The 68,256-nt window shown below is 45.5% G+C and overlaps 1 protein-coding gene across 1 annotated transcript; it reads right to left on the reverse strand.

Moving 5' to 3' along the window:
* Nucleotides 1-5,640: 5,640 nt before the first annotated feature.
* TTC9 (tetratricopeptide repeat domain 9) lies at nucleotides 5,641-47,743 on the reverse strand. Its single transcript, XM_034769302.1, has 3 exons — nucleotides 47,294-47,743; nucleotides 19,255-19,437; nucleotides 5,641-11,474 (listed from the first exon to the last, which is right to left on the reverse strand). Exons 1-3 carry the CDS (start codon nucleotides 47,601-47,603, stop codon nucleotides 11,395-11,397), a joined length of 573 nt encoding a protein of 190 aa, XP_034625193.1. The 5' UTR covers nucleotides 47,604-47,743; the 3' UTR covers nucleotides 5,641-11,394.
* Nucleotides 47,744-68,256: the final 20,513 nt, after the last annotated feature.

Genomic DNA, 68,256 nt, shown 5'->3' on the forward strand with positions numbered 1-68,256 from the left:
ATGGTTACAGAACTGCAGTAAAGTGGAACAATTTTCAGCTTGTGTGATTGGAGGATATCTGGATGCATATTATAAGACTGTCCTACATAAATGAGGAAAAGTTGAGGTGCCTTTATTATTCTTTTGTTCCACTCTTTCTTTCTATGGGGAATTTGCCAATGCAATATCACTGTCTTCCTTTTACACAAATAAACAAAAAAAAAAAAAAGGCAATGGCTGTTGAAAATAGCAATTCCAGTCCTAATAACCACTGGGAAGCATTTCTTGCTCAATTTTATCCTACTTTTTCTACAGCAAGTTACAGTGGATCAGTATATTTGATTTGGGAGAAATGAAGTAACAGCTGCCCAAACTGAGCTTGAGCACTCCTGAATTTTGAAAAAAGCAACAGAGGGTCCTGTGGCACCTTTGAGACTAACAGAAGTACTGGGAGCATAAGCTTTCGTGGGTCAGAACCTCACTTCTTCAGATGCAAGTAATGGAATTTTCAGGTGTTCAAATCTGGAAGGCAGGTGCTGGGGCGGGGGGAGGGGAAGGGGGCTTTGGCTGTGCTGGGGAGCACGGCAACATGTATGCAGCAGTGTGTCTGGCACTGCGCGGAGTCAGACACGCTGGTCTGAGTGGCTCGGTAAGGGGGCTGGGGGGTTGGATGGGGCGAAGGTTTGGGGGGGCAGTCAGGGGTAGGGGGGGTTATATGGGTCAGTGGGTTGGGGGGGCAGTCAGGGGACAGGCAGCGGTTGGATAGGCATGGGCATCCCGGGGGTTTGTCAAGGGACAGGTAGGGGGTGGGGTCCTAGGGTGGAAGTTGGGGGGGGTGTCTCAGGAGGGGGCAGTTGGGGACAAGGAGAAGGGAGGCTTAGATGGGGTCCCAGGAGGGGGCAATCAGGGGACAAGGAGCAGCGGTGCTTAAATAGGGGGTGGGGTCCTGGGGGGCAGTTAGGGGCAGGGGTGATCAGGGAGGGTTGGATGGGTTGGGGTTTCTGTGGGGGGCAGTCAGAGGGAGTGGATGGTGGCAGGGTGGGGCTACCATATTTTAACATTAACATTTTTTAATGTTAAAATATGGTATCCCTATTCACAGTGCAGCTCTCCATTCAGAGCAGCTCATGAGGTCTCAGCTACCTCACTGCCTCCCCCTCTTTCCTGTTGGTAGTGGCCAAGGGAATGCTGGGAAATGTAGTTCTTTCCCTGCTCCAGGGCTGGCTCTATAGGCAGGGAGCTAACCAAGAAACTACAGCTCCCAGGGCCCCTGTTGGTTCTCAGCTCCCATGCTGGATCCCTGCCGCCCCTGCAAATGGGCTGCCCCAAGCACGTGCTTGCTTTGCTGATGGCTAGAGCCACCCCTGGATGCAAGGCACAGACCTCTGAGATCACTAGCTCGAATGCTTCAACGTGCAGTGATGCCAGCCCCATTCAAAAATCACAAGCAAATTCCTCCCATTCCAAAAATCAGACAATTTTTAAAAGAACACATTTTACCTTCTTGCCATTGGCTTTCTGATGCTGGCATGTTTAGGGGTCACATTTTAAAAGTTTTTCCTTTACATTCCATGAGGGCTAGACGCTGACTTTTAAGGGCGGGAAACAACCGGATTCCAGCAGCTGAGGCTTTAAGCAGAGCACTGAATATCACAATGCGATGCCTCTGGGAGAGGTGGCAACGCTGGCATGTTCGGCTGAAATCAACGTACCAGTCTCTGAGAGTCACCGTTCCCTGCTTGCTCTGCCGATGCCAAGGCACCGGCCTTTGCCATGGCACTGGCTCAGCATCGCTGCTTAGCTGATGACATGGGGCAGGATCCTGGGAAATGGCTCAGCAGCTGTAGCTTGCTGGGCTGTTTTCAAGGCATGGGCTTCTGTGAACTCCCTGGCTCAACACATACAGCTTGTTGACTTGACGACAAGGCGCAGAGGGTACTAGACTAGATGGATTATTGGACTAATCTGGCATGGAAGTGCTTACATTCCTGTGAGTATCACATGGAGCCACTCTGGTGGTAGGTAAAGTACTTTGTGATGTAATAATGTTTTTATAATCTTCAGCAAGCTTCACCGTAACCCAATGCTACGTGGCTGAATGAAGCAATGTTAAATCTTTACTTCCATGAGGGTTTCCTGAGCTGCTTGCTACAATTTATCCAGCCAGATAGCTGGCTCAGGTTATCGGAACCCAGCGAGGAATAAGACTGGCTGACAAATCAGTTGCAGTCCAGCCAACATTGCTTGAAAGATGAGAAAATCTGTGTGCTCAGCAGCTACTTCCGAACTGCAAATCCCACAGCTGGCTTGGCTTTGCAAAGGCAGGGGAGAGTTTTGTCCATATGTTTCTTTCTGGGTAAGCCTGATAAAACCAAAAATCCCCACCAATTAAACTGCATGTATAAGGTGAGGAGCACCCCCAATTCCTATTGATTTGAATGAAATGCGGGATTTGCACTGCTTCAACAGGGTTTCTATGTAGAACCAGAGTTACAGATCCCACTGCAGAAGAGGAAGAGTAGAACTATAATGTGGGTTTGAACAGCTGCTCAAACTGCAACAGGTCACTTCCTTGAGGAGAAGCATCCCCATTGCCAAAACCAACCCGCACAATTGGCACTAATTGCTCCCTGTGGTAGCAATTTGAATTGATCAAGGAGACTAAACTCCCTTCTCACTCCTGGAAACTGGACTGAGACCCCCAAACAGCTACCAGAAAAACAGATGCTAAATGCTCCCCCTCACTTCCCAGCGCCTGCCCTGGATTCAGATTGACCTACAGTACAGGTAAAGGCTCTATATCCCTATTGGTGATCTCTTGCAGCTGGCTGTTGGGTTAAAAATAGTCAGGTATGCTAGTTTGTGTGTGTGTTGATAGAAATAAAAAGCAGCAAATAGGCAAAGGGATGCATAAGCACAGAAAAAGACTATACTCAAAGGTTTGGTTCAGATAAAGTAAACTAAGTTTAGCTGCTTATCCAGACTAGGAAGGGGAAAGTCAGCTCCAAAAATGTTACAGGTCACCCGTACCCTAAACGGTCACTCATCACCAGTGGCAGATCAGAAATGTCATCTTGTCCAAATTTAGTTCAGCTTTGTTACATGCTTACCCCCACAACCCTTCCTTCCAAACTGTTCCTCTACCTCAACCCGTATTTACTTGCTTTAGCAATTCTTCCTGGGGCAGAAACCTAGCAGCCTGCTACCTCCTCCAGCTAACCTCCCCCATTCCCCTAAGGAGGCAGCTGTCTGTCTTACTACTCCCTCCTACATTTTCAGGGGACAGACCCTTAGATGTAGCACAAATGCCCTAGATGGCTCAGTCATCCAGAAAGAGGTAGAAGCTGGGGCCCAGAGACAGGTCAGGAATTGGCTCCTCCATCTTTCTTACCCTCCTACCACATCTTCTTTACCCTGATTTTTCTCTCGTGTTCTTCTTTGCTCAGTACCTCCCAGATCAACTCTCCTTTTTCCCCACAGGGGCTCTCATGACACTCCCATCAGCCTCTCCCCAGCTTTTAGGGCAGCAAATATCACTCTTTCTCTCCCTGCCCCCACTCCAAGGATTGGCTCCGTAAGACTCTTCTCCAGCCTGTGGAGGCACCTCCTCCTCTAAGTCTCTCACATATGTTCAGCAAGCCCCATGCTCATTGTCTCTCCTTCACCTGAGCCAGGCAGAGATGTTGGTTTTCAGGTTCTTAGATACTCATGTTCCCCTTTGGTTTTCTCCTTGTTTCATTGATGAGAAGATGGAAACTTCAACATACAATTTGAAAACATATTTTAACACTAAAACAAAAAACCCCAAACAGCCCAATTTAAATAGCACCACACTTGTGCCCAATGCAGCTTGATTTGCCATACAAAAATTAAAGCCTTGGGAGACCCAGTACATCAGTAACTAGAGATCTGCCCAGCTCTAATTTTTAGTGTATCACCTTCACTCGTTCTTACTGACCAGCCCAGTCCTGTCCTGTGCACTGTTCCCCTTCAGCCCCCTCTGCGTGAAGCAGTGCAAGTGACCTGATGTAGCTTCAGCAGCCGTTCAAACCCACATTATAGTTCTACTCTTCCTCTTCTTCAGTGGGACCTGTAACTCTTGTTCTACATAGAAACCCTGTTGAAGCAGTGCAAATCCAGCATGAAGTGCCCTTAATTTCATTCAAATCAATGGGAATTGTGGGTGCTTCTCACCTTGCAGGGTCTGACACTACACTGGCTCTCCTGCCCTTCAGAGGCAGCTCCCCTCCTTTTCTCAGCAAAACTGAATTTCCATTTGCCTCTGGCAAGCCAGTGAGGCTAAGGTTCCAGCCTGCTGTATGTGCAAATACACACAAACTGAAGGTTCCTAGATAGGCAGATAGGAATTCCTATCACTTCAGCTGAAGTAGATGAAATTATTTAATGTTGGCAGGTGCTCTTTCTTCTCTATCAACAGTAAATACTAATAGCAAAAGCATGGTGGGGTTAAGGTTTTTAACACATTCAATATCCTTCCAGTTAGAGTGTGGGATTTTTCTTCTTGCTGCCTTTCGTGTCTAAAGTGTTATCATGCCAGGTAGAGAGAGAGGAGGCTTGTTCTACTCTTCTGAGGTCTGTTCATGTCAAGAATGTGTGTGTGAGTGAGACAGGCAGTGAAAGCGAAGCTGCTTATGATCAAGCTACTGAGATTTTATCATGGTTCACAAATCCCCAAGATTCAAAGGTGTAATATTGGCCTTTTTAAGGTGGGACAGGCAAACAAATGGGCATGTTTAATATCAGACAGCTCAAGTCATTTGGAAGAGGGGGTGAGCTCTTATCTATAAAGGGACATGATTGAGTAGTTTAGGCCCCACCTCCAAAGATGTGTGGTGTGGTTTTTTTTTTTTTTTTTTTTTTAAAACAAAACTCAATAGAAATGGGTTCATATAGTTTCTCTCAGCTAATTTCAGTACAAACTGTTGGGTTACTGGATGTAAATCTAGTCCTGCTATTTCAAAAACTCAAACACTAGAGCACTGACTAATGCACGAAAACTGAAATTAGCCATAAATGCAAAGTGAAGTGACCAGGCTAGTTTCACTGTCCAAGCTGAGTGAAATGCAGAAAATAAACAAACAGCATAAATCAATTACCAACCCTTTTCTTTTGTCTGAGCCTCCCCTGACGAGGAATTGGCAGATGGTTTCACAGCTGAGGGGGAGAATGGGGGCTTTCTGCTGCAGGAGCAGAAAGATGTCTGGGTCAGCAGGATGCTGCCTGAGTGTCAGCTGCATTTATGGGGGAGGGATAGCTCAGTGGTTTGAGCATTGGCCTGCTAAACCCACAGTTATGAGTTCAATCCTTGAGGGGGCTACTTAGGGATCTGGGGCAAAATCAGTACTTGGTCCTGCTAGTGAAGGCAGGGGGCTGGACTCGATAACCTTTCAAGGTCCCTTCCAGCTCTATGAGATAGGTATATCTCCATATATATATATATATATTGGGGGCCCCTGCAGGAGCAGGGAGAGAAGACAGGAGGCAGTCAGAGAGTCATCTGCTGCTTTACTACAGCTGTGGAGGATGGGCCAATTTCTCTGCCCCCCTCCCTGTCTCCTCACTCCTGCATCCTCATGGAATTGTTTGGCGCACACACAAGGTGGGGAACGCTGTCATAAATTATGAAAATAGAGCAGCCAGTTAAAGTGGTTTCCATTTTAATTCCAGTTTATGCTTTCATAACCTAGATCAGGTTTATTAACTATAGGAGTTTTATCTTGACAGAATCCTTCAGATGTGTAGGAAGTTTTCTATAATCTCCGTGTCCAGATTTTGCATTTCTGATGTTGAGATTTCACAGTAATAAATACCAATCTGCATGGCCTGAGGTAAATTTGGGTCTAACATGAGTAACGGCCAACTTGTCATGAGGCATGATTGTGAACTGTGGAGCTGACAAGACACAAGGCAACATATATTTGGGTTACACTCAGCTCCCAAGGAGAATACAGGGAGTGACACTGGTGATTCCCTCTTTGTCCGTCCTGCACCAGTGCATGAGCAGGGTGCTAGGGGGGCACTGAGCCGCCGGGGGCATGGTGTTTCAGATGAAATATAAAATCAAGGTCCTGGCCGCTTGTGATCATTGAAGATCCATTGGTACTTTTCACATGAGGATGGTTGCTAAGCCCAATGTCCTGGACAAGTTCCAATTCAAGTATCCCATTCTGCCTCCCAAAATACCCTGTGCAGCTCCAATGGTATGCTTCATGTCCCCACCTATAGTGGTTGCTGTCAGAAGGGCTGGGTAGCTGGCAGAGATTCAGCCCTTCCCAGGCAGACTCAGGAAACTAGTGAGAATCAGTAGGGGCAGTGGGGAAGCAGCAGGCTGTGAAAGTTGGTTATTGCAGAGTTGCCACCATCTGTAAAGCTTGGCTGACGCCCAGGGAACAAGGAAGGCTGGGGATCGTTCCTATGAAGTCTTCCCTTCCTGTAATGCATCCTCACTCCCCAGCACAGTGATCAGAACACTGAATAGGCTACAGCACGTAGAGCAGGCAGCTGCCTGCTACTTTCTTTGTTCCCTTCTAACCTGCATTCAGCAGAGCCACTTTGCTGCATGAAAAACATGCAGCTTTGCGCTGGCCTCTGAGCGTGGACAGGAGCTCTCTTCTTTAGAGCCCTTTGCTAGATCCTGCCCCAACTCACCAAAGGCGTGCTCAGGGGACAAGGGTAGCAGAGCTGTAGTAGCCTGGCTTTAGCTCTAGTAGACATCCAGCTAGGATGGTAGAGAGGTCCTGAGGCAAGGCACGCTGCAGTGAGCACTGCTCCATCAAACAACCAGCCCCAGTGCCTGCTACTCATTGTAGTATGGACGTAGGGAATCTGGAGGCCCTGCCTCCTTGCTCCGGTTTGTAGAAGACCAGCAAGCCTATTAGCTGGGTCCCCAGTCTAGCAGTCAGTGCTTGGGAGTGTTCAATGTATCAGTCTCTGCTCCCATACAGTTGTGCAAGGCACTGTGAGGGAGGGGGGGCTGCCATATCCTTTTGCCTCCCAGCACATCCGTGCAACGCAGGGCAACAATTCCCCCTAAGCCAGGGAATGCAGGCAACCAAGAGGATGAGACAAACTAGGCCAGCCAGTTAATTTCCTTGTTGGTACACAGTTATATCTTGCTTCCACACCAAAGGAATCCTCTCCCCACAACCATCACTGTAATGAACTGATGTTTGTATGTACCACTGCCTTCAGCTGGATTGAATCTGAAATACTCAGCTGGGTGGGCCCATTACTGCAACAACTGAAGAATAGTCTCTTTTAGCTCAAGTGGCAAGAGCCTCTGGTTCTGGAAGTGTTTTGGTTCTGAGGTCTTTCCCCACTTCCTCTGCAGGGTCCTGAGTGGCCCCACCGTGCTTGATGACTGGGTACTATATTCTCATCAAGCTGCTATGAATTCACCTGGCTTAAGTTGTAGATTTGCAGGGATTCATGCAGACAGGAAGATGCCCTCTCTTTTCACCACCATCACCCAGGTAAGGACAAGCCTGCAGAATCTAATGTGCCAGAACTAACATAACTCATAGCATTTAGAAACCTAGGAACTCTACGCGACTCCAAACAGGCATTTCTCTAGGATCTAACGTTAGTTGCAGTGATACAAACATGAGCCTCATAGCGTAATATTAAACCTGTAGTGATATTAATAGCTTTGCTAATTAACTGTGGAGCAATGAACGGGCTCTTGATGACAGGAAGCACCCCCCCAGGCTTCCCACATGGGACCACTCTCTGCCCTCCCACAACACCTCCTGTTAATGGAAATAGCCCTACTCAATCCTTCAAATCACAGCACTAGGTATGAAGTTACACAGGAATTCAGTAAGCATGTGCACATTTCTCTGTGTGTGTGTGTGTGCGTAGGGACAAGTGAGGGAAGAGGCAGAAGGGCCATGTGGTCAGCAACTCCCATGAAAGATTGCGTTGAGCCCAAAGAAAAGGGAACAACCAACAGACTGAACTGAAATCTTAAATGTGGAACAATACATAGCCTCTTGGTATGTCACTTTACCCACCACCAAAATGCACCCACCTCTGGGGTGGAATGTCTCAGCTGTCTAATAGTGTACAGTGACACTATGCTACAGTTTAGGAGCAGATGTGAAGCACATTATTTACAACTGGACAGATGGGGAAATTCTGTGGTGTTAGCTTATAAGTGCTCTGCTTGGAATTTGGTCAAGACTCAGGTGTTAATGCCCTCAGACAATGAAAAGAGTCATCAAGATCTTCTATGAGCATGAGTGGCCAGGACCTCAACCTTATGTCTCTTCTGAAAAGCAGCAACCTCTTATTTTTAATTTAAGTGAAGGATTGTTCCATTCCTGGCCCCCCCTCCTTCATTGTAATGGTCCTCCTGTGTTCAGAAAAATTTTGCAGCCTGTTTGTGTTCATATTTTCTATCACATATTTAAAAATGTTTCTGTGACAAAGGGAGGAAGTCTCTCCTGCCCCCACAGCTGGAAAGTCCCCTCTAATCTCATTGTTCTTTTCCCCTGCTGTGTATCCTGCCAATTAAACTGGGTCTTATTTAGCTGTAAATAATCTGGCTAGACCCTTGGTCTGGTCTCCTTCCGGCTTAGCTCTTGTTCTGTCCAAGTCCACAGACTTGCTTCTTCATTTGTTCCCCATCACCAGCTTGGACCTCATTCTCTGGTCCTACTCCTTCCCCCAAATAGCTTGGCCCACGGTCTGGCTTCCCCTCCCTCTGCCTGGCCCTTGCCTCTCACCAGCTAACGTGACTGAGTTACAGTATTCATATACTGCCTGCAAATAGGCCCACCGCAAAAGAGTTGGGGCTGTGAGTGTGTGGAGGAGTGAATGCACGCACCCCACCCCAGTAGTTCAAGTTCAGGGCTTGAGTGCGTCACAAGGGACCAAAAATAGGTGTCTTATTCATTAAAACTGGCAAGTCCACCGCCCCACTCCACACAGACACCCTTTCTGTGCTTTCCTGCAGCCCCTATCAGGTGACAGTGAGGGGACATTCATCCACTCTTGCACACACTGCAGGATTGTTCCTGATTGCTGTGCCCTCTGAAGCTCTGGGGAGTGAGCTGTAGTCGAGCCGGGGCAGTGTGTGAAATAAGTGGATAAATAACTGATTGCCATCTGTGTCCCAGCCATATTGCATTTGCATAGTGAACTGGTGTATCATATAGGATTCACTGAGGGTCAGAGCTGGTGGTCAGGTCCCATTATTGGGGTGACAAGTGGGTATTTTGGCAACCCTATTTAAAAAACAGACAACCTTCCAGGAGTTAGTTAGACCCTTGGGAAAGCCTGGATTTTAAGAATTTAAAAAAAGTAAAATGTGGCTACTGGGTCAGTATTTTGCTAACATAGTTTATATAAAGGATGAGGACTGTAGATATGGTACATATTTTGATCTTTCTGACAATAATTTGGGGCCTCCTGAAGATTGTTTGGGGGGGTGCTGTTGTCCCCTTTGCCCCCCAGAAGCTCCAGACCTGTGGAGGATTTAGTATAAGCTCCTGGGGCAGGGACCTTGTCTTCTAAAGCACTGTACGCCCTTCCAGCACATTAGCCAGACAGCCTTCTAGCTCTCTCTTTATATTACCTTATATTCGCTGAGGTTCAGTGCAGGGTCATCTAAAGAACTTCTCTGCTTAGTCTACCCTCACCCTGGACTTATGATGTTGGTGGCAGTGGCTCCAGCCTCTTTACTGCCTTACATCCCGGCCATGGTGAGTGGAGGCAGGGTCGGTCCTAGGGGTGGGCAAGTAGGGCAGTCATCCTGGTTGCTGACTTTAAGGTGGCACCATCATGCTGTTCCGTTGGGCATTTTTCTGAGGGATACATTTCAGCTGGTCTAGATATTTATCTGACCCTCCGAGCCCTTTGCCCAGAAAATGCAATGTATCCCTTGACTGGGTTTGGGAAACTGAAGCCCACTTTCCTCATCAAACACATCAGTTGTGCTGTACGCTGCTCACTTCCATACTGACAGCTGAAGGACAACAGCCAGTTCATATGCAGCTGGCTGAGTGAAAGCCATGACTGTATGAGGGGTGCTCAGTGCACCATCTGGAATCACTTGTAGGGAGGGGAGAAGGGTTGTTCCCTAGTGGATGTGTGTTTGCATCACTAAAGGACCCCCTCGTTGGCAGTTTCAGCAAAAAGACCAAGAGCTGATGGGCCATGGAGACTGAACTTCCTGCTGACCCCCCAGACATGATCTGAGGGGGAATTTGGGGAAGTTTGGACTGATGGTACCTGTTCTGTGAAGAAACAGGTCTTCAGACTCCAGGGTGGTCAATCCTGCACCTTTCACCAGCATTAATTTTCCTAAAAAGAAAGAACACAGGAAGCACCAACACCAGCCAGACAGATTGCAACCTCAATCCAGTGTACTAATAATACTTAGCACTGTACATTACTGTAATGTTACTTACAACATTAACTAATAAATCCTCACAACACCACTGCGAGGTAGGGAAGTGCTATTGTCCCCAGTGTACAGATGGGGAAACCGAGGCACAGAGAGGAAAAGTGACTTGCCCAAGGCCACACAGCAACACAGTAGCAGAGCTAAGATAAGACTCTGGAGGTTCCTGGCTCCCAGCCTCATGCTTATTTCTCTAGACCATGCTGCCTCTCTGGAGATTAGGAACTCAGGAATCCCTTCTAAAAGTAATGTGTGGAATTGTTGATCATTCACAATTTTTATTGGCAGATAATTATTCCAGTTTAATCCCCATACTGTGCAGTGCACCTCAGACCCTTCAGAGTTCCACAGCACTCCCAGAACCCACTCCCACCCAGCATTGGGACTGCTGTTTAGGAGTATCACAGGGGGCTCTGTGCTTTTATTAAAAAGATGTTTAGACTGGGTTTAATTGGCAGTGGTTCTGGAATATGTGAACTCCTACAGGGCCTTAAAATACAGAGCCAGAGAGGAAGGCACAAGGGAACTGGTGAAAGGGGAATCTGCTTCCCCTCCTGAAGTGGCCAACAGCTCTCTTAGTTTTCTGGCTCTGTAGAATTCCAGTGATAGCTACCAGTAGGAAATGCTTGTCTCCAGTTTGTTGGTTGGTAAATCATAGCCTCAGAGATGCTTTCTTCAGTGCAGAATTGCAGTGAGCACTCAGCCCACAGTTAAAGATGTGCCTCTCATCACGTCCTCCAACCTTCTGCCACTGTCCCGGAATCAGGCAGGCTGCAGTCACTGTGCTCTCCCACTGAGGGGACTGGGTTATGACCACTGTGCTGCCAAGCAGCCAAACCCAGAGTCCGAGTCTCTTCTAAAATTGGGATTAAATTAAGAGCGTTCGAGGGAGGATGGAGAGATGGGGACAGAGTGAAGCAAATGGACAAATCCACCCATTGAGCAACTGGGAAGGAAATGTCCCCCTTGTCACTGGAGCAGGTTCCTTTTTACAAGGCTTCTTTCTCCCTCTGGGAACATCTACTAAGCTTCATTTCCGTCAGCTGGATATACCGTATGACATTGGTATCTGCAGGGAAAGAGGACACATGCACTCACCGTGATTACAACTTCCAGTGAGAAACTTACGAACAGCTACACACGCTCCTGTTCCTGTTCATCATGTCTCCTTTTTATAAATACTTCATCTGAAGTTACCGGGCTGTAGGAACTGCCCCCCCAAGAAAGGCCCTCTGGTCCAGTACCCTGTCACCTCTATGGAACAGAAATCTGCTCTTTGCTCACTATCCCTGCTCTAAAATCTTTGTCCAGACCTTGGTGAGCTCTTGCCCTGACTATTGTACCCTTCTCCTTTCCCTTCTGCCTTCTCCCCAATCCACTCTATTCAATTTGTTAAGTCATCATCTCCCCTTGTTTTCTGATCAAGTTCTTTCTACTGGCTTCCTGTCTCTCAATGCATCATATTCAGGCTCCTCATCTTCATTTACACAGCTCTATATATTCTTGCCCCACCTACATCTCTTCTCTTCTCTCAACGCCCATGTTCAGTTTATCTCCAGCTCCTGGTTGCTCACTTTCTGTCAGGCTGCCACTATGCCTAGAAAGTATCCCTCTTTTGGCCTACCAAGTTACCTCTCTCTTCTCCTTCAAACCCACTCTGGGAATCCTTCCTACACCTTCTCCGCCACAATAATCCCCACACTTGCACTATTGTTCTTTCTGCTGCTGTGTCTATTTTGGACAGTAAGTTCTTGGGGGCAAGGAATGTGTCCTGATCTCCCTGTGCAGAGTACTGTGAGAGTCTACGGGCTGTATAGGTGAGAAACTGAAAGTCTATTTCCTAGATAATTGTGTACTGCTACAGCATGTATAATGTGTGCGGTTTCTAATCTCTGACCCCAGCTGTGGGGGGATCTGCTTGCTCCGAAGCATAAGGACTGCTATCCTGTGCGATTACTTATCGCTAGATGGTTTCAATACACATAATATTCCAGTTCATATGTACCTAATCTTTCCTTGAATCCTCTTGAAGTACTTGCCTCAGTGAGGCCCTACAGCCATGTAGCCAGCTGGCCTTTGCCTAGTCCAGTGGTCCCCAAACTTTTTACCTTGTGTCACCTCTTATCCCTGTCCACACCTCCACCCCCCAGAGCTGGGAGCAGGGGATGCGGACAGGGGTAAGTGGCCCGAGGCTGGGGCCACAGCTAGGGGCAGGGGCAGGGCCGGGAGCGAAGCCGTGGCCAGGAACCAAGACAGGCAGGTGTGGGGCTGGTAGCCAGAGCAACTGGTGTGGAGCTCTGGGTGCAGGGCCAGCAGCCAGGGCCCCATGTGCAGGACCGGCAGCCAGGGCCAGCAGCAGGCGCTAGGGCCAGGAGCAGAGCTAGGTGGCGCTTCCTCCTTGCCCCCCATGGGGGCCGGCCTGGGCCCCAGCCATGACCCCCAATGTTCCTCTGCGTTGGGGAACCTCTGGCTTAGTGGAAGGAGAGGGAGGATGTTTTCACCTATACAGCAACCAAGGACAAAGTCGGCTAAGAAATAAGAATGCAAAAAGAGACAATTTTCATTGATACTGTCATTCAGAAATGGCTCCTTGCTGCCAGTCTCCCTTGTAAGGCCAACCAAGGCCAGTTTAAATAAATTTGAGGCCCTGTGAAATCAGTTAATTAGGCAACTCTGTGTGCCAGGCCCAAGATTCTGTGTGCAACCTCCTCTCCCCTCATGACCTGCCCAGACTGCTTTACCACATCAGCTGGGGATGGAACCTGCAAAGGGAGAAAAGAGGAACAGGTAACATGTCCGACACTGGTGGGTGGGTTTGTTGTGTGCTCTGAGAACATTATGGTGGCAGGTTTCCTGTAAAAACGAAGAGGGGAAGCCAGGCCTGTTGAGATAAACAAGACACCTCCAGATACCCCAAGGAGTTCCTGGTGAGTATGAGGCAGCACCTGAGCACCACTGGGAGGTTCTCAAGCTCTCCCAGGTGGGATGGGTTCCCCCTTCCAAGAGTCATCTTCAGCTGCAAGTCTGTCAGCTTTGTCTGATCTGGTTTGGAGGCCAAGGATTCAGTGGTCATGGAGACTAAACTATTTCCTCCCCTTATGCAGTGGCCCTTCCAGGTCAGGTCTAAGGTACATTCAGAGGGCAGCATGAGGAAGCTGTCTGCGTTATATCTGTTCTGTGGATAAAGCACTTCCATGTCCTGGGCTAATTCAGAATATTTCACACTCGCTAAGTGTCCTTTAAGAAATTTAGAGCTGGTCCTGAACTAAAACCCTGGAGTCTAAAAGCCCCAGACTGGGAAATTCAGATGAAGGCCTGGATCTGAATTTTGCAGATTTGACCCACCTTTCTAAAACACAAAAGCAGTGAATGTGCAAGGTATGTGACCCCAAATAGAGGGGGGAGGATAATACTAGCTCAAACACCCTCTCTATCCCCTGCACCCTCATTCAAATATCCATGTCCCCTGCTGCTCCAGGAGCTGATGGGTTACAGCCTATATGAGCTTCCCTATTGCACACATCTTGCACTTTGAATGTCTGCCCAGTGAAGGTGATAAGTGATAATTGAGTAAGCATGCTAGGAAATCTGCCCGGGCTCGTAGGACCAGCTGGATGCCTGACTGAGGGGAAGAGGCAGAGTTCAGTGCATGATTGGGCAATCAGAGGCCACATCTCCCTCCAGCCTGATGGGTAAGGGAGCCAGTGACTCATGGCACAAATTCACCCACATGGAAAATTTCTCAAATGCTTTCTCCTAAGCCTCAGGAGCAGAACAGGATGTAGCAAGGTATGTGGCAGGAGACATTCTTACTGCAGGTTACCTAGAAATCTCCCAGGCAAGTCATGACATCTTCTCTCAAGCTCACACTTTTGTCAGAGAAAAATATACACAGCAGTTGGTTACAAAGCAAACAGAACCCTTTTTCTCTCTGCCTTTCCTTTGTTACTAACTCAGGGGTGGCCAATCTGTGGCTCGGGAGCCACATGAGGCTCTTCAGAAGTAAATATGCAGTTCCTTGTATAGGCACTGACTCTGGGGCTGGAGCTACAGGTACCAACTTTCCAATGTGCTGGGCGGTGCTCACTGCTCAACCCCTGGCTCTGCTCCCACTCCACCCCTCCCCGCCCCCTCCCCTGAGCCTGCTATGCCCGCTCCTCCCGCCCCCAGCCTCCTGCATGCCAGGAAACAGCTGATCAGGAGGGAGGGGGAGACATTGATCGGCTGGGCAGGAGGTGCTGGGAGCGGAGAGGGAGGGGAGGAGCTGATGGGAGACTGCTGATGTATTACTCTGGCTCTTCGGCAATGTACATTGGTAAATTCTGGCTCCTTCTCAGATTGGCCACCCTTGTACTAACTAATAATTCTCTGCACATTTTACCTCCTTGTTTTGGAACATTTCAATGCATTGTATAAACACGAATCAATTAAGCCTCTGCGAAGGAGCGAATGATGACTTTACAGGTGGCAAAGCCTTAGGCAGAGAGAACTCAAGTGCCTTGGCCAAAGTCTTACAACAAGTCATTAGGAGAGCTGGGTGTAAAACCCAGACTTCTTGATTGTCAGGACTGTGCTCATGCTAGTATATAAAGCTACCCTCTAAGGGAAAGTCTATTGCTTTCCTTGTGGTTTTGATTTAGTGACTAGACAGAGCCTAGTGGTTAATACTCTGTGGTATCATGACTGTGACCTGTTTTGATTCCCAGTCCTTCTCAATCACAAAGATAGAAGTACACAGAAGGCAGACTCTGTGGCTAGAATGCTACTCTACTTTGTTGGAAAACTGGGCTTTATTCCCGGTCTTTGTATTTCCCTGCTATGAAACAAATAGAAGGGGCTGGGCCCATGTAGCCTAACGGTTGGCATTTTATGTTACCAGAAGGTCAACTCAAGTTCCTTCTTTGCTCCCAATTTCTATATGCCATGACTAGAGAGAGCGATGGATAGGAAGAGGTGGAACAACATATATGGTAAGGCCAAGGTTCCTCTGAAAACAAAGAGGCTTGTAAGTAAAACCAAATATTTGGCTGCTTCAAAGTTCAAACCACTTTGAACTCTGCTATGTGCTTTTATCAGCTTCTGATCACAGAGTTTATGAAAAGCTGCAGATAAGTTTTACATAATTAAAGTAGCCTCCCCTTTCCCTTTCCAAATCGTCTCCTCTAATGAGGGGAGTTACACAATTCTATTTTATTCTTTTCAGCTCTGTTTGTGATTGAGGTGGGAGGGTAGAGAAAAGGCCAATCCCAGCTCTGCTAACCTTTGATGGGGAATAAATAGCCTTAAGGGATTTGCTGTACTGACAAGCCTTTAGAACAGGGACACCCTCTGTGAGTGAATTCCTGCTTGCCTTTTAAAAATTCCCTCTGTCAGGCAGAGTAGTTTTCCAGTGATTGATCTCTAAATCACCCCTTATTAGAGAGAGATACATTGCACAGAACAAGCTCATACCAATACTCAAAGTGCTTTACCACTACTAATGAACTGACCCTTCAGAGGTAGGGAAGAGTGCTATCTCCATTCCACAGAGGGGGAAATTCGGACAAGAGACATTAAGTGACTTATCCAAGATCATATAGTGAGACTGTGGCAAAGCCAGGATTAGCACTGAAGTCATCAGACTCCATTACTGTGGTTTAACAACCCCATCCTCCTTCCTCTCTATGTACGCTCTGGATTACTTACCTTTCCCCTACTGTATCCCCCAACTTTCAATAAATAGCCATAAATAAAACAGAATAAGGGCCTGAAATGTCATAGTAATTGTAAATAATACTAGAGAGGGATCCGGGCTGCAGAGTGCAGGTCCAGAGATATCCTTCCCCTGAATTAAGGGCAGTTTGGGCCATCCCCTAAGTATCATTATGGCCTGCTGTGGTGCTTGAGGCCATTGCTGTTGAATGCTTAGGTATTTATCTTATAAAGAGATGAGAGCAACCAGACCATGTAATGTTGCGGGGAATAAACAGCAGAAAAGCATGCAGTAAAACTAGGGAGAAAACAATTCAGATAATATAAGGACTGGAAACTTTGACTGAAATTTGAAACTACTCTGAACCTAAAAAAGAACAGGATAGCTTTTTATTTGACCCCCAGCGCCCCCACCCCCACCTTTTTTTTTTTTTTGACGAGTCCCTGCGTTTCCTGGCTCTGGCTGGAACTGAAAGCAGGAGGTGAAAACTGTACACTAGATGGGCTAAACTCTGCCTTTAAGCACATTAACTGAGCAAGGGGAACATGCACAGCTGTACTGGCCAAAGGCTTGAGGCATTCTGTCCATTCATGAGGCATTCTGCTTCCATCTGCCATGTAAGATTCCAGCACTCACTACACCTATTCATTTTTACAAGTGTACACTCATGCTTGCCTTTTCCTGCAGTGCCCATGTCCTCACTCCAGCTGGACACAACTCCTCTGGGGCATCAAGCACTGGCAGCTGTGTTAGCCAGCCTCCCTGCTCCCCCTTCTGCTCAGGGAGCACTAGCTGCAGCATACTACCAGGCCTCAGGGCCCAGACCAACTCCCTTTCCACACTCAAGCTGGAGAAATCACTCTTGGCTTATGTTTGTGTATGGCATCTATTTCCATTTCTATTATGTTTTCCTTCAATCAGGGCCAGTTTTAGGAAGTGCGGGGCCCAATTCGAACATTTTCGGCGGGGCCCCGGCAGGGATGACTAAATAAATAAATAAATAAATAAATAAAAGCCTTTCATTTCTTAGCAACCGGTTCCTTATAAAAAGTTCTGATTTAAGGGATGTGCCACCGTATGTATTTTTTGTACCAATAGGGTTACCATACGTCCACATTTTCCCGGACGGAGATTTAAGAACCAAAAAGCCTGACATATCCAGGAAAATACGGATGTATGTTAACCCTACCTAAAGTTCTTTTTTAAAAAGATGGGCCTGAACTAGAAATGAGCTCCGTTTCACATGTGTGGGTCCCTGCCACTCCCTGGGGGTGTGCTAGCGTGACCAGATGTCCCGATTTTATAGGGACAGTCCCGATTTTTGGGTCTTTTTCTTATATAGGATCCTATTACCTCCCGCCCCCGTCCCAATTTTTCACACTTGCTGTCTGGTCACCCTAGGGTGTGCACATGTGTGGATCCCAGCTGCTCCCTGCCCCACTCATTGAAGCAGGTGTGCAGGGTTACTGCCCTGGGAACTGCAGGGTACCACTGGACATGGGGCTGACTGGAGGTAGGGGCTGGCTGCAGGCAGGGCAAGGGGTGCTGGGCTGGCTGGCTTCAGGCAGGGCTGCAGGGGGGTGCGGCAGGGGTTGGCTGGAGACAGGGCAGGGGCTGGCTGTGGGCAGGGCAGGGGGGGCAGGGCTGGTGCGGGCAGGATGGGATGTGGCAGGGGCTGGTGCGGGCCGGGGGTGTGGGGCTGGTACGGGCAGGGGTGCAGCAGGGGTTGGCTGTGGGCAGGGAGTATGGGGGCAGGGGGTACAGCCCACCCTATACGGTAAGTGCCCCCTCCTCCTCCTCCCTCCCGCACCGGGGTAGCAGCAGCAGCAGCACAGGGCTCTGGGGGCTATTTAAAGGGCCCGGGGCTCCCCTGCTTCTACGCCCTGGTCCTTTAAATAGCCGCGGGAGCCCTGGGGAAGCGGCGGGGCTCCAGCAGCTATTTAAAGGGCCGGGGCGGTAGAAGCAATGGGAGCCCCGGACTTTTTAAATAGCCCCCAGAGCCCCACAGCCCTACTCCAGGGCTCCAGCAGTGGGGCTCTGGTGGCAATTTAAAGGGCCTGGGGCTCCAGCCACTGCTGGGAGCCCCAGGCCCTTTAAATTGCCCCCTGGGGAAGCCGGGCCACCCCGGTACGGCGCACCGGCACTTGCCGGTACACCGTACCAGGGCTTGGACATGGGGCCCTCTTATGGGAATCGGTGGAATTGGCCTAAAGCCGGCCCTGCCTTTGATCCTTATAACTTTTCCCTTATTTTTGCAGAATTGTTTTTTTAAAAAAATACACTTTGTGGGTTTAATCTCCATGCCTATGTAGAGACATGACAAACTCTTCAAATATCTATGTCAAAGGGCAGTCAAAGCTGGCACCAGTAAGTCATGAATAATAGAGCCAGAAAGACAAAGCTGCCCTGTGTTACTAAAGCCAACAGTCCTGGGCATGTGCTCAAGAGCCTGTTACTTTTGTTTGGAGTACATTACTACAAGGGCCAAGAAATCTTACAGGCCAGTTTAATTATGCAACTATTGTGCTGGCAGAAAATAAAAACATTTTTGTTGTTACTGGGCAAATAGGTGGTGGGTTCCTGAACAGAGACCTAACTGATTCCATGGTAAAAGTTAGAGCATGGACTGGTGATTGGGGGAGATGAGGGTGCCTGTCTAGTGGGGCACAGAGACCTGCCTCCACTGAGATGATGGAAAGTGTGGATGTTAGCAACGGCAAATGGCCTCCTAATTTTCCTGTGGAGAAGATGCAGGTGTGTCCTCCTGATGGTCATTTTCAGAGATGCAGGAATCCCTGGGACTGGGGGAGGGGAGGCAGGGGGGAGATAGACATCTCCACATGCTTCCTTTTGGGGGGGGGGGGGGGGAGGGGAAGAAGAAAAGGTTGGAAACCTCCTTTACAATGGTAGCATCCCCGCAATACCACCATCTTCCAGGCTCTGCTGCAGCCTCAGCAGTGGTCAAAAGCTAATACCTTCAGGCAATGTCATTGCAAAGCTGCTGTGCTACCAATAAATTCTTGAAAGGAAATGTAACTAAACACAGTAGGCATGTTCATCCCTGGTAAAAATCGATGCAGCTAAACCAGAGATGGATTTGGCTCAATGAAAGGAAGAGCAAAAGCTGTGAGTGTGAAAATCTTGTGGCTACTAGTACCTGTCGGCTGTCGGGACTTTGCTTCTTTCAAATAGTGCAGTGCCTTGTTGAAGTCACCAAGGTGGTAGAATGCTACGCCCGATCGATAGAGTGCCTTGAAGTTCTCTCCTTCCTTCTTAAGCACTTTGAGGCAATACTCCTTGACTCGCTCATAATTCACCAGCTCAGCCTGGAGCAGACATGCTGCAGGACATGAGAACAGGGAGAGAGAAATGAACAGGGACTGTTAGACTCTTATTCCTTCACCTCCCCACAGTCAGTGGGACGAAGATAAAGGTTGAGCTAGGGGTATGGCTCCAAAAGGTACGCAGTCAAATAGTTTAAATATCAAATCCAGCTTCTCACACTGAATATAAAGGTTTTATTTTCACAATTTCAGTGAGGATAGGTTGTTTTTGCAAGGGAAGCAGGGATTTAAACCCCTCTCCCTACAGAGTTGGAACTCCAAGTCCAATAGCTCTGTGCTAGTGGTTGAGAAACAAGAAGTGAAGGTGACTAAAACAAAAAGGAACACAGTGTCCAAGCAAAATAAAGTACAAAAATTGATCACCCCGCCTCATAAAAGTAGAAAAATAAACTAGATTAAATTTTTTTTATAGTTTTAATAATCCAAGGTTATCAAACATACAAGTAAGAACTCTATTTTATAAATATGATGTTTGACAGTGACCTTTAACTGCCTCTTATCCAGTGGATTAGAAGTCAGGCAGTAAAGCTAATGGCACGGAAATCTTTGAACTGATTCCTGTGGGGCCACCTTTCAACTGAAGATCTGAAACCCCAAACAGTGGAGCTGATCTGCAGCCTTTCCTTATGCCAAAAGTCCCACTGATTGCTTACTGAATCCATAAACAAAGATTGTATGACCTGGCCCGTTAGATAATTAAGCCTCATCTTATTAAATATAAACTCCTACCAGGCATTGGAATGTTTAATACCCATCTTAACCTATGGGCAAAATGAGGCCCAGAGATGATACAGGATATGCCCAGATCGGGGTGAATCAGTAGAGAGCTGAGAACAGGAACCAGGAACAGTCTCTTACTCTAGCCATCAACACCACTTCCCCTAAACTGGAGGCTTGCACTGCTGTGGGCCCTGTTGGCAGACACCAGGCACAGACAGTGAAGACTGGCTGCTCAGCTGGAGGAGACTGCTCCACCTCCTGTTCAACCCGAGATGGGGCTCTAGAGTTGCCCCTCCACGCCCTAGCTGCGTTGAGCTCACTCCCTCTAGTGGAAGAAGCTTCAACGCTCTTCCTTTCCCCACTCCAACCATTTCCAGTGCTGCCAGCACAGGAGGATGAAAGGGCCTCATGGCTCTAAGCAGAAACTCCTAATCCTGTGTTCCTCACAGATAGTTGCTGTCAGTAGAGAAGAACATAGTGTATTTCAAAGCACCTACTCACCGACTATTTGAGTAGTAAAATTATTGCGCAAAGGTATTTCCTGATCCAGTTTTGTCTTTTCCTATTTGTCCAACATTGATTTTCTTGCTGTGTTTCTAATGGAGCTTGAAATGAAAGTGCCTTGTTTTTATTTTTTTTAAAGCTTCTTATAAAAATGGTTGTGTGAATTTAGTGCTGGCTTGACAGCCTTGGAGACTGGAGTCCTCTATTTATCCACTGAACAGGTACAGCACTGGGAGTAGATTCCCACATGCTGCCCATCCAACATGCCCTATCCTGTTCTGGAGAGACCAGCTCTTGGAGTGAGTGGAAGGGGAATTTAGTTTCCCTGGTTCTTTCGCTCTTTGATCTCTCCAGTTATAGTAATAGAAGTGTCTGTAAAAACGACAGATTTACTCAAATATTCCATAGTCAAACTTGCTCTATTGATGACTTTTTTTAAACTGGCAGTTCCACAAACTCAACCCATGTTCTGAGAACCTAGCTGGGCTCCTTCTTGTGTCATTAGCAATAAAGATTCTGCAAACATAATTTAGCTGCTGCTGCTGCTTTTGCTGATGCACAAGACATAGTGGAGTTGGTTCTGTGGGGCTAACATACTGGACTCTTGTTTGTCTCAGCAAAGTGAGCAGATTTGACTGGAAAGTGCAGGAAATAGCTATGGTGAGTGAGAAGGGGCCATTCTGACTGTCACTTTTTAAACTCTCTCTCTCTCAAGGGAGGTCCCTTACAAATATTTAGCAGCATGTATTCTTATACTCACTTTGCTTCATTGAGAACCATCTCCTTTCTCCATAGTATAAGAGATTAGAGAGGACTGTGGATATGATTACTTTATAATGTAAATCTTGAAGCTGTTAATAATACATCTTTTTAAAACTTTCTTCCTAAGTCAGTCAGAGAAGGATTGTTTTTAAAAAGTTGTTATTCCTAAATAGACTTGTATATCTGTGGCTGGCAGTGTTTGTTTACGGTATCAAACATTTCGTCACCCTGGCTCTCTATGGAATAGGTCTCCAGTGAGGCCTTTTCAGGTACAGGCTGTTCTCGAGACAACCAAATGAGACTGTGGTTTATACAGACCTTCCTTCCTCTCCCTTGATATCAAACTGGTGCTGCCCTACACAACAACCTTTACAATACATCTTAAATGCTTGGAAGAATGTACCATTCTTGAAGAAGCACTTTTCTTTCCAACTTGGCATGTAGGGAATCTTTTCCAGTAGCAGTGTTGTTTAATGGTTAGCCTAGTCTGGCTGAGTTTTATTCTCAGCTCTGCTAGTGACTATGTGAACTTGGGAAATATAACCTCTTTGCTTCTGTTTTACGCATCTATAAAATTACCTCACAGCAGAGGTGTTGGAACTATTTTTATAGTGGGGGGCTGAGCGCCATTGAAGCAAACTGTAAACCCTGTTTATAATGACAACCACTTTAAGCCGGGGGTGCGGCAGCACCCGCAGCACCCCTAGTTCCAGCACCTATGGCTCACAGGGTGGTTGAGCTTCTACATTATTGTCTATAGGTGCTGACTCTGTGGGTGCTCTGGGGCTGAAGCACCCACAGGAAAAAAATGGTGGCTGCTGAGCACCCACCGGCAGCCTCACCGATCAGTGCCTCCCCCTCCCTCCCTGCGCTGTTTCGTGGCATGCAGGAGGCTGGGGAGGGGGGAGGAGTGAGGATGCGGTGCGCTCGGGGAAGGGGATGAGACGGGGTGGGGGTATGGCATTGAGGGGAAGGGGTGGAGTGGGGCAGGACCTGGGGCTGAGCACCCCTGGTACAATGAAAAGTCGGCACCTGTGGTCTATAAAGTGCTTTGAGATCATCAAGTGAAATGTGCTACAGGAGGGCAAGGTATTCTTGCTAGCAAAAGCTCTGAATTTTGCAACTGAATGTTACTGTCTAAGTAGAGATGTGTGGAACGTGGCCACTTTGGTTCATTAGTCCTACGCTGGGCAGAATTAGACAAAACACCACAGCGGTTAAAATGCTAGCAGAACTGCCCCAAATCTACAGCTTGCACCATTGTAGGCCCCTCTTGGCAATGGTAGGAAGTTTAAAGGAAAAACGACTAGTGTAGCTAAGGCCCTGGAGTTTCATTTTGAGGAACCCTAAAAATTCAAAGCAAAGCACATCTGAAACTGCCATGTTTCACCTGTTTTTCAATAGAAATCTCCCCAGCAGTGAATTTTTGGGTAAATCTGGGCTGAGTTAGGGGTTTCTAATGAAATCTAAAATAAGGGTATTTGGGTTTTGGTAAAGATGTTTAAGGTCTGGATTATGCTGGGATTTTTGCCACTGGTGTAGCTGCACCAGAGCAAACCCCCTAGTATAGACACAGGTGCCGACTTTTCATTGTGCCAGGGGTGCTCAATCCCTGGCTCAGCCCCACTCCACCCCTTCCAAATGGTTCATCTATTTCAAGCAACAAGCCTAGGAAAAATACATGCTTCAGACACACTGAGTAGACACTTCTTAGATTTTAGTTGCTACATTCCTTGAAAATTCTGTCCATGCTGGTCATGCTCCAGCCCGAGGTTAAGCAGGACTTTCCCTGCCATAGCTGCTCTGGACTATTGCTCATGCTGGGTCCAGGTCTGGGTCTGGGTCAGGGTCCAGGCACCAGAGCTGAGAGCAGGGAGACTGTCTCTTGTGCTCTCAGTGACACCTTCCTGGGCCCAGGCTTTATGGATTAGGAAGTTGCCTGAGTCTAATGGAGATGGGACAAGAGCTGGCTCATGGTGGGGAGTAAATTGGGACAAGGAACTGGGGTGAGGGAGATGGAGAGCAGAAACTGGAACAGAGGCTGGTAGGGGGCAGAGGAAAACTGAGACTGGAAGTTATGGTGGACGAATAGCCTGTGACTGGGTGAGCAAGGAGACTAGGACTAGGAGCTGGGACGAGAAATAGGTTGTGGAGGGAGTGGGAGTCAGTAGGTATTTAGGGGGATGGACCAAGATTGGATAAGGTGCTGGGGGAGACAGAGGGATGGAAGTGAAGGATGTGAGAGGGGAGGGGAAACAAATCTGAGGAGGAGCTGGGGTGCAGGTAGAGAACTGGGACTGGCAGGGCAAAGAAACTAGGCCACAGAGCCTGGGAGAGAGCCATTGAGATTGGATGAGGAGCCCAGGAAGGAAGACGAGTCTTTAGAGCCTCTGCTACATTCTATGACAAGATTCCAAACTGGTAGGGGGAAAAAAGAGCCACAAGGGATGAAAAGGAACTTGAGAAAGCTTTATAATGTGGGGGCAGAACAGAGGCTGTATCAGATCCTTCTCTTCCCCTACACACAAGTGGGCTGCACTTTTCAAAGCTGTTAGCCAGAGTTCCCAACATACCCCCAAAGAGTGACGATTAGAGAAATGCCACATGCTTTAACACTCCAGATCTGAGCAAATCATTAGGATCTGAAGAGTTTTCAGACCAACTCTCTCATGAAATATTCCCCTTCCCCTTCCATATCCCAAGCCTGCAAACAAAGGGGATTTTCTGGCTCCGCACCAATAAGATGCTAATTATAGCCATCTTGATAAAGTCTAGCAATAATCTGATCTGATTAGCTGACGACTAGTTCCTGGACTGCCTTAATAGGATGAGCAGGGAAAATTAAAGTGACAGTACAACTTTCTAATAAGAAGCAGCTCTTATTTACTCCTCCTCTACACCTACCAAGGCTGTGTAAATATGCCTGCTTGTTATTGCATGCAGGAGACTGTGTATGAAATTAAAATCCAGATTGTAAGACATGCTGGCACTCTCTCTGCAGTGGCTGATTAATGCTAAATGAGGTGTGAATATACCAACACTGAGGGTCCCAGGTAGCCTCTTCTTCCAAGCCTCCATCCCTTTCCTTTCAGCCTAGTTCTCCACTCCCAAATTCTGACTGTTCCTCTCAGCTAAACCTTCCTGGACAGACTCTTACCTGACCTTCTAGGATGGACTGTTTCTCTGCTGCCCCTGAGTCCTGGATATTCCTGCCATGTGATGCAAAGGGTCATTGTGCTGCTGTCTGTAAGAGTCTGGTTGGCACAGTAGAGCAATCCTTATTGGTAAGGTTCACCTATTTGTAAAAATAAGTTTCCAAAATCTCTTCAGAAACGTCACCCTCTTCCAATCACCACAATTATGAATGGTGCTTATGTCTCCCTGATAGACATCATTTTACAGCTAATTCCTAGCAGGAAGTCCTGCATCAGGATATAGTTTGAGATACAGGAAACGGAGCTCATCATTTGAATGTGTAAACCCTTAACTTACAACAGCTATGGAAGTTTCTTGCCTTTCCCATGCATTCAAATGCTGTACTGGATCTTCTGTGTCTCAAAGTGTCATCAGACTTACAAGGGGGCAGTGGCCTGTTTGAATGCTAATTATTCTTTTTTAAAAGTTATCTTTTTAGGCAGTAAGATGTTTTTGTGGTGATTTATGTTTCTTTTTCATTAGCTGAAGTGACTAGAATCTCAGTTATATGAAGTTGCAGTTTTCCTTTAGAACGACTAAAATTGTAATTCCATTAGGGTTGTCTTTGCAATACAATCTAAGTTTTCAACTGGTTCTCATGGCTTCCAGTTGGCTTGGTAAGTTTTGGAGCACAGCAATGAGTATATTGGGCTACAGCTTCCTATAGTTATTGGCCCTCCACATGAGACCAACAGAGGCCAAGCAAAGTAGCCTCACAGAATTTCCACTAGGACACAGCCAAAGGAATGGTCAAATGATGGCAGGCAGATGAGTCAGACTTTGTGGCAAAATCCCTCTCTAAATGTGCAACAATAAATCCTCGTTCCAACAAAATAAAAAGGTGACAGTAGAAAGAGGCCCCAAACAAGATCCTCTAATTCAAGCCCCTTTGAATCTCATGGAAAGGGGATTCAGGAGCTCTGTGTTCTAAGTGATAGCCAGACAGTGAGTCAATAGCAGAACCAAGAGCAGAGCCTAGTTCCCTGCAATAACCAGTAGGTCATGTTGCTTCCATAAACATTTCTCTCCCCTGCAGCCAGTCTGTCTGTCTCTCTCTCTCTCTCTCTTTTGGTCATGGTTGCTATTGTTGTTCTGTCAGGTTAAATCCTCTGGAGGTTTCCTTCTTTCTGACTCCACTTACAATTATCCCAGTAATCCCTGACCTAGCTTTATCTTTTAAAGTCAATACTCATCTAGCCCAGCTGCCTGTGTTTTGCTTTTTGAAACTATGCCAGAGTCCCTTTGTTATTGTTTATCTCTGTCAAGCTTTTTCCATCCATATTGCATCTTTCTCTCCCCAGAGTCCCAGTTCCATGTCATCCTCCTTCCCTGTTGCTTTATCCTCCTGTCAGTGCCATTCAAATGCTTCTTTTTCCCATTAGTTCTACCAAAGCCAACCATCGGGCTCCAGTCTCTTGTGTCATTTCTGTAGGGCAATAGCAGATAATATCTGAAGAGGGATCAGCAAATTCATTAGATATACCATGACTCTGGAGATCAGGAAGGAGTTTTACGCAGATAGTATGGCCATAGGGCTGGTGCTTAGAGTAGAACAAGAGGCTTGCTGCAGAGGCCAAAGTTCTCTGAATGTCTAGTTTAGTTGGGCCAGCAAAACAGATCCTTGGTAGCAAGGTCCTGGAGACCTATCTATTGGGCAAATAGCTTCTACAAGCATATATTGTGTGTAAAGTTATTGGGGATCCTTTCCAACAAAAGGTGCTGCATAGCTGGAATAGCTATATGGCCAAAATGGGGTCCTGAATGAACGATGGCCAGCTTAAACACGCTCAAGACCAGATAGAGGGGATGTTGGTAGGAAGAGAGAAACATCTGGAGGAAGTGACAGCAGTAGAGAGAAAAGAATCTAAAGCTGGCTTGAAGACTATGACCCTTCTCCTCGAATGAAGTCATTGACATAGTCATCCATGCCATTATGGCCTCCACACTGGATTTCTGTCAATGGGTTCAATTTGGAGCTGCCCTTGATGATCACTCAGAGGCTAAAAGCTAGTGCATTATCCTGCCAAATAAACCAAGTAAGCTAATGTGGGCACACAACACCTGGGCTTCATGGCCTGCCCTGGCTTTTGTTCACCTCCTGGTACAGCTGAAGGTGTTCATGATTATCTATAAGGTTCTGTAGAGATTGGGAGCAAGTTATCTTCAAGACTTCCCTCATCCAGGCCTCGTCATGGCATTTACTATTGGAACTGGAATGCTCTCACCATCTATCCTCAGGTTTGAGCATTGTGTACTCTGCATCCTTGTCCTGATCAGGAGTGCAGTAACACTTTCACCTGACAATCTGTTACTTTTCTGGAATGTACCTTTGTGACTGACTGCAACTAGTCCCTCCTCCAGTTCAGCTGTAGTTTCTCTCCTGTCCTTTACTACCAGATACAGAGTTACCTCTGTATTGTTGACATACCTCCCAGACATCCCTCTATGGATGCCAGCACAGCAATGGATTGCTGCTCTGCCCAAGAGAGCATTAGAGCCTATCCTCTCCTGACTCCAGGACCTTCAAATTCTAAAACACTTTAGGTACAGTGTATATGAAGGATAGAAAATATAAAGCCTGTCACTCTGGCCGGCTTATTTATTTGCTCTCACCCAGGGTCCAGGACTTGAACTACACTCCACCCTGTTTAAAATGTAACTCAGTGTTAAGCAGGGAACAAACAGGGAGAGGTGCTCCTCTTATTTAAACTCTGAGCCATTCAAATTCTGTACCAATGGTCATTTTAGTACTCCGACTTCCCACATTAAGGCCAAGTCTGCACTGCAGACTTCTGTCACCACAGCTATGGTGGTCAGGGATGTGAAGAGGTGTGATTCTTGACCAACATACCTGTACCAGCTGAAGCCCCTACCATAGATGCAGTTATATTGGTAAAGTTTTTATCCTAAGTAGAAAGTTTATCTGCAGAAGCTAGGAACTGCTGTACTGGATCAGACCAACAATTCATCCAGTATAATATCCTGTCTCTCACAGTGACCAGTTATGCTGTTCAAAGGAAGGTTCAAGAAACCCAATAATTAACCACTATGGAATCACCTGGCCATGGACACCTGCCCTCAGCCTGAGTCTTTGCGCATCCAACATAATCCCAAGCAAGTTAGAGTTTGGCCCTGAAACATAGAAGTTTAATACCATTGTACAATTCTGATCCTGTCTAATGTAGCTGTGAAAGTTCTTATTAGTCGTAAGTGTCTAATCCTTTTCTAAATCCTATTAGGCTATTTCCCTCAATGACACCTTGTGACAATGAGTTCCACAGATAAATTATGCATTCTGTTAAAGTGTTTCCTTTTACTACTACACTTTAATCCTTTTTTTTTTTTTTTTTAAATCTATTAACCACAGGAACTGGGATGGCTCCCTTCTTGCTTCCAGTTATACCAGAGCAGTTAGGGATGGGAATGCAGTAATGTATACATAAAAGGATTCTGATGTTTCTTCTCTGTGATTCCTACATGGCTTTGGATATTATGCTGCTCTTGTTTTCTTGGAGCATGCACACACTGCCAAGGCTTGAGCCCTTAATCGCTGCAAATAATTTAAGAGGATAGTTGCCAGGGATTTGAATTACAGTTGTGTTTAAAAAAAAAAAAAAAAAAAATCAGTGTCTGAAGTAGAAGTTGAAGTGTAACTCTCTGCTACACCCTTTGACACAAGAATTATGCTCTGGGACACGGAGCGGGTTCCGGTTTAATTAATTTATTTATTTTAAGTTCCAAAAAAGTGTGGCCAGAGTGTCTTTTCGGGGCTATGGCCAGGTCAAGGCAATGCAAGACCCTGGGCACACCATGACACAGGCCCACTCCCCTCCATGGCTTCACTCCTGCAGACCCAACCCTGTAGTGGCGGAGGGGGGGCTGTCTCCCCTTAGAAGCAGGGGCAGTAGCATGGACCCCCTTCCTCCCTGCAGGAGCAGCAGTGGGGTGCCCCCCTCATAAGCAGCTGGAATGGTTATCCCCCTAGAGAGACCAGGGTAGCAGGAAGAGAAGCTTCCCCAGGATGTACTGCTTGGTGGATAGTCAGGGCTCAGTGCACTCTTCTCTTACAGCCACATACACAATCTTCTGCTGGAGTGGTGTTGGCAGGGCTCCTAGAGCCGTAGGTCTTAACATCCCATTGAGATGCATGGAGCAGTTCACCTCACAGAGCTGTTGCTTCAGGCTGTTTGTGGACTACAGCAGAAATCACTGCGTTAAGCACACTTTATCTCAGAGAACTGAAAATTGTGGGCTAGATTGTGACTTTGGGCACAGCCCAGAACAAGGGGGAGGGAGGATCAGTGCAGGAGTAGCCCCAGGAAGCCTCCGTGTCACATAAGTCTTTCCTACTTCTCACTTGCTTCTCAGAACAGGGAGTCTATACCACTCCAGCTCAGCAACTCTGGTCAGTAAATATGGGGGATGGATCCAAGGCAAGGCTGCACCTATTCTGTGTCCCTCCTGCCCATCTTTGCTGGGAGGCAGTAAATGGGTGAATAGCCTACTGCCTGAACCCAACAGCTGAATATTTCAGATTGGCAAAGACCTTGAGTGAACCAGTGGGCAGGTGTGAAGTCACAGCCACAACAGGCTACACAGGGTCTCAGGACTGCAGCAAATGGGTGGAGAACTCCCTCCACTGCCTGATTAGGTTACATTGTGTAGGATCGAAGCCCTTCCTTTAAGGAGCAAGGGGAACATGGCAAGGCAGACACTTAACTTGATTTCATGCAAACAGGGAGTTATCTGTCAGCTTAGATCACACAGAGATGGCCAAGGTGGAATAGTAAAGCAGGACTGAGAGCTGATGGCTCAGTCAATCCCTCAGAGATGCAATGCACTCCAAACCATCAAGAGTTAAACTCTGAGGGAAACATGCTGACTACTTCCTAGCTTGTGAATGAGAGTCATGACCAACTGGTGCCACTCCTGACGGAAAGAGCCATGCTTCACTGCGTGAAGGAATCTTCCCTTCTTCCTTCAAACACGCAATAGTCTGACCAATACTGACGAACCCATACTTCAGTCCTAGCTACACAGTGCCCAGTATCTAACTTCCCATGCCCGAGCAAGCTCACAGAGAGGCTAGCAAAAGGCCACAAGCCCCTCTAACTGAAGCTAACAGTCTAAACCCAGCTCAGTCTGGGTTCAGGTCAGGACATGGAACTGAAACCTCCTTAGTGTCACTGATGGATGATCTCCTCCTGTCAATGGACACAGAGAGGACACTCCTTCATTCTCATCCTCTGGGATCTCTCTGCAGCATTCAATGCTGTTGACTATCAAATTCTGCTATCTCACCCAAGAGAAGTGGCAGAGATCCAGGGTAATGCATGAAAATGGTTTGAGTTCTTCCTGGAGGGACACACCCAAAAAGCAGTGATGGGAAAAGGCATCTCCACCACTAGACCACTCACTTGTGGAGTCCTGCAACGATCAGTTCTCTCTCCAGTCCTTTTCACACTGACATGTAAGCACTAGTGAAATGGTCAGACGACATGGACTCAAGTGCCAACAATATGCAGATGACACACAGCTCTACCTATCCTTCACCGCACAGGAGCACACCACCACCACTACCACGTTGGCTCAGTGCATGGATGATATCAGCTCATAGAGGAACAGCTAGCTGAAGCTGAATCTTAGCAAGACAGCGGTGATACTGGTGGATACAGGAAAGTATTTTGAAGAGCTTGCAACCAAGTGCAGTTTTCATTGGTTGAAGATACACACCCACAATAGGTCAATTCAGTCCATAGTCTAGCAGCACTCTGATTTCACACTGATGCTAAGCTCTCGCATAGCAGTATCTGCGAGTAACGCTTTCTACTAGCTCTGCTTGGCTAGAAGACTTCATCCTATCCTGGTGGATGAAGACCTGGCTTCAATTATTCATGCCTTTGTCACCTGTCGGCTGGACTATGGCAATGAGATACAGCTAGGTATGAAACCTTTAGCACTTAGGAAACTCCAACTAGTTCAGAACACTGCAGCACACCTGAGCAACACAGGCTACTGCAAACATATCAAACTTGCCTCTGCTCCCTACACTGGCTTTGCATAGAATTTCAAATCAAGTTCAAGGTCTCGCTCCTTATCTTCAAAGTGCTCTGTGGACTAGCCAAGGCTATCCAAAAGATTGTCTGAAGCTCCATAAAGGCTGCGATTGACAATTCTGTTCCTCTGGTACAATGGAACTCTCAACAATAAGAGTAAAGCTCATCTATGCAGGAGACAGAACTTTCTCTAGCGGTGGTCTGAGACTATGGAATGAATTCCACCAGGAACAAAGGACCACCACAAACCTCACCACTTTCTGCTGTAAGTGCAAGGTGCATTACTTTGGCACTGCCTTCTCTAATATAAACACATAGCAACAGGTATATATAAAATATAAAGACACACCCTACCACAAGACATCACTGCACACGTTTCTCCCTCTGGGGAGAGGCGGCAAGAACAAATAACATGTGACAGTCATGATGCTTAATGCACTACTGGAAGGTGCTCTGACACTAAGGTGATAAGCATTTATAAAAACGTCTATAGAATAGTGAAGGATGGTTCTTTGATTGCTGACCCAACTGCTTCTCTCGATAGGTCTTAGGGAACTAGATCACTGGACATGAATAGTGGATTTCTGCAGCCTGCAGTTCAGAGGCAAGAGAGGTTGCTGTTGTCAGTGGTGCAGAACTTTCCAAGTGAAAGCCTGCTACCAACTGGCTGTGAGCAAATGCATGCTGGTATTATGCAATCGGATGGCACAGGGAAGGGGGAGGGGATTTGTGGGCAGCGGTTAATAAAGCATCAGCCTTAGTAGGGCAGAGTTGTAACACATCCAACCCTAATATGCGTGGCAAAGGGAAACATAAGCACGTTTGCTGATTTTCAAAGACGTTTTGTTTTACACAAAAGGTTCCTGCTTCTTCATCTGTGCCTGCAGGGAAGTAAGTCATAGAATGCTGAATCTGTGATGTCACAATGACCTCCATGGCAACAGACTGAGCAGTCAAAGACAGGATTTTGACTACACTTTTAATGATGGAAAAAAAGGAAAAGCTGGGGCTGTGTGAGGCAGGGGTGAGAACTTCCTAATGGGCATCCATGATCTTCACTGCAAAGCAGAGCCTGGATGCCTATGCAAACAGGTGGAAACAATGAGGAGGAGCTAGCACAAGGTCAACAACTAGCTCCCTAGATCCCCAGGTGCTGTTATATAACAGATCTCCATCTAGCAGCACATAACCAGTTGCAGTTATTGCCACAGGGATGGTGCACAGTAGTGAATAGCTTTGGGATACTATGATAGGAAGTTAATCAGGATGATTATTTAATCCTAGATGCCACAATAGTCTTCAGGGCCCCATTGTGCTGCATGCTGTACAATTACATACTAAAACCTGAGTCCCTAACCTCAAGAATTTACAATCTATGAAGACAAGTGAGATAAAAGAGGTGAGGGATGTCAGACATGTACAGTTTGTATAGACATTTGCTTTTTAAAAATTATAAACGGGGGAAATACATGTAAATTGGCTGATTTCCTGTCGGCAGTCACAGCGGAGGAGAGATGTAATGAAAGAGAAGGTGGTTTGTACTATGGATCGGTTTGAGGGAGCATTGTGTGTGGAAGGGCACTGTGGAGGAGCACGACACAGAGACAGTGCTGTGAGAATCTGACAAAGGGGCAGATGCGGCTACCATTGTTGGCAGAGTGGAGGAATAGGGGACAGTATGATGAAAGAGAAGCAAGAAGGAACAGAGCTGTGAAAGGTCTTCAAGGTGAGAAAAAGCTTTAACTTGTGAAAGAGAGCCAGTGGAGGAATTCAAAGAGCAAGTGTCAAGGCTGGGCCGTGGGTGGCCTGTGTGCTTGGATCAGTTAACAAGTTGCAGTCATGAGATGAGTAGCAGAGTTGCGGTCAAACCAGGTATGATGCATTAGGGTTCAATCCAGACCAGTGAGGAATTGTCACCGTCTGCCCTGCCTCTCTGTGTGCCTGCAAGGCTATGCTGCTGTGACTCACAGCCTTGCAACAACAGTCAGCACAGATGGCATGCAAGTCACACTCTTGCTTCCATTACCCAGTTACTGGTTGCAGAATGACCCAACCCCAACCCTCCCCCCACATCCCAAATTTTTGCAAAACTGTCTCCTTGCAGTCTCCAGTCCTCTCCTGGAACACTCAGAGAAGTTATGAAGTTTGTTGTTCCTTTAAAGAGACAACCACATCAAAGTTCATTAATTTACTAGGGGTATGACAAACTCTTTTTTTCAATCACAGCTCTGAATTGGTTTAGATAAAAAGTAAAACAAGTTTATTTTAAAAAGGGACATAGAATTAATAAAAGATAAAAAGGGTTACAAACAAACAAGTAAAAATTTGCTTCTAAAACTTATTTTCAACAAGTTACGATCTTCGCCTAAGCAGACTTCTCACCTAAACTCAGTTCCCAGAGACTTATCAGAGGGTTATTTGTTCAGAGAAGTTGGTGATGAATCAGCTATAAAAATTCACAAAGCGCAGGAAGCACTGAAGTTCTCTGAGGTCCAGGGTGCTGTCCAGCTGTAGATGACCTCAATCTTCTGTGATTCCGTCACAGAATATAACATAACCTAAAAATTTGGCAGTGGCCTGATCCAAGGTGCACTTCTCTAGTTTGGCATACAGTTATATGCATCCACAGCCTCTCCAGGGTGGACCAGACATGAATGGTAGTGCTGCTCAGGGCGCTCAGAAAACACCAGTATATCATCAAGGCAGATAATCAGGAATTGATCCAGGATGTCCATAAACACACCATTTAAGAAATAATGGAACGTTGTGGGGGCACTGGTTAAGCCAAATGGTATTACTAGATATTCAAAGTGCCTATGTTGGGCACAAAAAGTGATCTTCCATTCATCCCAAGACCTTATGCACACTAGATTGTGTACCCCCCGAAAATCTAGTTTAGTGAAGATCTTGGCAGTCCTCAGGTGGTCCAACAATTCCAGGATGAGGGGCAGAGGGTACCGGTTATGAATAGATACCTGGCTCAGTGTGCGATAGTCTATGCAGAGGTGTAGTGACCCATCCTTTTTTCGCACAGCGAGGACTCTGAATGAAACACTATGAGGTTTTCCTGGATTTACGTGCATAGGACTCCAGCTCTGGTTCAGATATGGTGTATAACTGTTCACTGGGCACCTTTGCTCCGGTTGTAGGTCTATTGGACAGTCATAGTTCCTATGTGGGGATAGTGAATCTCTGTTTTTCCTTTCAAATATATCCATGTAGTCTCAGTATTTGTCAGGGAGGCTGGGGTTCTAGTCTAGATCCTCCCCCGTTCTGGTTAGCCCCCCCTCGTCCAGAGTTTCGCTTTTGAGGGTCTTAAAAAATCCAGGGACCAGAGTGCAGGTCACCTGGTGGGGGAGGTGTTGGTCAATTTGTTGAAGGCAAGCTTTCCAGCAAAATTCGCAGGGGACGCTAATGCTGCTCCGCTGCTGGGAGATACATGAGTCATGCCAAGAATTACCGGGAAGAATAGAGAGCGGATCACATCAAAACTTATTATTTCCTGGTGTCCTACCACTGTGGCAGATAAGGGGACAGTCTTTTGGGTCACTGGTCCTGGTGACAGGAATGACTCATCAATCATCTCCACCAGATCTGGTGTGGGTTTTGGCCGGAAAGGGATCTGGAGGGTTTGGGCTGCCTTAGTGTCTATAAAGTTGGCAGCTGCCATGTTGTCTATCATTGACAGTTGCAGAGGAATCTGCCTTGCCTCCCTCAAGACCTGTAATCACTGCACCACCTGGAAATGCGGGGAGACCCCATGGTTACCAGAACAGGTTCCATTCGGGAGTTAGGGAATGATTCCAGAACCTAGCACCTTGGTGTTGTCCAGGCTGCACCCTGGGCAACCGGAGTGAGTGAAGGACCCGCTGCCGAAGTGCCGCTAGGGCAAGAGCCTGGGCTGGTCTGTTTCCCAAGCTCTTTCGAGCTGGACAGGAGGCAAGGACATATCCTGGCCTCCCACAGAATGTGCCACTGACATTCTTTCTTCTCCGGGGTCATGCGTCATGGATGGATTCAGGACTCGGTTCTACAGGCATTGACATAGCGGGCGGACGTGGGGGCATCTGGCTAATCCCTCTTTCCTTCTCCGGCTCTTGCAGCCAAGAGTTGATGCACAGTGTGAGATCAATAAAGGCCTCTAGGCAGGTGGCATTTTCAGTGTGGGCTAGCTCACCTTTTGCATCCTCACTGAGTCCCCACCGGAACTGTGTAGTTAGGCTGCCTTATGCCGTTCAACATCATCTGCAAAGCACTGGAAGTGTGTGGTATAGGAGATGGCCAGCCCTTGCATCTCACACAGCTTCCGGAGCGGACGTGATGCTGTGCCATAAAGATGGTTGGGAAGGCTGGCAGGAAGATGTCCTAGTTGAAGAGCACTGGGCTGTTCTGCTCCAACCTGGGGAAGACCAGTCATGTGATTCACCAGTCACCAGAAGGCTCACTACTAGCCCCATCTTTCTCTGGTGTGTGGGGAACATTCAGGGGTGGAGCAGGAAGAGCAGCCTGTATTGGTTTAGGAACCCCCCATGTTCCTGATGGTCCCTGTCAATCCATTTGGGCCGTGGCACCACAGAAGCCCTGTTCAGGCAATAGGTGGTCTACTCAGACATGTAGTATAGCTGCTTCTCTCTGTGAGCATGTTAGCTGCTCATATAGGGTCTGAGCTTCGGCAGTGAGCTGCATCCCTGGGCCTGTGACTGTTTGCACAGGGTCTATGTTTTGGTTGCAAACTGCAGGCTTGGGTCTGTAGCGTGAGGTTCTCCGCTTACAAATGGATGACTCGGTCCTGCAGGTCCCACAGCCTCAGGGAAACTGCTGATCAGTGGGCGGTCTGCCCCTTCCATCTTCTATGAGGGTTGAATGGGGGGGGGGGGGGAAGGGGAAGAGGCTGAAGAGGGTCTGAAAATAACTGTCTGAGCCGGGCCATGGGTGGCTTATGTGCATGAGTCAGTTACCAAGTTGTGGTCATGAGATGAGTAGTGGAGTTGGGGTTAAGCCAGGTCAGGATGCAAGGAAGTCAGTGTTGGGTGCCAAGCTGCAGACAGGAGCCAAGTAGCAAAGCTGGGGTCAAGCCAGGGTCCAGAGTTGGAATCTGGGGTTCAGAGCAAAGCATGGTCTGGAGTGGAAGGAAGCAGGCAGTCTGCATCTTTGCTCAGACAGCTCTCTGTGATAGCTTCATGGTTTATATACCAGCATAGGCCAGTCAGTGGACTGCAGGGGGGAGCTGACACTCAAGCCCCAGTAGGCAGTACTTCTAGCTTCACATGATCCACCAGCAGAAACCTTGCCTGAGTTTCTGGTGGCAATGCGGAGAGGTCAGTGATCTGAAATCCTGCTGGTCTCGGGTTCTAGTCCTGCAAGCTCTTTACAGCAGGGTGATGTGGTGAGAGGATGTAAGACTCTGGAATAGTCACCTAAGTGAGTTGAAACCAAATGCATAGGTAGGTGTCTTCCATATCTGTGATTGTTCTTCACCTGTGAAGTTATGAAATATCACCAAAGAGAACGAAGAAAATGACTAGCCAGGTAAACTTTTGGTATAGATGGTCTTCATGTTATAGGTGTGATGTTGCACTCCATATGATTTTATGAAAATATGCTAATGAGTGTGAATATAATTAACTGGAATATGTTTCATGTAAAAGGTTTCTTGTAAGGTATCATTACAAAGCTTATAATCTACTGAGTGTGTTCATCCTATTTGTATAAATGTATCATTCTTGTATCTGAAACTAGAAATATGAAATATAACTCTTAGCAGAGCCATAACTAGGTATTTTTGTGCCCAAGGCAAGAATATAAAATTGCGCCCTGCCCCAGGGCCGGCTCTTCGGTGGCGGGTCCCTCAGTCCCTCTCTGAGGGAAGGGCCTGTCGCCGAAGAATGAATGAAGCGGCGACTTTAGAGCCTGTGATTTTGTGGGGGGTCTAACTCATAATTTTTGACTGCTTGGGATGGTAATGTTGCTTCCAAGATGGTCTTTGGTTCCAGTCCAGTTCCAAACCAGAGAGGGACTCACAGGTTAAGAGAGGAGGGAGGTGCTGGATATCAGCAGTGGCCACTAGGGATCAACATGTGTCTTGAGAATGCTGGGAGTTCAGGTTTGCAGGGCAGGGTCAGGGGTGTCAGGTTTATAGAAATTTTGGTCGTGCCCAGAACACGCCCCACCCAAACTCCATCCCCCCACCCGCCCAAGGCTCTGGGAGGGAGTTTGGGTGAGGGAGGAGGTCTGGGGTGCAGGCCCTAGGCTGGGACAGGGGATTGGGGTGCAGGCTCTGGGAGGGAGTTTGGGGATGGGAGGGGGTGCAGGTTCTGGGAGGGAGTTTGGGGATAGGAGGGGTGCAGGGGTGAGGGCTGAGTTGTGGCTTCAAATGAGGGGTTTGGAGTGTGGGGGGGCACAGGGCAAGAGTAGGGGTAAGGGCTCTGTCTGGGGCTGGGAATGCGAAGTTTGGGGTGTGGGAGGGGCTCAGGGCGAAAATAGGAGTGTGGGGGGTGAGGGCTCTGGCTGGGGCTGGGGATGAGGTGTTTGGGGTGCTGGAGGGGCTCAGGCAGAGGGTGCAGTGGGGGGGTGAAAGCTCTGACTGGGGGTGTGGGTTCTGGGGTGGGGCAGAGCTGGGGATGAGCTTGGGGTGCAGGCAGGCTGCTCTGGGACAGGGGCCAGAGAGGACTCCCCCCAGCCCTTTCCCTGCTGGCAGCAGCAAGCTCTGGGGGAGAAGTCCCCCTTTCCTGCTCCCCCCCAGCAGCACACTCACCGCCACCACTGTCACTGCATGTGCTCCTAGGGTCCCTCTCAGGTCCAGGAATCACCCTCGCCTCCTCTGTGGTGGGTGCAGGAGGTGCTGCGTGCGCCTCCTCCCCTGCTGTTGCCCCTGACTGTAGCCTCACTGGGGGTGAGAGATGGGGCTGCCTCCTTGCCCAGCATGGGGCAGGAGCAGTAACTGTGGGCAGGGGGGAGGGCTGTAATGCTGGAGGATCCCATTGGAAAATGAAAGGGTCTGAGGGGGAAGGGCAGGCTCAGAGTCAGTCTGCCCTGGCAGTGGAGTTGGGGGGCACTAGGACCCTGCGGCAGCAGTTGCTGCAGGGGAGAGACAGGGACTTTCTGCTCCTTTTTTTTTTTTCCTCTACCACTTTCTGCGCCCCCTCCCCCTCTTGGCTTTGTGTGCCAGAGGCAAGTGCCTCACCCACCTCGCCCTTGTTATGGCACTGACTCTGCGGTCCTATTGTAATTATGCAAAGTGTGGGCAATTAATGGTGGTTTGGAATCTTGATGGCTCCCATTAACCAGGACAATTGACTGTAGTTGGCTCTGTTTATTTGCAAGCCTTCCTGTGAGTCAGGCCAGGAAGAATGAAGGCTTGGGGTCTCCCAGGACATGTGACCATGTCACCTGGTACTGGAATCCATCTTAAACCTGGTGCTTTTCCCTTTAGAAGGAGGCGTGGGGACCCAGAGAGACAAAAGATTCTCGCCTTGTGCCAAAGCTATAAAAGGGGGTAGAACAGAACAAAGGGGGGCTGCAGTCATGAGAAATCCCCTAGCTACCACCTGAGCTAGAACTAACAAGGACTGCATCGGGGAAAGGATTGGGCCCAGAGTAGGAAGAAGTCTAGTCTGTGAAAGAAGCTTATTGGAACATCTCTGAAGGTGATATTTATATGTAATCAGTTTCTTAATGTATTAGGCTTAGACTTGCATGTTTTTGTTTTATTTTGCTTGGCAACTTACTTTGCTCTGTCTATTATTACTTGGAACCACTTAAATCTTACTTTTTATATTTAATAAAATCACTTTTTGCTTATTATTAATTAACCCAGAGTAAGTAATCAATACCTGGGGGAGCAAACAGCTGTGCATCACTCTCTCTATGAGTGTTATAGAGGGCAGACAATTTATGAGTTTACCCTGTATAAGCTTTATACAGAGTAAAACGGATTTATTTGGGGTTTGAATCCCATTGGGTGCTGGGTGTCTGGGTGCGAGAGACAAGAGCACTTCTTAAGCCATTTTCAGTTAAGGCTGCAGCTTTTGGGGGACGTGGTTCATACCTGGGTCTGTGTTTGCAGCAGGCTAGCATGTCTGGCTCAACAAGATAGGGTACTGAAGTCCCAAGCTGGCAGAGAAAACGGGCTCAGAGGTAGTCTCAGCACACAAAGTGACAGTCCCAAGGGGGGTTCTGTGACCCAATCCGTCACAATAGGCTTGCTTCATTTATAAAGTTCCTCCCTTTATTAGATTTCTTGTTTTCTAAACTCCATGCCACTGTTTAGAACAGTGGTCCCCAAAGCGTGGGGAGTGCAGAAGAACGTTCAGGGAGACATGGACCAGCCCCCAAAGGGGGCAGGAAGGGAGCACCACCCAGCCCCGCTCTGCCCCCAGCTACACTCTGGCTCCGGCCCCATCCCCACCCCCAGCTGGGGCCCTGGCTTTGGCTTCTGGCCCAGTTCCCAGTCCCATCCCCAGGGGGACACGGACAGATTACATTATGGGGGAGGAAGGGTATAACACAAAAAGTTTGGGGACTCCTGGTTTAGAGTATGATAGCTCTGTTCAATGTATTCAATACATTATTACCACTAGCTGGCATGTTTTAGGGTGGGATCAACTCACGTGTGAACGAAGAGGCTATTCGTAAAGGGAGGCTTTATTATATTTGGAGCACATTGTGTCAGGACAGTCAGGAGAAGTTTGGCACTCAGAGGTGTGATCGAAGCACAAGGCTAGGAGCACTTCAGTCACTTCCTTGCTGTGTAAGTCACTGAACCTCCCTGTGCCTTAGTTTCTCATCTCTACAATGGGGATAATACTTCCTGCCTCACAGAGGGCTTATGAGGAATAATTAGCTCATGAATGTTAAGTGCTCTGAAGATGGGAAGTGCTCAATGTTATTCAAGGGACAGCTCAGCTACTTTGCAGAAGGACCTTGCTTTATGGGTTCCAGCACTATCAAAACCTTAGCGTCCACATTTAAAACAAACAAGAACACAGTGTGCGGTTTAAAACAATTGTAACTTTTTTGTTTTTTATCATTGGTTATTGCTGCTGCTACCTCCTTTCCACATTATTATTCAGTTGCACATAAAAGAAGAAACTGGTAGGGTGGCAAAATTTGACCTCACCTTTTTAATTATACCTCATCTCACGCATCCTTTGCTCTTCCTCTCCTCCTATCATTCTCCCTCATTAAGGCTGCATTTTAAGTGCAGAGCTTATTGGACTTGGGTGTAGAATCTTAACACAGTCCAGTCTGGTGTGATTCCAACCCCTGGCCCCACCCTACATAGGCTATTTATTAGAATACGAGGACGTGCAAGAGTATTTGTTGTGACTCACTGGGGGACAATTGCTGGAGGAAATTCCTGAACCGAATTTCAGAGGAGGATATGGTGACACTGACAGGAAAAGCTATTGTGAATCCCTTTCATTAAATATATCAGTGCACATCTCAAAGCAGGTGAGCAATCAACAAATCTTGAGCAGAAAAGTTGATCACTGCCCAGTGGTTTTGGTTGGACCTTCTGATTCTTGACATCCCCTGCTTGACTTTATTTTGAAAGTTTCATGCTGCTGCCTTACCACTAAATCTGCCTGCCCATTCCTCAGACACCAGCTAGCTGGGTTAACTTCTCCAGAGGGGAGTTGGACAGGATGTCCTGTGCATGCAGAACAAATGCAGCACATCACAGGCAGTTGGGCTGCTGTACAGTGAATAGGTGGCACATCAGCATTAATAGGCTTCTCTAAAAGATAAAAACAACTTGGGATGGGGGTGTCACTTTGGCTTGTAAAAGAATCTCCATTTTCAAATGCATTTTTGGGAGCCAAAGAATACACACACATTACTATGCACAGGTGTCTTTCCTTTCCTAAGCTATCAGTGACAGGTACTCTATTAGAAAGTTAGCAAGGGGCCAGAGAGCAGCTTACCTCCATCCAGATTTGGAGGAACTTTCATCCCATCCTTTTCATGCATATGTAACTCCATCTGCCTGAACAGGGATCTCCCTGCCACCCCAAACAAAATGGCAGAAGTATTTTACAGTAATGGCTCACAACATTGCCTCTCCCAAGATTGATATTACAGTGTTTGAGACATCATCTAAATACATCCAACACTCACCCAAGCAACATCCACTCCCTGCCTGTCTGCACCTATAACACCTTGGGCTGTGATCATATCATACCCTATAAATCAGAGGTTCTCAGATTCTATCATCATGTGGCCCAAAAGAGTTAACATCAGGCAACTAGCCAAGTCGTCTTTGATCATCAGCTAGGACATTGGTGATCTACAGACCACAGTTATAATCTAAACAGGGTTGGGTCTGCTCACCATTCAGAAGGGACTCCTTCCAAGGAAAACTGAGGAAGTGATAGTGGTGTTTGAGCTACTAGCTCACTGCCATCCAACAGCCAAATTCTGCCACCCCTATACATAATGAACAATAACTTCCTCACTGATTAGTTTTTTTTTTTTTATTTCAGTGGGACTCCTTCCAGAGCAACGTACTACTCATGATGAATACAAGTGGCAGAATCCAGCCTTACATCATCAACAAGCCAATACCCCAGTGTAGTGCTAGGGGGTTGCTATACTGCCAGAGGTGCCATCTTTTGGATTGGATAAAAAGGGAGGATCTGACGCATTCACAGTTATAAAAAACCACATGGCACTTTTTGCAAGAGTTAGGGATGCTACTGGCTAAATTGTATCTTGGATCATTACATTTGTAATACTTTGTAGCTATATAGTGCCTTCCAGTTGAGGATCCTAAACTGCTTTACCAACATTTTAATTAAGATATAAACCCTTATAATAAATTTAATTCATGTAATTAATTAAGCCTCCCAATACCTCTAAGAGATAGCAAGTAGTATTATCTTCATTTTACAGATGGGAAACTGAGGTTTAAGGAAGTGAAGTGATTTATTAAAGATGAAATAGCCAGCTAGTATCAGAGCCAGGCATAAAATCCAGATCTCCTGACTCCCAGCACTATGCCTAATCTACATGGCTATCCCCCGTCTCAACTGGAGAAGTTCTCTTTCCCCTGCCATGGCTGGATTGCAGTGTTTCTCCCATGCGGCCACAGCCTCCTGGACAGGCGGGGAGGGGAGGAGCAGTAGCTCCTCCCCCAGGGCTGCCAGCAGGGGTTGGGCCCAGCCCTCCTCTGGAGCCACAAATGCTAGAGGAGCAGACAGCTGGTGTGAGTTCCCCACCTTCCCAGGGGTGCTGGGGCTCAGGCTTCCAGCTTCAGCCCTGGGGTGACAGGTGCGAGGCTCTGGCTACAGAGCTTCGGGCTCCAATCCTGGGCTCCCCCATCACCCCTGGCCCCCACTGCTTCCCTACCCACCTCTCTATCCATGGCTTAATTCTCGCTTGCCAGGGCTGTGTAAGTCTGCTGTGAAAAACGATATTTGTATGTTTGTTAATATCACTTTTCACTGCCTCCCAGTTAGCTAGCAAGTCTGCTGTGAAAAGTGATGCATACAAATAATAGTTTTCACAGCAGCAGCCTTACTAACTAGCAAGTCTAAAAAAAAAAAAGTCAAAAAAGCAAAAGAAACAAGCATGTACAAAGCACCTTATTTTGTTTCTATTCTGTTTAGGTCCAGTAAAGAACAGACAAAACTGTACATTATTTTTATTACTGAGTCTGCAAAAAAATCATACATAAATAAATTACAATGATTTGGACACATGTTTGTGCACATATTTGTTTTTCCTAAAATTAAGCATTTTAGGAAAAACTGTCAGAGCGGCCACCAGCAAGAGTTGGTGGACGCACTCTAAGGCCACCAAAAAACGTCTTGTGAGAGCTCCTGGTCTAGGGTGTCTGCTATCGTAAGCAAACACTTGTCAGTTTCCCCATCATTGTTTCACACTCACTCATAACAAACATTAAAAATTATGCTACTCTTAGCATTTTGCTGTGTTCGGAAGGACTAAGACCTGTTCACCCCCCTCGAGGAGAAATAGCCCTTTTCACCATTGAAAACTGTTATGCAGTGTTGCTGGCACAGAATAGCTATTACCTTCTACCTCAGAGGTGGTTCAATATACGGTGTGTGAGTGATCCCCGTTTGTATGCGGTTCATAAAGCACTTAAGAGCCTTCTAGATAAAAGGTGTAGTATAAATGGAAGGGACAGTCATTAATGTATTAATGACATTTGGTGAGTTCAAATTTGCTGCATGCATTCCTCGTACATTTATTTTATTTTTTTAAATAATCTTTTACACAGGAAAGCTCAGCTCTAGTGCAGCATCAGGATTTCCCTGATGCTTCTGTTCTTTACTCTATTTTCATTTGGGCTGACTGAGGCAAAGAAGAGGTCAAGTGACTTGCTCAAGGTTGCAGACTGTCAATGAGTCATAATTAAATGTTTTCTTAAAGCTATGTTTGCCTTGTAATCATATGTTTATTCTACAGGGCTTTATGTTGTTGGTAGAATTTTTTTCTATCCTAGCAATTTCAAGGAACTTAAACTATGCTGCTGCTCTTGTTTTTGGTGAAATTGATCAGTAAGATTCATGATAAAAGGAGGTTTTTTGGCAGGCCTCTATAAAGCATTGCAACACTAAACTTCACAAATGTGATGAGTCCTTTTAAGGCCATCATACTGTTGTATCTTAAAAACCATAGTATTGCTAGTAGCTTAGTGCAAGAGATATTAGCAGTATTGCCAACTCCACACATTCAAAAATCATGAGGTTTCCCCTGCCCCAAATCATGAGATTGGAGTTTTTTAAATCTTTGATTTTTAGGGCAAATTTATTATTTTTATATTTATCATCTGGTTTTTGAGCCTTTAAGGTTAATGTTTTCCAGTTTTCTCCCCACTACCCCCAATGAGACTTAGAGACTTTTAAAAAAAAAAGAAAGAGAGAGTAATTGGATTGCATGACTCTCTAGGTGCTTGGGCTTAAGAAAACCACCAAATAGTGTAAGACACAATAAAACTGAAGGAGTTGAGAATACTGTATTACCGTGAATACTTACCCTAGCCTATGTGCTTCCCTGACTGGTACAGTCTCCCAAAAGTACAATATACAATGTAATGCATCCCTGAAACGGGAGAATGTAGTGGGCACATGAAAAATGACATTGCAAAAGCAAAGAAGGACTTCAAAAATGCTAAGCTTAGTGGAGAGATTGGAAGCACTAAAAAACCTGATAATAAGGACACTCAGGTGATAACCCTGAATTATACCAACAAAACTGCCTTACTCAGAATTGGTGCATACTCCTCTTAGGTGTATATTGCTAGCATAGCCCAAGCACTATGCAGATATTTATTTATTCTAAGTTTTTTGTTTTGTTTTGTTTTTAAAATACAATTCTAGTGCTCAGAAGCATAGTATCCTGTACCACCTCCTTACTTCCCCACACCAAATATATTGATTTCTGCCCTAATGGTATGTATTGTGTTGATGTCTCCTTGCTAGAGCCCTCTGGGTAAATAATTCAGTGGCTTCTGTTGGACCTCAATGTTACATGATAAAGTCCTACTGCTACACCTCTTGCTGTTTTCAACAGAGATTCTTTTAGTAACATCCTAATTCTTATGGCAGTTCAGGACCAGTTCCCCTTTACCTCACTCCTTTTCCTTTTGGACACCAGTTCAAAGAGAATCCTGTTAGAATTTGACCTCTAGAACTAGACTTGTAGTAGCGACATTGCAGTTTTCTGAGTGGAAACTCTCCACTTTAATATGTTGTGTATTATTTCAATGTTTACATTTTAAGACATTACATTGGGCAAATGTGAAATCATACACTTTGGAGCCAAATTCTGCTCTCTGTTACATACGTGCAATCACACTGAAAACACGAGTATAACAATTGTCCAAGTGTAACAGAGTAGAATTTGTCCTACTGTGGTGTCTTCACAAGGGAAACACTGCAGATGATTCTGGGGTTAATTATGCTCTTATGTGTTGAAACAATTTAAAGCTAAGTAAAATTTGTTTAAATCTAGATTAACCCGTAAATACATGTTCTCCTGTCTGATTGTATTAAAATCTCAAACAGTGGCAATCAGCAATGGTTAAAAAAAACAAAACACACCACAAACCAAACCAGAAACAATAAATAAATGAAATGGGACTATTATTATATCAGCAGAAATGGGATTGTAAAAATTTCCAGCAAGGGCAATTTGTATACTCAGCAGAAATATTAACAAAAAGGAAACATCTGTCTCTTCCAAACCCATTCACTTTCTAGATACATGCCTAGTTTATATCTCAGGACTGAGAGTGAAGGTATTTCTTGTTAGAAATGTTTTAAGACTAGGAACATATAAAACTGTATTAAGCTATTAGTGGTATTATGGGTTCTTTACAGAACACTGTCAATCTAAACAAGACTTACAAACATAGAGTAAGATGTTTGATTTGAACAAACATCCATGAACACAGATTTTTTTTAAGAGAGACAGAATTGCACTTAAGTAATTACAATATTATAGTGACACCTTTCTCTCCCCATATGCGATTTAAATAATAATTGAAGGAACCTAATAGATCCAATTAGAAAATGTGTTCTAAAAGGGGCCTAAATTCTGCCCTCAGTTACATTCAAACAACCCCATTGATTTCAGTGTATGTGCAGGGGTGTAAGTGAGGGTAGAAAACTAATCAATTTTTATTCCCCCATTTTTTTTCCAGCACTGCACAACACAACAAGAAGCAAAAAGCTAACCAGCTCTGCCTAGTCAAGCCAAGTGCAAAGTGAAGGTAATAGCTGATATGCTAATGTCCTGGCTGTGGACAAATTTTTGTCAAGGTAATGAGGAAACATCATTTTGGAAAGGAGTAGGATTTAGGGGGAAAGAGGGGAGAATCTAAAATTGTGCTTTTTTATTAACTCTTTCCCGTGTACACGAAAACAAGTTTTTTTGGTTTTGGAGGTTCCTAGTAAGTATAAAAAAAATAGCCTCCGATCTTGCAGTCCTTCCCCAAGCAAAGCTCCTGTTGAAGTCAACACAAGTTCTGTCTGAGTAAGGACTGCAGAATCAAACTATAAAGTAGTTTAACCCCTCCATACAGTATTCATTCAAAGCAGATGGGAGGAAGCCAAGTCAAATGCAGTGATGATCAAGCATCTATTGGCTAGTGTGGCATCTAGCTAGAACTACATTTTCTTTTAACTTTTATAGTTAAGAGATTTTTTTATATATCTAGTATCATTTGTGGTTGTCAAAATGATTTCCAGACGTTTCCTTTCTTACGCCAGAGGTTGTAGGACAACTCCCCCCCCATATTGTAAATTACAGGCAAGCTATGGTAAAAGGATTGAAGGCAATCTCAGGCTGAAGAAGAGACTGCTGTATAATCTTAGAGAATTCCTGAATTTTACTTTTTATGTATCTGAGCACTCTATACAAACATCATTCTGTTACCTCTCTTATCTCCCAGGGGTTATGAGGGATTAGTTATATTTTTAAACAGCTGTAAAAACATTAAAGTGCTTGTGTGCACATGTGTTGAATAGTAATAGTAGTAGTAGTAAGAATGCAGATGAACCCTAAAGAGAGGTGAGATTTTGATATGTGTTCTCTATATTTGCCAAGGAAGGACTGGCAGAATGCTACACCACTCCCAAATAGAACAGCAAAAATACTTCTCTCAAACATATGAAAATAATATTTCATACACACAAAAGGAATCACTGAGGGTACAATATATAGGGCCTTATTTTGCAGAGTAGACTATGTAATTCCTGGTTAATAATAAGAAATGGTGAGGAGGGGAAGGAGAAGGAAGACTATAAAGCAGACCCATAGTTCCCCCTAAGAAATGCCAAAGGCCCTTTGTTTTTGGTTTTATTTTGTTTAATATTTCCTGGAAATTCCAGTGTTTATTACAAAAAATTTAAAATGGGTGAAAATCATTACAAAAAATTAACTGTACTGTTTTCTGGGTAAATAGAGGGGTTAATATGGGAGATGGGAGGGTAGAAAAAAGCACCAAATAAAGAAAAGTATGAGTATTTAACGTAAAAGTAGTTTGAAGGCTGTGGTGTAGTGTATGAAAAGTACATTAACAGCACCTACACCTATGCCCACACATGCCTGTGCGTGTATCTTCTACAACACTGCCTTACTTTAAACAGCCTGCCATTTATACTTAGACTAATTTATTAACAGAAACACTCTTCCTAATATAACGTATTGGATTTTCTTAACAGAATCAGTATTTTCACTTATTGGAGGGGTCCAAAATTCGGGTAAAATGGGTAAAACCCGAATAACAGCAGTTGTAAAACCCGAGAATTTTTCAGCAAAAAATGGGAAAAAAAACTGCAAAGGAAGGAGGGCCTTAGAGCTCCCTGACCCACTACTGCTACTCTGCTGTAGTGCTCCTGGTGTGAGGGGCATGAAAGACGGGGGAGGGGAGAGGCACAGAAATCTTGTCATTGCGCCCTTGCTTTGCAAGCGGCGCTGGAAAGTCAGGCTAAAGCCCCAGCAGGGGCATGATCAGACACCCCCACCCCTGCACAAAGTTATTTATGGGCTGGGGGCAGGGTGCGAGGATCCCTGGGGCCAGCCCCCCCGGACACAGAGCAGAGGGGAACACAAGCCCCTGACAGCGCGCCCAGCCCCCGCTGACCTGCCAGGCTGTTGTAACAATCGATCTCGATGCTCTCCGCGCTCTGGCTCTGCTCCGCGGTGAGCTGGACCCCCGGGCTGGCGGCGCAGCTGGCGGAGGAGCTGGGCTCCGGCGGGGCCGGCGGCGGCAGCCCCTTCAGCTCCAGCAGCGCCCGGTGGTACTTGCCGATGGCCTCGCGGAATTTTTTGTCCTTGTAGCACTGCGCCCCTTGGCTCTTGAACTCCAGGGCTCGCTGGAGGAGCTCGCCGGGCTCCGCACCAGCCTGGGCTCCCGCGGCGCAGCGCCCTGCAGCGGGGCTCTGCCGCTCCATCCCCGCCACCCCCGCACTCCGCCGTCCGCCGGGCGGGAAATGGGCTTCAAGCCTCCGAGCAGCCGAACGCCCCAGCGCCGCGCTGCGCCGCCTCCCGCTGCCGGGCGCCGCTCCCCCGCCCGCGCCCTGCGGGCCGGCTGGTGCTGCCGCCTCCCCCGCGCACGGGGAGAGCGAGCGCCGGCTAACCCGGAAGGAGCCCGCCCCCCGCAGCCGAGAAGGATAGGGACAGGGGGTCCGGAGCAGCCGGGGGGAGGCTACAGCCTGGCGCCCTCATTAAAAAAATCAGACAAAAAGCCACCTTGTTGCTTTCTGCAGCCAGGCTCTTAAAGGCGCAAGCTCCAATTTCCTGGCCCTCCCGCGCGGGGGCGCTAATTGTACTGGAGGGTCTCACACTCGGTAGCTCCTGCAGGTCAAGTGCTGGACACCCTCTAGGGCCTCCCGGTATTCTGCCATTCCTCTCCCCTCCAAAGCTGCCTGTGTGCCCCCTTCCCTCCCATTTCAGGGACTTATGCCAAGCGCTCTGTGTTCCCCCCGTTCCTATTTTCCCCTCCCCATTTCCACTTTCTCCTCTTCGTCCCCAAAGACCCCGTTTTCCCCTCCCCACCTCCACTCCCCCTACTGGGTCCCTGCTTTCCCTCCCTCATTCCCTTGGGATTCCCTGCTTTGCCCTGCACACACCCACTCCCCCCACTCCAAGTCTCTACTTTGCCCCATCACCAAGTCCACTGGCTCCCACTATGCTTAGACCATTTCAGGACATTTTGGAATTGTTTGAATGTGGCATGTCAAAATTATTGCATTAGATAAATAGAGAAATGCCACTGAGCTGAGTCAAGTATCAGAGGGGTAGCCGTGTTAGTCTGGATCTGTAAAAAGCAACAGAGAGTCCTGTGGCACCTTTAAGACTGTTAGGACTCTGTTGCTTTTTACTGAGCTGAGTGTTAGAACTCCTTTTGCTCAGTCAGATATGGTGTTTGCATGATGTATCACGTAGAAATGAGACAGTGTGTGTGTGTAATTCAGTATTGCTAACCCTAGGCATTCAAAAATCACAGTACTCCCCTTGAAACATCTTCAAAGGGCCTGACTTGCAGAGGCAGGTGTTCAGCACTTTCTGTTGTCTCAGATTAGGCACCCCATAATTAAAAATACTCTCTGATTTAGAAATCAGAGGTGGAGGGCCTGTTTTTGTGTAACTTGGAAACTGGAGATGGACAGTGTGTGTCTTAATCATAGAAGTCAGAGGTGAAATGTGTGTGTGAAAAAACCCAAATTAAGGATGGAAAATTCCTATTGAGTCACATTTAGCCATCCAGTGGCAATACTGTCCAATGTCAATTCAAATTACTCGTGTAATCTCCTTTTAGATACATTTGATTGTAGTTTCATTTAAACCAAACCAGTGTATGCCACTGAATTTAGAATATTTACTTTGCTGGGGAAAGGAGAAGATAGTCCTAGCATGTCAACCACACTTTCTTTGCAATAGGTGTTGAACACATTGGACACGGTCCACACCAGCAAGACAGCCATTTCCAACAATGCTCGAGGGAAGAAAGGCTGTGTAGGACACACTTTGTCAAACACAGCAGGATTTACTAGTATAGGAAAAGCTAGATGGAAAAGAACAGAAGAGCTGTGATACTGGATCAAACCAAAGGTTAATCTAGCCCAGTATCTTGTCTTTCGACAGTGGCCAGTGCCAGGTGCCCCCGAGGGAATGAACAGAACAGGCAATTATCAAGAGATCAATCCCCTGTCATCACCCATTCCCAGCTTCTGGCAAACAGAGGCTAGGGACATCATCCCTGCTCATCCTGGTTAATAGCCATTGATGGACCTATCTTCCATGAATCTAACTAGCTCCCTTTTGAACCCCATTATAGTATTGGCCTTCACAACACCCTCTGGCAAGGAGTTCCAGAGGTTGACAGTGCGTTGCATGAAAAAATACTTTCTTGTGTTTGTTTTAAACCTGTTGCATATTAATTTCATTTGGTGACCCCTAGTTCTTGTGTTATGAGAAGGAGTAAATAACACTTCCTTACTTACTTTCTCCACACCAGTCATGATTTTATAGACCTCAATCATATCATCCCTTAGTCGTCTCTTTTCCAAGGTGAAAAGTCCCAGTCTTATTAATCGCACCTTATATGGAAGCCATTCCATACCATTAATCATTTTTGTTGCCCTTTTCTGAACATTTTCCAATTCCAATATATCTTTTTTGAGATGGTGCAACCACATCTGCACGCAGTATTTAAGATGTGGATTTATATCGGGGCAATATGATATTTTCTGTCTTATTATCTATCCCTTTCTTAATGAGTCCCAACATTCTGTTTGCTTTTTTGACTGCCGCTGCACATTGAATGGATGTTTTCAGAGAACTATCCACAATGACTCCAAGATCTCTTTCTTGAGTGGTAACAGCTAATTTAGACCCCGTCATTTTATATGTATAGTTGGGATTATGTTTTCCAATGTGCATTACTTTGCATTTATCAACATTGAATTTCATCTGTCATTTTGTTGCCCCATCACCCAGTTTTGAGAGATTCTTTTGCAGCTCTTCGCAGTCTGCCTGGGACTTAACTATCTTGAGTAGTTTTGTATCATCTGCAAATTTTGCCACCTCACTGTTTACCCCTTTTCCCAGATCATTTATGAATATGTTGACTAGGACTGTTCCCAGTACAGATCCCTGGGGGACACCACTATTTACCTCTCTCCATTCTGAAAACTGACCATTTATTCCTTTCCTTTGTTTCCTATCTTTTAACCAGTTACCAATCCATGAGAGTACCTTCCCTCTTATTCAATAACAGCTTACTTTGCTTAAGAGCCTTTGGTGAGGGACCTCGTCAAAGGCTTTCTGAAAATCTAAGTACACTATATCCACCGGATCCCTCTTGTCCAAATGCTTGTTGACCCCCTCAAAGAATTCTAGTAGATTGATGAGGCATGATTTCCCTTTACAAAAAACGGGTTGACTCTTCCCCAACAAATTATGCTCATCTATGTGTCTGACAATTTTGTTCTTTACTATAGTTTCAACCAGTTTGCCAGGAAAGGAGGATAAAGTGGAAGGGAAGACCCTAGAAACATTTAAAATATATCAATTCAAGACACTAGCATGTCAGCATTCGTAACATTATCAATGTTTGTATCCCAGTAGGGTAGATCAATTATGCTCAACAGTTATTCTGTATAACAACCAAAATAACAACCATACGTCCTCTAAGTCCCCCAGTTTGTTGGGTCTTTTATAAGCCACTCTCCCCAGAGGCATGAGCTTGGATAGACTACAGCTCTGTCCATGGAGCTATTAATGCTTTCCAGAATTGTGATACCATGTTTCTTAACATTAAAGTAGCCTGTAGGCATCATCTCTTTGCTGATCCTGTGAATCTGAATGATTTAGGTATTTCTTCTGATAAAAGAGAAATAGTTGTAAATGGAATAGTCACTTGAAAAGTAATGCTAGCATGTGTATCCTCCCAGAACCCATTAGTAACCAGATGCATCCCCAGAACACATACCAAAGAACACAGGGTCTGACATCTTTAACAAGAGGCAGAGACATTGTCTTTCTGTGTGGTTGTGCAGCATCTAGCACAATTGTGTCCCAATTTCTAATGTAAATACTAAATAATAAGATGAGTCAGTGGCAAAGTTCTAATGAGTAGAACTGGTAGAAATTTCTGGCAAGAAAAATGTTATTGTCAAAAATTACCTTTGATTGAAAACAAAACTTTTCATGAAAAACTGTCAACATTTATTTTGACATTTTTCCAATTTTTGCAAAAAATATGCAACATTTAAATTGATATTTTAAATTTAAATAATCATTTATTGAAAACCAGTACAATTTCAATAGTGATTGTGAAAACCATTTCGATAAAAACTTTAGTAGAAAATATCATGGAAAATTTCAGGAAAAATGGAAAATCTAAAGCCCATAAAAAGGAAACCACTTCCAAGTGTCCATTTTTTTAATTGATTTGATTTCCAGATTTTTGACCAGCTGTACTAATGAGGATCTTTTAAGGCAGATTCAGCACCACTGACCAGAGGATATTTTAACTTTGAAACCTGTGGCTTATGAATGGCCTTCAATAATTCTAACTTGGCCTCATGGAGGACTGAAGAAAGGTATAGATGTCTGAGGTTTGTCTCATAAAGGACCCCATTTCCTTTAGAAATGTTCATAGAGAGGTGGCTGCTGTCAAGGCTGGTCCAAAAGAAGCTAGTGGCATGGCCACAGATCGTGCCAAAACCGGGGCTTCTGGGTAAGATCTGTAAAAGATCTGAAGGATGTCTCTTCCACAGCCATGACCCTTACAAGAAAATATGAGTTATCTCAGAGTATTGCCTCAGCATGCAATAGAGATTTACATTTTTGAGTTCTATCAGATTGGTCCATATTCTCCTAATATCATAAATTGCTGATCAGTACAATATGGATCCCACCATATCTGGCAAGAGAAGCGTCTGAATGATTTTCCATTCTATGGGCACCTTAGGCTGGATAGGATGCAATACCATATGCCTCAATGTGAAAGCTTCCTAATACGCCTCTGGGCTAGAGACACTAAATCTGCTATTAGATATGTGTAGGACAATTTAGCGAAGGACAATATTCCTTTGCTAAATTGTCCTACACACAGCTAAATATGCTGTTGATTTTTAGTAAAATATTTAGGGAAGATAAAATGTGAAATATACAAGGCCCTTCGTTTTCAGTTTTTATGGATTTTTACTGAAAAATTCCTGAGTTTTACAAAAGCTATATTTTGGTTTTTACTGATTTGCAAGTGAATTTTGGACTAGTCAAATACATGAAAATACTGATTATGTTAAGAAAATCCAATACATAATATTAATTAGTTTAAATGTTAATAAGAGGCAGTCTGTTAAAGTAAGGCAATGTATGGAATATACACACACATGCATCCACCTGCATATGTGTACTTACCGTTAAGGTACAGTTCATTAGGTAAACCACAGCAGTAAACTGTTTTTGCTTTCAATATTCTTACTTTTCTCTATTTGTTGCTTTTTTCTGTCCTCCCATCCCCCCAGTATTAACCTTGATATTTACCCAGAAAACTGTGAAGTTAACTTTTTGCATTGGCTTTCACCTGCTTTCAAATTTTTGCAATAAACACTGAAAAGTTCCCAGGAAATTTGAAATAAAATAAAACCTGAAAACAAAGGGCCTTGAGAAATGTTGGGTGTAGAAACACTATGGCAAAACATTAATGTTAAAGACCATGTATATGGCTTCTATTGAAAAATGTGAGAGCCTGTCACCTTCTCAAATCAGGAAAGATTTATTTATGGGTGCTGACTTGATATCCGGATATGTGGGTATTTCAGCTATATGAAGGTCCAGCAGAAATTCCAGGGATCAAAATTAAATTTCTCACAAGCTTATAAGACTAGCCACAGCTGTGATTTTATCCAGTGTATTTCAAAACCTGACAGAAGTCAAAAGCATCAACAAGATATTGGGCTGATACTCTGGGCTGGGAAACAAAATACCATTCACATCAATTAACTTTAGTTCCTATCTTTAATGCCATCACAGTGCCCTAGTGCAGTCTAATGTTGGCTGTTGCGTCTGTCCCTTCATTTGTGAGTAATTTTTCTATCTGTCTCTGTATCAGCCTGGGTGTGCCTTCCTGCTTGTCTGGTTGCCCTTGGGTGTGCCTGTCTTTCCTCCTTCAGATTGAATTTTCCTTAGCATATGACAAAAAGAGTACATTTGCATTGCTCACTTACTAAGATATGTATATGGAGCTCTGGATCACATGCATGGTAATGTTATTTTGGGATCTCCTTTTATTGTATCTTAATGTTCTGCTCTCACAATTTACCTGAACAAATTAACTTCTTTTTAACAAAGAGTCATAAAATTTTGAACTGTTGGCAGTTGGGAAGTGTGCTGCTGGGCAAAACTCTTGAAATAATTTGAAAGATATTGAAGAAATATTAGTAATGTATCTTCAGTCATCCTTTTTTCTATGATTGTATCTCGCTCTCTAGACTGTATGATTATTAATATACTCAGAAATAGCATAGATATATTGAATTTCAGAACATGCTGCAAAAGCATTTGAAAGGGCTTCTGAGGAGGGTGGCAGATATGGGCTTTTGAATGGGTTTGGTGCTGTGGTTTCCAGCTGGAGGTGGATTTTTCTGAGTGTATTGTGTATTTACTGACTGTAATTTTAAGGCTAGTTAGGATGCCTCACGTTTATGTACATTTTTTAAAATGGAAATTTTTATGACTGCAGCATATATCCTGTGTTCTCAATCCTGCATTCGTGGTGCACTCAAAATTCATTGATTCTGAGGGGAGTTTTGGGGGCGCATGGAAGCGTATTACTAAGCGCTTTATGAATAATCATAGAGGCAGACCAGAAGTTGTGCCTCTCTCCAAGTGGGCCAAGAGTGATTGTAATTGAAGTGATGCCAAGCCCTATCAACTGGGAGAATGGCATCCCTGCCCAGCTTACGCATGAGGATAGAACAGCGTTCGGCAACCTACAGTACACGTGCCAAACACGGCACGCAAGCCGATTTTGAGTGGAATGTTGCCGAGGTCCCGGCCCCCAGCCCCACTCAGCCCCCCCGCCCACTGCTCTCCCCTGCGGGGGCAGGAGGCAGAAGCTTGGTCCTGCAGCAGCCAAGCTTCCCCTCTCCCCGCTTCTTCCCCCAGCGTGGTGCTTTCCTGCCCCTCCTCCTCCCCCTCCCTCTCCCTGCACCGATCAGCTGATCACCCTTGCAAGGGGGAGGGGGACAAGTGGCAGCGTACTCCCTGCTCCATAGAGGAGGCAGAGAAGAGGTAGGGATGGGACCTTGGGGAAGGGGGTGGAATAGGGCATATCCCTTCCAGCCTCCTGCCATGAGCCACTCAGGGCAGGGAGCACCCCTACGAGCCGAGCACCCCAGCCCTCTGCCCTGACCCCCCCACACACACCCAGCCTTCTGCCCTGCACCTCCACACCCCTTAGCCCTCTGCCCTGACCTCTGAACCCCCCCACACACCCAGCCCTCTGCCCTGCACCCCCACACATCCCAGTCCTCTGCCCTGACCCCCCCACCTCCACTGCCCTCTGTCCTGACCCCTGAACCCCCCCACAACCCAGCCTTATGCCCTGCACCCCCACACCCCCCCAGCTCTCTGCCCTGACCCCTGAACCCCCATACCCTCCAGCCCTCTGCCCTGCACCCCCACAGCCCCATCCCTCTGCCCTGAACCCCCCCAGGTCTGGAGTCCTGGCTGCCGGCCCCTTGCCAGTCAGCGTCCCGGCCGCAGGCCCAGCTCAGCCCGCTGCCAGCCTAGGTGAACAGAACCCCAGGCTGACAGCAGGCTGAGCAGGCTGGCGGCGTAAGATCAGCATTTTAATTTAATTTTAAATGAAGCTTCTTAAACATTTTGAAAACCTTGTTTACTTTGCATACAACAATAGTTTAGTTATATAATATAGACTTAGAGAGAGAGACTTTCTAAAAAACATTAAAATGTATTACCGGCAGGCGAAACCTTAAATTAGAATGAATAAATGAAAACTCGGCACACCGCTTCTGAAAGGTTGCTGATCCCTGGGATAGAACATCCCCAAGTTGCATCTGAATTCCAGCATACTCAGCTGCTGCAGCAGCTACAATCTGTCACCAGTCTAGTAAATCATCCATTATTTATTTCCGAATTTGCACCTCACATTACCTTCCCCTCTCCCCACAAAAAGGAAAAGGAAAAGGAAGAGGTGGAATTTGTGATCAAGGCAAGAGACAGGCTTGAGGAAAGAAAAGCAGAGAAGCCTCTCTGAAATCCCTGGTCTGCATCTTACTTGTGTGTGGCTGTAATTGGGGAAGGAGAGGGAATGAAGGTGAAATGAGAAGCGGGAAAGTGTTACTACATTTAATACAAAATCATTTTATTTTTCAAGATAATTTTTTAACGGGTGGTTTCTGATAACGTGCAAGATTAATTTGACTGTGGACCAAAGAGCAAACAAACTTTAGCCTATGATGCACTTGCAAATTGTTCACTTTGACTATTCATTGTTTGTGTTTGTGATTGGTTATTAGGTCATGTAGTATTGTTTAATGCTTCCTGGTTGGATGACTGAAAATGTTGAAACTGAAGAATAACAAGTAACACAGGAATGGTGAATAATCAATCATGAACTGTGATTGTCATTGTTTTCAGGCAAATATGGGTATTTGTATGACAGCCATTCCACAAACAATTGTGTGACCAAAATCTTATTCACAGAAATGTTTGTATAAGAGATGCATGGACAAACAAAACAGCTGTTCAGAATTCAAATGAATGCTTCCAAATACTGGCTTTACAATATTTGATCAATTTCTTTCTTTCTTTGCCATCATTTTTGAGAAAGAAAGTGCTAAACACTGTACTTTAGCTGTGAAGACTAACGGAGCAACAACAGGCCAACACAGAGGCAGTTGATTAAGCTTACAGTTTTTCTTTTTGGCACTTTTAATTAAAATCAGTGCTTGCTTCAGCAGAAAGAGTCAGTCAAACTGGAGGAGGAACGGAGTGCTGACAGATGACGTTTGACAAATACTTGTAATCTCTTCTTTAAGACCTGTTGTTGTTGACACAGTCCATCTGCAGGCTGCAGTTATAATTTGTCTAACCAACTCTGTATTCTGGGTAGAATCTTGCACTTTATCCAGACTGAGCATGAAGAGGGGACTGTGGTAATTGCTCTGCAGTGTGTGAAAAAAGAGTGCAGCTAGAGATGCCATCTCTTGGAAGAGAGATATGACTGAGACTATGGGCATGGCTACACTTGCAGATGTAGAGTGCTGTATGTTAAACCCGCCTTTGTGAGCGCAGTAGGGAAAGCGCTGCAGTCTGTCCACACTGACAGCTGCTTGCGCACTGGCGTGGCCACATTTGCAGCACTTGCAGCAGCACTGGGAGTGGTACATTATGGGCAACTATCCCAGCATGCAAGTGACTGCAACGTGCTTTTAAAATGGGGAGGGATGGGGTGGAGTGTGACTGAGTGTGTTGTGTGTATGTGGGGGGAGAAAGAGTGGGTTTTTGGGGGGCTGAGAGCATGTCAGCATGCTGTCTTGTAAGTTCAGACAGCAGCAGACCTCCCCGTCCCCCCGCCTCGCTCTCTCTCTCACACAGCATTCCCAGCTGTCAGAAACAGAGCTTTCAAAGGGCATATCTGCATTCCTACAGTGATTCAAAACAATGACAAGAGTGGCCACCTGATTTAAGGGGATTATGGAACGTTTCCAGAGGCTGATCAGAGCGCAGTAATGCAACACCTCGTCCACACTGGCGCCGCGGTGCTCCAGCAGGGGCACAGCAAACATTATTCCACCCGCTGAGGTGGAGTACCAGCAGCGCTGTAGCCACAGAGTCAGAGCGCTCTATGTGCCTTGCCAGTGTGGATGGGTAGTGAGCTAGGGCCCCCAGGGCTCCTTTATTGGGCTGTAACTCGCAAGTGTAGCCAAGCCCTATGTCTACACTAGAGACCTTACAGTGACAGACCTGTACCGCTGTAGCTGTACCACTGTAAGATCTCTTGTGTAGCCGCTCTATGCCGATGGGAGGCAGCTCTCCCATCAACATAATTAAACCACCCCTAATGAGTGGTGGTAGCTATGTCAGCAGGAGAAGTTCTGCTACCAACTTAGCACTGTGCATATTACCACTTATGCTGGTGAAACTTTATGTCGCTCGGGGGTGTTTTTTCACACCCCTGAGTGACATAAGTGTTGCCAACATAAGTCATACTGTAACATGGCCTCACGTTGTTAACACTTCTGACCATTAAGGAACCCATGCCATTGTTTTGCAATATTAGAAGTGTAAGCCCCAGTGTCCTGGTCATATTTGAATTTAGGTGTATTCCCGTTGCATTTTCAGTCGGATATGGTATTTATCCTCACGTATCATCCTAAAGTGGAGGAGGGATGGTACAGTACACCGCTAAACCGATGCCATATTTCACCCTAGAGATGGCTCCACTTAGAGTGAAGTAATTTCTATAGATAGCTTGAACAAGCAGTAAAGTTTGTAAATGCTTTGAAATCCATTTAGATGAAAGGTGTGGTATAAATTTAAGATCTTTATGATCATGGGCATGTATTAGGAGAATTCTAAATGCAAATTTTTTGTTGATAAGAGAAAAAAGAATAGGGACGGTGAGCCCAAGCTCAGAAGGAAGAGCACTGCCTACTTTATTGCCAACACAACTCTTCTTGCACCACACTGGGTTTCCTGAGGCCCTCCAATCCAAGGTTTGACCAGACCCAACCGTATGAGGTCTGGTGAGCTTGCTGCTCAAGGTGGTGTGATTGCAAGCTTGCCATCTGAGCATTATCCTTATGGCAAAAGCCCTGGAATGCACAAACATCACTCTCAGCCTTGTTCTTTTGTTGCAAAAATGGTTCTGTTCCCAATCTGAGCAGCTTTTCAGCTCAGGCCTCCCCTCCCAGGGCACTGCAGTGATGGATGTTGGCCAACCCAGCCTGATAAGAATATAAAGTTATGTATGCCAGGAAGCTAAGTGAACCTTAAGTAAAGAAACAACATTGCTGCATCCTGCAGAGAGAAGAGAAATTCTAATGCGCTTGCCCTTGGTTTGTAAAAGCCTACCTACATTTGAAGGTCCTAATGTTGATAGTGGGATGCTGTACATAAGTGGAGTGCAAACTGTGGATTATTACCAATATCTAACCAAGCCCTTCTGTAGATTGTATTATGGAAAATTAGTTTTGTTCAATGATTTCTACAACACACTGCACTACAATTTTGTTTTTAAAACGTATTTCTTTCTCTGTACACTATTAAGCATGGCCTACATTACAGCAATGCCCTGAGGAAATGTGAATAACAGCCATTATAGCTTTAGTTCTCTGAGTACAGCATAAAGCTGAAAGTGCAGAAGAATCCATCGCTGGAGCTGCCAAGAGAATTTCTGAGCCCTAGAAAGGAAGGAATTTCTGAGCCCTGGGTCCTAGAACTTCACAGCTCAGGAAAGAAAGGTTTCCTGTCAACTGGAAGCCTTTGATTGCAGTTCTGGGTTTTGAGCCTTATCTGAGGCCTCTACATTTCTCCCTGCTGCTGCCTAAGGACTCTTTTCATGATTTCCTCAGCCACCCAGAGCTCCCCAGCCTTTCTTGATGCTCCTATAACATTCCTGACTATCTGCTGGTCTGTTTCAATATTCCCCTGTGCCATCCTTCAGAGAATGTTATGCTCCCCAAAGTCCCTCTTGCAAATTGCATTCACTTCTCGCCCTTCTCCAATACTCCCTAACTCTCCTGTGCCATTAGATACTCACTGATGCACTACTGACCTCTTCTATGCATCACTAGTCATTTTGGTAGGACACTGAAGTGTTAGTTTTTCTGCCAGAAGCTGGGAATGGGCAACAGGGGATGGATCACTTGATGATTACCTGTTCTGTTCATTTCCTCTGGGGCACTTGGCATTGGCCACTGTCAGAAGACAGGATACTGGGCTAGGTGGACCTTAGGTCTGACCCAGTATGGCCGTTCTTATGTGGTGGCATGGAAATAACACTCCCAAAGGCAGTGCAGTCCAGATAAGTGGATGATCTGTCAAAATCTCCATTCTGCTTGCACAGTCTCTGACCAAAGTGACCAGTGTAAGTGCTGCATATATGCAGACATTATAGTCATCGGCTAGACCACACATGTGCAGCATCGGGAATAGAACCCAAGAACTTCAGTTCCTAAAGTGCAGCTTATACCACTTGTACTTAATGGGAATTTCCATTAGTTATCATTGGTAATAAGTAAGGCTACAATTTAATCATGGGTATTTTTAATAAAAGTATGGACAGGTCATGGGCAATAATCAAAAATTCATGGCCTGTGACCTGTCCATGACTTGTACTAAATATACTCCTGACTAAATCTTAGCTGGGGGGGGTTGCTCTGGGGGACCCCCGGGGGGGCAACTGCTCTGGGGTGCCCTCGGGGTGCTGTTGCTCTGGGGGGAGCCTGAGGCCAGCGGCACCCATGGTCTGCCAAGCTGCGGCTGCTCCTGCTGCCCCCAAGACTGCTGCTCAGACCGTTCCTGGGTCCAGCTGCACCGGCCGCTGCTCGGGCGGTCCCCTGGGCCAGCAGCCCGAGTAGCGGCCAGTGCGGCTGGCCCTGAATATACCAGGTAAGCAAGGAAGTTATAATGCTGTATTTGCAAATATCTGAAAACCCAGAATGCTGGGAAGCTGCAGTGATGTGGCCGCTTGAGCCCTAGAAGACTGAAGTAGGAAAAACAAAATAAATACAGAACATATCTCAAAAGAGTATTGGAAACCTACTATTACATGCATTTAGTGCTACAGCTTTCTATGTCATTTACTGCAACTCTGATCTTCCTGCCTTGATACATGCAATTAAACCAGCAATTTAGCTGCTTCCTACTTCATTATTTCATATTTGAAACTATTAATATACAGAACATTTAAAATAAATGGTTTTGGTTTAGTCATGTTTTAAATTGAATCAGGAGATTGTAAATGATTTACTATTCCATTCTGTTTTCCCTTTAAATACTAAATAGTAGCCAAGGAAAAGAGAGAGACATTTTCTGTGGAGATTTGAAAAGATTTAGCGTCAGTCATGTTGAGAACTAGAGGAACGATATTCCAGATGGCAGGAGACACAGAGAAGCCTCTCACACCAGTAGTGGTGAGATGGTAGGAAGAAACAAAGATGAAGTGGAGTAAGTATGAAGTGAGGCAAAAGAAACAAGGTGCTGGAAGTGGGCTGGAGCAAGTCCATGGAGAATTTTAAAACCAAGATGATAATTTTGAATTGGATCATAAAATGAATGGGGATTCAGTGAAGTTGTCTGAAATGGGGGGCAATGTAACCGTGCTTCTTTGAAGGTGTGAGGGGATGGTGGACTGAAGTCTTCTGTGCATGTTGGTGTCTTGAGGAGGGACAAGAAGAGGCCATGGAGCTCCAGAGTCAAGGTAAGAGGAGATGAAGACATGGAAGAGGATTTCATCATCAGGGAGGTTCAAGCATGTGCAAGCAAAAGGTGCAGGAACCTCTTACTCTCAACTGGGAATATGCCTACAAGGGAAGATTTGTTATCCGGAGGGGCTTTCTCTGGAGAGGCCAAATGAATCTTACAGCAAGACAAGTGACACACCATCTTCTAACTATCCCTGTGATAGGAACAGCCATTTCAGCTTTAACTTGTGGCCTTCCCCTGACAGATCTGTACTCCTTCTCACCATTTTCATTGCATGCAATCATAGTTTCTTAATTTAGGAAAGGATAAGACCTATCGAAAAGGAGGATGTCTCAACCAAGACTGTACTCAGAGACCTTGGATCCATTCAAGTAATTAATATAGACATTACATCATTGTGAATAATCCGATATGCTGAGGAGGTCACAGTGAAGAAGAAGAGTTTGAGGAGAGCATTTGTTTCCTAAGTTGGGACAAAGGACTATGGGGACTGGGTAGGTCCAAGTCTGCTTTTATGGGAAAGTGTATCATGTATGAATGAGTATAATGGTGAAACCATGGAAAGTTTAATCTTCTTATGTGGCTTCTGTTCCAGAAAAATAAAATTAAAAATGCATTGCAGTAACGGTCCTCTGGTTCTACCATATCTGCACCTGATCACACCTACAGGATGAAAAACCATTTAGACAGATGACTAAGGGCAAGATACTGCTCCCCCTGAAGCTAACAAGGTACCCATTTTTAAAAGCTCCGTATGCAAAATGCTTGATGGGTGAATGTGTACGCAAATCTCTGATGTGTGCAAGCACACGGGCATTACTTTGTGGGAACTGTTGTAATAATTCATAAAAGAGAGGGAGTATGTTGTAATAATTGGTCCTACAAATTTTCTCTAATTGTGAGCGCAAGTCTAAAAAGTATGTAAAAGTTACTTTCTTTGTCTTTAATAGAAGGTTAAAAGGATCTTTAATGGTGTGTTTTCCATGGTACTAAGCAGGCTAAGGTCTCTGTGCACCAAACTTAGTTTAACACTGTTTAATGTTGGACAGTAATTGAATTATGTCCCTTTAGCCTATATTCCATCTAAAATAATACAACAGAACCACCTGTAAATCTGCTAAGTCTCTTGATTTTTTTTGTGTAGGTAACAGATCTTTGGGTTTTCTTACATGTCTTCAGGGAAATTGAAGCAATCTACTGTTTTTTCTCATGCCAGGCTCAGGCGTTTTGTGTGTGGGGAATTCATTCGAAATCAGAGATTGATCTAGGAAATATCCCTGGCACTAATGTGCATCCAAGTCATCTTTTGTTCCTTTCACTTTTCTCATAATTAGATTAACCAAATCTAGATTCACTGGACGATCACACAGAGAGAAATCGAAACAAATATTCTCCCCCTCCCCCTCTTATTAAATGTCCACATTTTTCAGACTTCTCATTTAATCCCCTTCAAGTTTGAAAGATTCTATCAGAATTTCTTGGGCATACAGCTCACTATTCAGATTCCCTGAGGTCAGAGAGAAAAGCTTTTGTAAAAATAAAACAAAACAAAAAGGGAATGGATCTTTTGGATTCCCCCCTTTCCATTGTACAACCATAAGATATTATTACTATTTTGGCTTTGAATACAAGTACAATGCTGTTGAGAATTGCTTGACATTCATAGATTTTAAAGCCAGAAGGGACCATCCTGATCATCTAGTCTGACCTGTATTACATAGAACCTCGCCCACTAATTTCAGCATCCTACCATTGGATCTTATTCTACCTCCTTCTGTTAGAATAAAATAGCCACATACTATCAGAAATCTCCTCTTCTTGTAGGTTCTTGTAGATCACAAGCAGGTCACCTCCTAACATAGTCTTAGATAAATGAAATAGACTGCGCTTCTTTAGTCTCTCACCAGGCACGTTTTCCAGACCTCAAATCAATTTTTTAGCTCTTTTCTGAACTGCCTCTAATTTATCAACACCCTTTTTGCAATGGGGACGTCATAAGCGGGCAGAGTATTCCAATAATGATGTCACTAATGCTATATATAGAGGAAATGCACCTCCCTACTCTAATTTATATGTCCAAGGATTACGGTCACCCTCATAGGGTATGGCTACACAGCAGCTGGGAGCATACTTCCTGGCATGGGCAGACAGACGCACGCTAACTGTGCTTGAGCTAGCACACAAAAAATGGCAGTGTGGCTGCAGTGGCACAGGCAGCGGCTCGGGTTAGCCACCTGAAAACAAAACCACCTGACCTCCTGGGTATGTAGTCAGGTGGCTACCTGAGCCCCTGCCTAAGCTTCTGTGGCCGTGCTGCTATTTTTAGTGTGCTAGCTCAAGCAGAGTTAATGCATGTCTGTCTATCTGTGCTAGGAAGTGCACTCCCAACTGTGGTGTAGACATACCCTTGGCTACAGCATTGCCCTGGAAGCCCATGTTGAATTGGGTTATCTGCTGTGACCCTAAAGTCCTTTCCAAGATCGAGTCCCCCATCTTGTAAGTGTGACATCCATCCTTTGTTCCTAAATGAAGGACCTTGCATTTAGCTGCATTAAAATGAATGTTGTTCAAATGATCCAGCACTTCAGATTGCTCTCTATAACTGACCTGTCTCCTCATCCTTATTTACCACTCAATCAATTCTTGTGTCATCTGCAAATGTTACCAGCAATGACTTTATATTTTCTTCCAGTTCATTGATAAGGATACCAAGTAGCATTGGACCCAATGACAGATCTTTGTGAGACCCCACTAGAAACACCGCCATTGGAGGATTATTCCCCATTTACAGTTATTTTTTATTATCAGTTAACCAGTTTTTAATCCATTTTCTGTAGTCTGCATTGAATTTGTATAGTTCTATTTTTCATCAGAATGTCATGAAGGACAAAGTCAAATTTCCCAACAGAAGTCTAAGTATATTATGTCACACAATTACCTTTCTCAACAAACTTGTAACCTCATCAGAAAATGATATAAAGTTTGTTTGACAAGACCTTTATTCCATAAACCCATGTTGATTGGCATTGAGTATGCTACCAACTTTTCATTCTTTATTGATTGTGTCCCATGATTTACACGGGATCAATGCCAGGCTAACTGGACTATAGTTTCCCAGGTCACCCTGTTTACCTTTTTTACATATTGACACAACATTAGTTATTTCCCACTCTTCTGGAACTCCCCCAGTGTAATAAGATTTCTTACAAATCAACATTAATGGTTCAGAGAGCTCTTCAGCCAATTATTTTAATACTCTTGGATGCAAGTTATCCAGTCCTGCTGAGTAAATATGTTTGTTTAACATTAATGGTCACTGTTTAACATCTTCCCTAGTTACTGATGGAATAGAAAGTATCTCATTATCACTGTAAGATATGACTACATCATTCTGCTTCTTTCTGAATACAGAACAGAAATATTTATTAAATACTTATGCCTCTCTCTAGCACTTTGTAGGTTAACTAAGTTAAACATTGGGAGTAATACAAGCATATCTCCACAATGCATTTTAAGATTTGGAAGTTTACATTTCTTTCTTTCTTTCTTTCTTTCTTTCTTTCTTTCTTTCTTTCTTTCTGTGTGTGTGTGTGTGTGTATGTATATATATGAAATCTATCAAACTCTTTAGGATCGCCACAATTGCAGGCACCTCCATATTCCATATTCCATCTAAAATAATACAACATATTTGGGTTTTGTTACAGCATAACTGTAAAATGGGAAGGCACCTGCTTGTGATGGCTTGTGCCTTAATTATGCAAATATATGCAAATTTCAATCTCATTTTCTGTTACAGAATATTTGCAGGTTTATAAGCATCTCACGTTGTGCTTTGACATTCTGCTATTGTTTATTTAAGATTATTGCTCTTGCATTGACCACACATCTGGTTATGTTACTCTGAAAACGAGTGCTGAAATATGTAGACCTGTAAGAACTGTTAGCTATGCTTGTCCTTATTAGCAAGAACACTTGTGTTATGCTCTGGGACACAGGGAATTAGGCCAACCTGCTGGGAGTTGTGGGATATGTGGGGGCTGCCTTCTTATTGTTTGCTTGCTAATTTTTTTAATGTTATGTTTGCTTTATTGATCATAATTTTTTTTTGCCCTTAGTGTTTTTTTCAACAGGCGTTCATATGTATCCTAATTTACGAAATGCTTAAGGTGCTGCATAAACTACACTCTCTTCAGTGAAATCATTCTTAGAAACAGGGTGATACGCATTGCACACAGATGCTGATGACAGCTGGAGGCACTGTGAAAAGAAACAAAACCCCACTAGTTGATTACTCAAAACCCTGTTACCAGTGACCCCACAACATGATCAATACTGTAACAGTAGCCAGTACTGTTAATGGATACTGACCCCTGTTATATGACTGGGGTATTAACCTTTGTAATTCAGACTCAGGTCAAGTGCCTGGAGCCCAGGATTAAAGTTCAGTCTCTTACCAACACTCCTATGTATTGCAACCTTATTATAAATACCACCCGCACCAACAAACCCAGGTCCCTGGTACACATCAGCTAGCACCATCTAGTGGAATAGGGGTTATGTAGGCTTGACATTTAACCACTGCTATTACAGAAGGATGGGGAGTCGGGACAGGTTTAATTTCATTTTGTAAACAGAAGGGCATATGGCAAATTCATATTATGTATTAAAAATGTAATGGGGAAGGAAGGGGAGGAGAATGATCAGACCCAAATGGGTTGATATCCCTTCTTCTAAGCATTTACCACACAGAGGAGGTGACATTTAAATTGTGGGGAAAACTGTGTTGAAACAAATCAGCAGAGCACCATCAGGGCACAGGAGTTGATGGAAACACACCACTAATTGATTATAATAGAAATACCCCTCTCCCCTAAGAAAGCTATGTAATATATGTTCTTCAGGCTGAAGGAGAGCAGTGCCCTTTCACACCACAAGAACCATTTCATATAGCAGCTGACTTATGTATACTGTTGGCATTATGACTGGGTAGCTCTGCGAATGCATTTTGAGAGATGAAATCTGGACATAGCCTTAGCTCCCTATAAATCCAATGTTTATAAATTATCTAGTCACCTGCCTGAGAACTCAGGGTTACCTAAGAAGGAAGATGGCTCCAAACAGGTACTGGACCGCAGAAGTTGTTATACAGAAGAATATTAAAGGAGAGCGAGCCAGCAGTTAGTGTCAATGACACTACGTGCCACATGCAGTCTCCTCTACTCAATCAGGTATGAAACTCAACTGGGCTGAACAAAAATATTTACAATTTCAAAATTTAATGCCTTCCTTTGACCTGGGTGTCTGAAACCTTTTAGGTGAAAAACAAGGCCTCAGGGAAACTAATAAATTCATGGATTTTTTCCAATAGATGGATTGAAAAAATTAGTTTTTAGACTAAATGGGTATAAAAGATGGGGGGGAGGGATATTTATTTTAACAAATGGCACATAGCCAAAAAGGGAGAAGGGTAAACGAGTCCATCTTTCCATGTCCACCTTTATAGCTGTCCAAATTGGGACAGTATTCAATTTGAAATCCTTAGGTAAATCTGAGGAGACCATTACACCAGGTTATTTGTTCTGATGTAAGGGCCATTTGGAAGGCGTGAGAGACCCAGAGCAAAACAAAACCACAAGCCATAACTTCTGATCGAGGGGACATACACTGCAGATGGGAGCGTGCTACCTAGCACAAGCAGACAGATGTGCACTAGTTCTGCTTGTTAAAAATAGCCATGTAGCTGGGGGTAGGAAGGGCAGCAGCTTGGGCTAGTTGCCTAAGTACAAACCTGCCAGGACCCCCTGGGGGTATGTAGTCGGGCGGCTTGCTACCCCCAGCGACACTGCTTTAGCATGTGACTGTCTACCTGCAATAAGAGGAAGCGCCCTCCCAGCTGCAGTGCCAGTGTACCCTCAGTGTAACTTATGCTAGCCTGAAACATGATGTGAAGTGGTCACTTATTTTCATCAGAGCTGGTAGAGATGTGGTAGGCTTAGTCACAAAGGCTAGTAAGCCAGATGTACATAATGTTCCTCGCCTACCACCATTATTCCCTTTACCTTTCATGACACTCATATTGAGCAATTTGCTGCAGCTATAGGTAGCTTGGGAGGGAAAGGTGAAAGCAGGTATTCCTGCCTTGTCCTGTGACTGAGGTGAAAAGTTTCAGAGGGTGCCCAGCTGACCACAGCTCCTATAAATGGATTGACTTAGAGCAATCAAACTCATTTAGCAGTAAAGTCTTCGTTAAATCTATATCTTTCTATTCCTTGGATTAGGAAAGGCCATTCAGCATGAGTGAATACCTTGGCTGCCTCTATGGAAATGAAACTAGTGCCAGCAGTGTATTTTTGGGAATAGTAAACTAGATTGTATAACCCTGTAAGATTCCCTGAAGCTCTCTGCAATGAGTCATCACTAAACCTGATGATTCACCCCTGAGCCTGAGTGACATGGAGCCCGCAGGTTATCAACCAAGGCTCAGCCAATCCACAGGTGCAGGTCTAACCAGGTCACCTCAAGGCCAAGTATATAGACTCCCAAAGAGAGGAGCCACTCCTGCCTGCTCAACATTGCTTCCTGGCTGGAAGTATCCTCTGCCATTTGGTGGTTCTGACAGACTTCCTGCCCCAGCCCTGTTTCAACCCTGTTCTTGGTTCCTGCTCTGACCCCTGGCTCCAGTCCTGGCCTGACCACTTGGCCTCACTGTTGCTGCTCCAAGCACTGGGCCGGACCATCCACTTCTCAGTTTCTGACACTGTCTTTCTCATTACAAACCGTGGGTCTAGTGTGTAAGGGAGTAGTCTGCTTATCAATTAGATCATGTTATACATAGCATGCAAATGACACCCGCTTAGCTATGTATTTCTATATTAGGCCTTAGACCATTTTGGGGCAGGAATAACCTGGCAGTCCTTCAGCAGTGCTTTCATTCATGCAGGATCAAATTCCACTGTGCTGATCGCCCTGCTTGTCACTTTGTACCTTGTGTTTATACCAACAACACTTTGCATATCTACAGTATGGCATCAAGGTTATTAACATGTCTTTATTATGTATGGGTGGAGTTTATTTGGGGATAGCATTGTAGAATGTATAGCTTGTCTATATTCCTTTCCCAATGCTTAGGGTTACCATTCGTCCGGATTTACCCGGACATGTCCTCCTTTTTGTGCTAAAAATAGCGTCCGGGGGGAATTTCTAAACCACTCAAAATGTCCGGGCTTTCCCCCCCAGGCAGAGCAGAGCGAGCGGCTGGGAGGGCTGCAGGAAAGTCACGGGCTGGACTCCGGAGCAGCTGTAGAGGAGCTCCTCCTCCCCCCCTCCCTCCCTCCCTGCATTCTGAGCCGGCAGCTCCTCCTCCCCTGCAGCCCAGCGCCCCGCTCTCGCAGCACTGTGCAGGGGCAGGGACCGGGTTGTGTGTTGTGCTGGGGAGTGCAGCCACGTGTCCGGCTCGCACAGAGCCCAACACCATGTTCTGAGCAGCAGGATAAGGGGGCCAGGGGGCAGGAGAAGGGGCAGGGAGGTTCTGGAGGGGGCAGTCAAGAAACGGGGGGGGGTCGGGAGTTCAGGGGGGGGCTTTTTGGGGGGAGTGGAGAAAGTTTTGGGCAGTCAGGGTACAGGTAGGGGGTA

This window comes from Trachemys scripta, chromosome 4 (assembly GCF_013100865.1).
Source record: "Trachemys scripta elegans isolate TJP31775 chromosome 4, CAS_Tse_1.0, whole genome shotgun sequence".
In the NCBI taxonomy this organism is placed as follows: Eukaryota; Metazoa; Chordata; order Testudines; family Emydidae; genus Trachemys; species Trachemys scripta.

Excerpts from the sequence above, each read along its gene's own strand:
- TTC9 (XM_034769302.1), bottom strand. The coding sequence starts at position 47,603 with ATGGAGCGGCAGAGCCCCGCTGCAGGGCGCTGCGCCGCGGGAGCCCAG. Across the intron at positions 19,438-47,293 it reads TTGTTACAACAGCCTGGCAG|CATGTCTGCTCCAGGCTGAG; the intron begins GTCAGCGGGGGC and ends CATGTCCTGCAG. Across the intron at positions 11,475-19,254 it reads AAAGTCCCGACAGCCGACAG|ATACCAATGTCATACGGTAT; the intron begins GTACTAGTAGCC and ends CTTTCCCTGCAG.